Source organism: Furipterus horrens, unplaced genomic scaffold (assembly GCF_987537825.1).
Source record: "Furipterus horrens unplaced genomic scaffold, mFurHor1.1.pri manual_scaffold_3, whole genome shotgun sequence".
Lineage (NCBI taxonomy): Eukaryota > Metazoa > Chordata > Mammalia > Chiroptera > Furipteridae > Furipterus > Furipterus horrens.
Genome location: NW_028327173.1, coordinates 91,866,131 through 91,938,219, shown reverse-complemented (window position 1 = coordinate 91,938,219; position 72,089 = coordinate 91,866,131). Strand labels below are relative to the sequence as shown.

General features: G+C 36.6%; 1 non-coding gene across 1 annotated transcript; it reads right to left on the bottom strand.

Annotated features, from left to right (window-relative positions):
• Window positions 1-48,436: 48,436 nt before the first annotated feature.
• Window positions 48,437-48,599, bottom strand: LOC150015500 (U1 spliceosomal RNA). The gene has a single exon (XR_016510108.1). It is a non-coding gene; the product is annotated as a U1 spliceosomal RNA (small nuclear RNA).
• Window positions 48,600-72,089: the final 23,490 nt, after the last annotated feature.

The window sequence follows — 72,089 nt, the reverse complement described above, 5'->3', positions numbered from 1 at the left end:
AACAAACACTCTGCTAGTCTCATGTACCACATATAAACTTCCGTTTTTTTTCTTAGCAGAATCCTGATATATTTTTCTTCCTTTTTCTGACCATTAATATACTGAACTGAGTAACTAACTTCCAGCCTTTGTTGCAACAAAGAGTACATATAAAACAAATTTCTTGTTCATGAGAAGTAATCAGAACACTAATAGTAATTTCTCCAAAAAATGTTTTTGAATATAGTATTCCTTCATTTATCATGGGTATTATTTTCAAGACCCCCCCACGAAGTAAAAACCTGACCTTTACTCTACACTCTTAAACCTACCTAACTTTAACAACATACGTATATAGTACTGCAAAATCCCGCGATATAGCAAAAAATCCACGATAAATAATTAAATATAATATTTTAAAAAATCCTGCGATACAGTGAGGCCGCGATAAGTGAACCACGATATAGAGAGGGACTACTGTATATGCACTGCACTTTTATTTTTGCCATTTAATTTTTTTCTACCTGGGATAGAAATGCAATGTTTTTTTTTTCCTTTTTTTAATTATACTTTATTGGTTATGTTTATTACAGTTATTCCAATGTTTCCACTTTGCACTCATCCACCTAGACACCCACTCCCCACTCCCTGAGGCCATCCCCACATTATTGTCCATGTCCATGAGTACTGAATACATTTTCTTTGGCTATTCTATTCGGTAGGCTATAATTTACATACCCATGACTATTCTGTAACAAATAATTGGTACTTTTTAATCCCTACACCTTTTTATCCCATCCCCTTGATCCCCTCCCATCAGGCAACCATCAAAATATTCTCTGTATCTATGATTTTGTTTCTGTTCTTCTTGTTAATTTATTTTGTTTTTTAGATTAAATTATTGATAGATATGTATTTATTACCATTTTATTGTTCATATTTTTTATCTTCTTCTTCTTAAAGAGGACACTTTAACATTTAATATAATAATGGTTTGTTGGTGATGAACTCCTTTAGTTTTTTTCTTGTCTGGGGAGCTCTTTATCTGTCCTTCCATTCTAAATGATAGCTTTGCCGTATAGAGTCATCTTGGTATAGGTCCTTGCTTTTTATCACTTTGAATATTTCTTGCCGATCCCTTCTAGCCTACAAAGTTTCTTTTGAGGAATCAGCTGTTAGTCTTATGGGAATGTTACAGAAACAGGAGAGTCCAAAAATCCCCGGAGTTTGTGGCTAGGGGATGGGGAGAAGGAAGCAGCTTTCAGAATGCCTCCACATGCCTGAGGCTGATGGCCGGTGTCTTTCATTATGTAAATTGCTTTAATGCATCTAAAGCCTCATGTGGATGGGAGGAGTCTTGAGCCAGGTGATGGTATGGAAAGCACACAGAGCCTACGTGGGATTCCATGAATGGTCAGAACTATTGGCAACACCCACTGCATCAGAGGACGCAGTCAGGGATATATAGGCAGCTGTGAACACTTTGGGGGAGGGCGCGCTCTGGGGCTGTCTGCCTCGCTGGCGGGTGTTCGCAGGGGTGCTCTCTGGAGAAGGAGAGGAGATCCACGTGGTTTACAGAAAGAAGACAGTTCTCAAGGAGACTGAGAATCCAGGTGGTCCTGCATTGAGAGCTGGAGGGCACCAGAGCACAGAAAGGACCTCGCCAGTCAGATTCAATGATTGGCAGCCACTGGTAAAGCTGAACTGTGTTTGGGAAGTAGGGAAACGGTGTTTCTGACCCCCCTAAAACTGGCTAGGTTTGGTAGAGGGGAGGCAAGGATATGTGTAACTGTTAAATAAACAATTTTTCTTTTCACTCAAATATAATATTCAGAGTTGTAATTTTGGCGGCGGGCAATCGGACCCCTAATTAAAGAGCCCGTGGGTTTGTTTTCAATTGGAGTAACCCAGGGGTTCTGTAACAGGAACTCTCTCTCTTTTCTCTTGCTGCTTTTAAGATTTTCTCTTTGTCCTTAACCTTTGGCATTTTAACTATGATGTGTCTTGGTGTGGGCCTTTTTGGGTTCATCTTGTTTGGGACTTTCTGTACTTCCTGGACTTGTATGTATATTTCCTTCACCAAGTTAGGGAAGTTTTCTGTCATTATTTTTTCAAATAGGTTTCCAATTTCTGGCTCTCTCCCCCATGATGTGAATGTTGGTACACCTAAAGTTGTCCCAGAGGCTCCTTACACTATCCTCTTGTTCTGATTTGGGTGTTTTTGTTTGTTTCCTTATATTCTAAATCACTGACTTGATTGTCGGCTCCATCCCCTTTACTGTTGATCCCATGTAAATTGTTCTTCATTTTAGTTAGTGTATCCTGTATTTATGACTCATTCTTTTTCATAGTTTCCATGCTCTTTCTTAAGCTGTTGAAGGTCTCACTAAGTTTACTGAGCATCTTTATAATCAGTGTTTTGAACTCTGAATCTAGCAGACTGCTTGTATTCATTTTGTTTAGTTCTCTCTGTTGAGTTTTGCTCCATTTCTTCATTTGGGCCATGCTTCCTTGTCTACTCATTTCCGAAGCTTCTCTGTGTTTGTTTCCACGTATTAGGTAGAACTGCTACAATACCCTGGATTGCTAGAGTGGCCTAATGTAGTAATTGCATTATAGGGTCCAGTGGCACAGCCTCCCATATCACCCAAGCTGGACATTTGAGATGTGCTCACAAGGTGGGCTGTGTACACCACCCTCTTGAAGCTGAGCCCTGACTGCTGTTGGCAGATCACTGGGAGGGATTAACCAGGCCAATCAGCTGCAAGGACTATCAGTAACAAGTGACCACCTGTCTCTGACCACTGTAGAGGAACAGCTGTATAGGGTCCCACTCCACAGAGCAGGACTTATCCACGAGGGCTCTGGTGCCTACTGAGTCTACCCCTTGGGTGTGTCACTTGGGGAAGTGGTTGGGTGGGGATGCTCTGATGTGGTCTGTCGCTGTCCACTGGGTGTTCGGGCTGTGGATTCTCCCAGAAGGTTTAGGCCAAGGTCAGTCACCACTGTGTTCTGTGCAGGGCCACCTAAATAAGCTACAAAACAATCTGCAGTTGACTGCTTCTTATGCTTGGCTTGAAAGTGCCCAAGCAAGTCTAAGCCATAAACCAAGGCCAATTGCTATGCTTCTAGTGCCAGGTCTGGGGTCACTTAGCAATAGGCATGGGGCACACTGAGGCCAGATACTGTTTTTACGGGAGAATTTAGGAAAATCTGAAGTATGAGTCAAGACATGTCATTTGTATGGAAAAGCCACTGGAAACAGCCTGAGTGAGCCTGAAATTTGGGTGAGGTAGAGCCTCAGGGAATCACCAGGGTGGGGCAAACAGTGTAAGCCAGGCAGATGGAGTCTCAGATATTGCATCCACTTGCCAGTTCTGTGCCTTTATGGAGGGAAAACTCAGAAAAAGAACAATGACCTCTACTAGCACTCTTGTTTGGGAGAAATCTGCCTCCCTACCTCTTGCCCTAATGATAGACACTTCAGTTTTTCCCATTATGCCTCTGATGCCTCTCAAGCTGCTGCTCCTGTGCTGGAGCACAGAGGGAGTGAGTCCAAGTAAGTCTATCCAGGGAGTCCAGCAGTTTCTGTCTTCCACAGACTCTCTCTCCATGGAATTTTACAGCCAGAAGTTATGGTGACTACTCTTCCTGACACTGGAACCCTGGGCTGGGGTATTGGCGTGGGGCTGGGACCCTCACTTTTAAGTTATCCCTTCTGATTTGTATTCTCCACATGTTGGGGTGGGTGTGGGACTGGCTCATTTTGTATCTATACCCCTCCTACCAGTCTGAATATACTTTAATTTAATTTCCTAGTTGTAGGACTTCTATTCAGCTCAGTTTATGATGGTTCTGAATGGTGGTTGTTTTGTAATTTAGTTGTAGTTTTGATGTGGTTTTGTGAGGAGTTGAGCTGTGTTTACTTATGCTGCCATCTTGATCAAAAGTTAGTTAGGTCAGAGATGCAATGTTTGGAGGTACAAGAACCATTCTGTAACAATGAAGAGCACAATTATGTGAAAAATTGTGACAGAACAAGATCAAAGCATTTCTTTATTTATTTCTCATTGTAGGAATGTAATAATTAATCAGAATAGCAAAATTAAATGGAATTAGCACTCAAAATCTTGATTCCAAATATTAGGTAAAATCTACAGAAGTTCTTAACAGACTTCCACTGGCTCATTCATCGAAGCTGTCCACATCTTCTAATATTAATATTGGTGGATATTTTCAAAGGAGCCACTATCTAGTGTAGTTATACTCTTCTGGCCCCACAAATGTGGTTACTCACCTATTAAGTGTCAATTGTATTTCCTACTAAGCCTATTGTCAGATGTACTTGGTATTGTAATTATGTTATTTATTTACATTCTACATAAAATAATGAAGCATGAGTGTTAAGAGAAGTTTTAGGTTTTCTTCATAAAAACTAAGTCAAATGACTTTTAAAGTGCAATGATTGAAAGTTGCTAAAAATATGTCTTAATGCAATGTTAAGTAATAAAGCATAATAAAAACCAAGAAATATTTTGCACTCAAATTGCTAGACAAGGGTCTTCATATAATTACTCCATTTAAACGACAAAACTTGGAATTATGAAGGGTGATGCAACATGTGTGTTTTTTGTTTGAAAGGCCATGGGAAAATAAAATAAACTTTAATTAAGCAACTTATATTCAGAGAAATATCTTATTCAAAGATTAGCAAAAGCAAAATGTGCACTATATGCTTTAGGTTTAACTGTGAAAATAAATGTATGTATGTTTCATTTTTATTGGTTTTGTATCTTAAGTGACTTCTGTAATTAACTCACCAGATTCTAATGAAGTGATTGGGTAAAATATTGAATGAATTTATATTAGACTCATATTAATCAGCACTTACTCAATTTAAAGAATAAAAATTTTAACACATGACTGAATCTAATTCGTTTATTTGAGTCAATATGCTAGTTGTTTATGTATGAAAATATGACTTAAGGCTTAAATGTGGTTTTGGTTTCATTTTACTTTGCAATACCTGACCATCATTTTGTTTAAAAACTCTGTACATATAGCAGGTATCAATTATGAACTGTAATTGCTATGAACATTAATCCACATTAGCCTATATTCTTTCATTATGTAAGCTATCCCCTGAATAAATAAATGTAGGCCCTTCAGAAAGTGAATTAATTCTTCTGGGTCAAAATTATAGTATTTAGTATCTTAAACAAATAATTTATACAAACATGCAACACTAAATTTCTCCCGTGCACCAAATGATACCCTAAAGGCCTGAAAGAGTTAATTAGCTTCAGAATGCCAACTTGATATAAACTAGTTTTACTATTTGGTACACACTTTTTATAGGAACACGAAATGGCAACTTCCCACAAACAAGAAACAGAAAAACAAAGAAGCACCCTAAAACCTTCCTAATCATATACTTAGCTCCTTAAAATAGCTGAGTTTTGGTAATTTATTGCAAGAGCTGTTCCCTAACAGCTACAGAGCAAGGGCAATATGCATGTCTTTAACAGTAGCTGCAAAATGGCTGCCATTCACTATTCCTGTGTGAAGTTATTTATATCATAGTTTATTGTGCTAATGTTGGGTGCAGTGACCATTAGATGATTTAATTTCCTATAATTTCCCTAGAATTAAACACCACTCCAGCATGCTCTCATACAATCAGATGAGATATAGCTGCCCAAGGAGAAGCTCTGCCATGTTATGCTTGCAAAATCATGGCAGAATCTATTTATCTGATCCTGAGTAAATCTATAGAAGATATTGACAATGGTGTGGAACTATGTGTGTGTGTGTATTTTAATCCAGAAGTGACTGTGCTCTTCTAGGTAGCCTCTCTACTCAAATAATAGTAGCTAAATCTATTTAAAAAGTAAAAATATGCCATAAAGTTCTAATGAGCACTATAGATTTGAGGTCTTGCTATACATATAGTGAATGGTTGAATGAGTATGTGTATGTATACACACATGCATGTGGAGTGGGAAGAGAGTTTTGGAAATAATTTTGCATATTTTTGTCCCTTTTTCTAAGCACCTGGCCATCTTTTGTTTATTGCCATACCCATATATGAATTGATAGTGATAGAAGCCATTAAAACTGGAATTAAAAAGAAAACACATTTAAAATTAAAATTAACAGTTTCAGGTATGTAAACTCAAGCTATAATTCTAATCACAGAAGTTATATTTAACTATCACATAAAACCACATAAAATGGCTGTAGTTATTTGGATGGAAATTGTTCAGCCAGTCTTCTTCCTGAAATTCACATGCACTGAAATTTCAATTTCTCTTAACTCAAATAGAAATGCTTCTTAACTGAGCGGTCTTAAAATCTTTGAGGCTCAGAATATAAGTTAATAAGATTTGTTTCTTGCAGAAATAATTTCTAAAATGTAATTGTGAATTTATACATGTTGTGTTTATTTTGTCGTTAACATTTTAGTGACATAATCAGTACCCCTGTGAAAGTATTTTAGAGACAAGTTAAAATAGATAAATAGATATAAATAAGATACTACAATTATCTGAATAGTTCAAGTTTTTATTACATCTAAAAGAGTATAGATATTGTTAAATATTATTTGCATGGGTAGAATTTGATACAATATTTTTGTGGACAAATATGTAGCAAAACCAATATAAATGTACACGTATTTTTTTCACATAAAAGAACCACATATGAAACAAGACAACAAGAAAATGTTATGTGAAGAAAACAATACATATTTCATGAAATCAGTTTTTAAAAACTTCATGTCATAATAATGCTCTAAATAAGAAAATTGGTGAGCATATTTGTAAGTAAACATTTGTAAAGAACAATTAGTATTATCTGAATTAAATTTTGTCCCAATTTCATTTGAATAGAAAATCAGTTATAATCATGGATTTGATTTTTCTGTACCATTTTTTGTATGTAGATGATAATTAAATACATGAAAATAAGTTTAATTTTCTATAAAGAACATATAATGTGAGAACTCTAAACACCAAGAAGAGACAGAGTGTAAGGGTGTGTGGAGAGCCTGGATAATGCAGGGTCAGGGAGGTTTATGGCAGCTTATTAATAATTGCCAAAACTGGAAGCAAACATGATGTCTTTCAGTATGTAAATAGAGTTTTAAAAAAATGTGGAATAGGCAAACAATAAAATGAGTAATCAGTCATGAAAAGACATAGAGGGATTCTCCAGGTATATATCTGAGGCTGAGCTGCCTCCAATGCCCCAGCTCACTTGGAAACTTCTCTGTCCCGAAGAGGTTTCAGGACCACAGCAGAACAAATTAATCCAAGGCACTGCACTGTATTTTGTCGGGGGGTGGGAGATGGGAGGTGGCTATTCCCTCTAGTGGAAAGAGCACAAGATTCCTGTTTCCTGTGCCTTTTATTGAGGAGGAGATTCGGGAGATACAAGGTCAAGACTTATGAATCATCAATAAGCTTTCAGACACTTGGGTTACAGTTGACAGTTACCGATTACAGATATCAATATAGAGAACACAGTGACCAGTCTGTGTCAGGGTCTGCTAAACATCCTGATGCCTGCTGACATCAGGTGCAAGGCTTCATACATTTTTAGCTACATTTTGTTTATAGTTAACTATGAGATAAGAAAAGTGGAGCAAGCTCTAAAGCATAATATGCATACTTTAAACCCAATTACCATGGGACTCTCTGAATGGCCTTTGGTCCTGTCTGCCAGACAGCCTTTCAGTTTTCTGCTGAGACTTAGAGGCCTCTGGGGCCGGGTTGGGGTGGTGGTGGGGGGCACTGGCTCATGGCTTGGGCTATAGTTCCCAAAACTGCAGGGAGCAGTCCCCTACATATTCCTAGGTAGAGGAAGCCAATCTGAACAGGATAAATATTGTGATTCCAACTACTATATGACATTCTAAAAAAGCCAAAACAATGGGGACAGAAAAGACCCATGGTTGCCAGGTATTAGGGAAGAAGGAAGGATAAGGAGATGGGCACAAAGAATGTTTAGGGCAGTGAAAATACTCTGTATAATAATATAATTGTGGGTAAATATCATTGTACATTTGTTAAAACCCATAGTACAATCCCAGGAGTGAACCTTAATGTAAATTGACATTGGGTGATAATGATGTGCCAGTGACAATTCATCAGTTATAACAAATGATCACTATGGCAGTAGATGTTGATAGTGTGGGAGGCTGTGTGCATGTGTAGGGGTGAGGGGATAGGCAATGTATGAGAAATCTTTACACTTTCTACTCAATATTACTATGAATTTAACACTGCTCTAAACACAAAAAGTGAAAAACAAAAACAAAACAGAGAAAGTGATCCTCAATATGAAATACTTCTCAGTCCTCAAATAAGATCTAAAACTCAGTATTGTTCATAAGATTCAACCACAGTGATGCCTGCAGTGACCTTGGCAATCACAATCTCAGCAGAGCAGTATGAATAAAAGTCAGTTTGCAATGGAAAGACATGTAGGCTTTTTCTAATGGGAAACTTGAACATGTTTAAATATTAAAAGCCAGTAGATGAGAGCCTAACTATATTGTAATCATAATCCTATATTAATAATATATGAGAGAGAAGAGAATATCAAGAATTTAGAATACCTTAAGTTTGGTAGCCAGTCTCCAAGATGGCCTCAGATTATTTCCACCCCTAACTATTGACACCTTCATGTAATTGCCTCCATTTTACTATGGTTGGTCATGTCCCAATAGAAAGTAATAAAAGTGATGTTATATCGCTTCTGAGATATTATTTGTTTATTTTATTTTTTAATAGTTTAATTTATTTTTATTACATTTTTTCCATTACTGGTTATCCCCTTACACCCCCTCCTACCCCCACAATCACCACACTGCTGTCCATGTACATGAGTCCTTTTACCTATTTGCTCAATCCCTTCACCCCCTGACTCACCCCCCTTCAGAGCTGCAAGTCTGCTCTCTATGAGTCTGTATCTCTTTTCCTTGTTAGTTCGGCTTGTTCATTAGATTCCACATATGAGTGAAATCATATGGTGCTATTTGTCTTCCTCTGACAAACTTATTTCACTTAGCATAATGTTCCCCAGGTGTATCCATGCTGTCACAAAGGGTCAAAATGTCTTTTTTTTTTTTTTTTACAACCAAGTAAGATTCCACTGTGTAAATGTCTTATAACTGCTTTATCCACTCATCTACTGATGGACACTTGGGCTGCTTCCATATCTTGGTGATTGTAAATAACACTGCAATGAACATAAGGGTGCTTATGTTCTTTTAAATTAGTGTTTTGGGTTTTTTTTCGGAAAAATTCCTACAAGTAGGATCACTGGGTCAAAAGACAGATCCATTTTTAATTTTTTTGAGGTATCTCCATACTGCTTTCCACAGTGGCTGCACCAGTCTTCATTCCTACAAACAGCAAAAGGGTTCACCTCTTTCTATATTGTCTCCAGCACTTCTTGTTTGTTGATATATTAATGAGAGCCATTGTGAAAAATGTGAGGTGATGTCTTATTGTGGTTTTAACTTACATTTCTCTGATGATTAGTGATGTTAAGCATCTTTTCATATGTCTATTGACCATGTGTATGTCCTCTTCAGAGAAGTGTCTATTCAGGTCCTTTGCCCATTTTTTAATTGGACTGTTTGGGGATTTTTGGTGTTGAGTTTTATAAGTTCTCTATGAATTCTGGATATTATCCACTCATCAACGAATATGTTCTCCCATTCAGTGAGTTGTCTTTTTATTTTGTTGATGGTTTCCTTTGCTGTGAAATTGGCTAAAGATATTTTATTCAATAAATGCTGGTTGGAAGAATGGACAGATACATGCAGAAAAATGAAACTAGACTACCTTCTCATGCCACACACAAGAATAAATTCAAAATGGATTAAAGACTTAAATTTTATACACAAAACCTTAAAAATCATAGAAGAAAATACTGACAGTAAAGTCTCAGACATTCTGGTAGTAATATTTTATCTGATATATCTCCTCATGCAAGTGAAACAAAAGAAAAAATAAACAAATGGGGCTACATCAATCTGAGATAATACTTTAAAAAATGGTGCGCTTTCTTGCATGCTCCCTAGAGAAAGTCAGCTGCTACATAGTGAGAAAATTTAGGTGGCCTGTGGGGAGGCCCATAAGGCAAAGGACTGAGACCACTATCAAAACCTTATAAAAAAACTCAGATCTTTCCACTATGATGTGCATGAACTCAGAATTAGATCCCCCGCTAACTGAAACTCTATATAACACAGCCTCAACTATTGGCTTAACTGAAATCTCCTCTTAGAAAGGAGGAGGGAGGGGTAAGAAGACAAGGAAAGAGCTTTATGATATGAATGTATATAAGTAGATGGTGTGGGTCTTATTAACTTTTCAGCCGAAGAGTTTAACTTGCTTTTCAGTATGATTTTTTTTTCATTGTCTCCTAGCAGTCAGGTGCTTTTGAAAAGACAATAGATCTTGAAGTCAAGTCAGGCATGATGGTTGATAAGATGATGAGCAAGTTGTAAAAATATGAAATTGTGATGTCTAAGCTAAAGAGAACAAAATAGTTCTTGATATGGAATAAATTAAGAAATTAGGGCAAGAAATGAGTAAAGATTAATAAAATTATGATTTTGAAGTATAGGCAGATGTGACCAGAAAGAGGCATGTGAAAATCAGTGAAACCACTGTGGTTAACCACAAGTATGAGGTGAGCATGACCATATGTGGCTGAAGTGGGGGCAGCTGAAGTTCACTGACCATGAAGAGACCATTAGAAACATAAAGTTAGGCTGTTGATTAGATCATCTATGTGGATATAGAATAGATTCAGAAAGGCAGCAAGAATTAAGGCAGAGAAGAGGTTGACAATCCAGCATCTACTGATTATTCTAGATGGCAGCAATGGGGAGGGGTGGCACTGTAGTTCATATGACAGGATGATAAAAGGGATGCAATTTTAATAAGCAGTTCAGGAGTAAGGTAGGCAAGTTATGAAGAAATGAAAGTGTCTACAATGGAGGGCTTTGGGGACAATGGGATCCTTTGGAAAAGGTTGTTCTTCCAGTTGAGGAACTTCTCTTCTTAATATGTTTCTAGATCCCTGACCTCAATGGAGGTGGCTTCTGGTGGCCAGAAAGGTCCCACACAGGCAACCATTTGTATCAAGTGTTCTCACACACAAGTGGGGAAGCTGTGGGTTCAAACAAGAAGCCAGAGGGAGTGTTCAGTGAAGATTGTGGATGAAAATAGCTCTTCCCATGTTAATTCTGGCTTGTTTCAAGGGAAGATGGCCAACTCCATGTGTGATGACTAGAAGATGTTTGGTCTGAGAAAACAGGATTCATTACTAATGACTTGGGGTTTGTAGCAGACATATTCTTTTGCTCTAGATCATTGTTGAGATTACAGGTCAACACAGCTCCAAACCAATTATGACCTATTAGATGCTATCAGTTCTGACAATGCTTCTAAATTTATTTCAGTGCAAATGAGGAAAATTTTAGATTTGACATAGAAACTTTATCGGAATGATAGACATTTGCCTCATTGCCTGTATGTAAATAATCAGGCTGACCTAATGCTACGGACTAATAAGGCTACTCTCAGTGAAGGAAGTATCTGGAGAGAAGAATAAGTGGGCCAAAACACTTGCCAGTTTTTAAAGTGATCACCACTTCTATTACTAAGTATTAAATTATTAATGGGACGGTGACCTAAAACTTGACATAATGGTCTTTTTTCAGACAGAATTTATAAATCCCAGTTAAATCATATTCTAAATAATGCTGTGCTTACACTTTTCTTGGCCCATTTTTACAGTCATGTTTCTCTACTCAGAGCTTACCTACTGCTTTGTATCTAACAAGCATTCACTAGTGTTTGTTGAGAGAAAAAGTTTATGAATGAATGCAATAGGAATAGCTCCAGAGAGTTGCAAGAGTTTTTCATGTATCCTGTTCTTCAAAATTTCTGTAAAAATCAGCATTTACATGTCCTTTTAAAATGAATCTTTAATTATAAACCAAAATTTAGTAATAACTTTGTTCTCTAATACTTGACAACAAAATTTAATACTTTTATTTTACTTATCACATCTATCTCTTCAAAAAATTTAGTTGTTATTATATTATCAACCAACATTCTATGCCCATGATAATAATTTATTTTTTTTAATGTGAAGTCTGGTTTTATTTTACAACATAAAAGAGAGAAAGAGGGTAAATGACAGTTTCTTAAATAAAAAAATATCATTATCAAACGTTCTTTAATTTTTTGTCCCTGCTTAAAAAATGAACATGTTTATGTACAGCTTATTATTTTCATTACCATTTTTACTATAATTCTCTCTTTAAAATATTTAACCTACATAATTTAAATGAAAGATTTTTCCAGCACATTTATTCACTTAATTTATCATAAAGAGATATTCAAATATATATTTATTCATATTAAACCAAAAAATATAAAGTAAAGAATAATAGTTATATATGAATATCTTCAAATAATAATAACTGGAAAACATATATAAAGATGCAATAAGATCATTTCTTTTTTTCTCCATAAAAATTGAGACTCTTTTCCATTTCTTTAATACTAATTCCTGACAGTGCATACAGTTAGTACAGTAGCCCTCTCTATATCACGGTTCACTTATCACAGCCTCACTGTATTGTGGGATTTTCAAAAATATTATATTTAATTATCGCAGATTTTTCACTATATCGCAGGATTTTGCGGTACTGTATATTTATGTTGTGGTAATGTTGAGACATTATTGACAAACCCCTCCTTTCTGATTCTTAAATCACTGTTTACCCTTTAAGGGTATTTCCTTTAAAAACGTTGTATTTTTTTCCATTACCACTTAACCCCCTTATACTCCCTTCCCCCTGCAATCACCACACTGTTGTCCATGTCCATGAGTCCTTTTTCTTTTTTGCTCAATCCTGCCATCCCCAACCCCACTAACCTGCCCCACCCCAGAGCTGTCAGCTTGCTTCCTATCTATGAATCTGTCTCTATTTTGCTTGCCAGTTCAGCTTGTTCATTAGATTCCACATATGAGTGAAATCATATGGTATTTGTCTTCCTCTGACTGACTTATTTCACTTAGCATAATGTTCTCCAGGTGTACCTATGCTGTTGCAAAGGGTAAAACTTTGTTCTTTTTTTTTTTTTTTTACAGCGAAGTGGTATTCCATTGTGTAAATGTCCCATGGTTGTTTTATCCACTCATCTACTGATGGACACTTGAGTTGCTCCTAAATCTTGATATACATTCATGGCAAAAGTACTTTTTAAACAGAATGCTTTTCATACAGAAGCAATCCTCAAGGAGAAATACTCTGTTAGAAAGCCCTGATCTCATGATGAAGCCTTAGGATGGTTCCCCACAATGAATGGATTTGCACGTTAAAGTGATAGAGCTTCACACTGAACTTTATATTCTTTCTACCACCATACATATCATGTCTACAGTTAATTTCAGGATTCATCTAGCAAAATAAAGAACTCATACTTTTAAAATCATGTTAATATTTGCCTTCATTCATGCCTGACTATGCCTAGAAAAGCTTTTGAAACTATCATACTTTGACTACCAGATGAGGAAAGATTATTGAAGATCATGATCATTAAATATGTACTTATTAAGAATATCTGTAAAAATTAGGCTAATAACTTAAAATTAACCAGAAGTACAAATTCTCAGTGCCATGTACACCAAAGTCTCAAAGATATATCTACCCTCAAAGTTTGAGAATAATAGTTTAACAGAAAATTAAATTTCTGATTTGGTTAGTATTCACAAATACCACTGTACTCTTGTTTTTAAAAAAAGTACAAGTATTTGGGGGAAAATCATCAAAGGTCTTCCATATTACTTTGATTTATGAGCACTTTTGTGAGAAATTTTTATTATTACCAAAACTATTTTTCCTGCTTCTACTAATGATATGGTTCTCTCTGCAGATCCTGTGAAGAATGGAGTTGTTGTGTGGTCCGTTAGAGGAATGTGTTGATACATGAAAACCTTTAGAGGGCAACATTATAATTGGAAGAGTCTATGTTCCCATGGAATTTATTTTCTAAATTAAAAAATTTAAAGCCAGGAGACTGGCAATTCATAATTTATGTCTGGGTTTCTTAGAAAAGATCCTTTATTTTCAAATCCACAAGCAGAATGAAGATATTTATTGCCTAGATGGCACAATCAAAACAACAATAAACTCTTATTTTCCAATTATGAGTGAATAAACAATTGATATTGTTTAATATATTGAAATATTGAAAATAAACTTTTAAATAGAAAAATATGTGGTGTAATTGAGAAAGAACTAGTCCCTAAAATGAGATTAAATGAAATTCTGACTTTCTGAATTCTACCATGAGGTTGTACTAAATTCATAATAGACTCTTCTTTATATCTTCCAAATTCTTGTATGTCAGTGCTTTCAAGTGTGTAATGTTAAGCTATAGAAGTCATAATAATGACATTATTTTTAATAGAATTACATACAAACACATTAATCCTTTTGTTCTCAGGTGTCCTGTGATGTACACAGGGTATTCACAGAATATTAAAAGCAAGGAAACAGAGTCAGAGATGAAGAGGAATTCTCAATGAAGCATATACAAAGTGGCAGAGCTAGGACAGAACTAAGATGTCCTGGCTTCATGTTCAGTGTCCTCATTAAATCATTCTGCAGAACTGTTAAGACATAATCTTGTTTATTAAATATCATAAATTAAGCTATTATTTCTTATACTGTAAGCCTACTACAAGCTATCAGTTATCATCTGTTGTTATTATTTATTATTAGTTATCTAATTTTCCTAAGAAAAGTTATCAGTTTTCTAAGTTAATAAGAAAATATGAGAATTGAAGAAATACACAGGTAAGTGTAAAAACACTAATATTTGACATATTTTCAAAATTTTCCATCTAAATACATAAAACTTAAATTTGAAAAGTCTTTCCAAGGATATTACTAACAACAATTGGAAAATAATAGTAATGTAATAAATTTACTTATTTTCTTTATCTCATTATTCTATAGACTCAAATATAACTCAGTGATCAAAAGGTAGAAGCAGAAGCAGCATGAGCAAAACTTCAGTATTGTACATGGACTTATAATTGAACTTGAGTAATGAACATCTGAAGATGCCTAAGAATGTCTACAATTCCTAAATTGTCATTCAACTAGTCCTGTCAAATAATAATTCTCAGTGACACAATAATTTTATTTTAGACCATTGTAGTACCACTCTAAAACTGCATGCGTGAGGAAGAAGGGATGTGGATAATCAGAGTTTATTATAAAAGATGATGTTTATATAATGATGAAATCCAAATAAAATAAACAAGCTGTCAAAACAAGAATCCAGCACCTTCCACCTGATAAAACACCATTGTTTTGGATCTACCATCATGCCAAGTTCTTGTAGCATTAAATATGCTGTATCAAAACACTATATGTATTGACTGTTCTTTAAAAATATCAATGACATTGAAGAATAAGGAAACAGATCAAAGTGATGAGCATGATTATAAAACATTAGCAGTGGCCACAATAAAGTCATATCTTGGTGTCTTGCAGGTTCAAATGGAACACCCTGTAATCAAAGTGAGTTATTTGGCATTTTTAATTAATTGGTTGAGTTTTAGATATCCACAATTGACAATTTTCAGAATTCCAAAATTGATAATAAGTTTATAGTTATTTTTTCTTCTTATGAGCCCCATTTACTTAGTAGACAAAGAGCCACACCTACATGTTAGAGTCTCACCCATAGTACTACTTGGAAAAAGCTATAAGCCTTTGGGTAGGAGGCAGAAAAACTGTTCTTGCCCAGAGCTCACTGAAACAATAACACGAGGGAACTATTTTTAACATAATTCCTGTTGAGTTCAATTTTTCAGCTGCTTTAGACTTAAATAGGCATGCTGATTTTAAAACTGTAGTTAGTTTTCTCCTATCACATCAAATTTTCTCTGTAGTGCTTATCTTAATGCTACTGCTCTAGGTTTGATTGAGCCAGGATCAAGGTAAGCACTAGTGCTCTCCTATTGGCTGAGAGCAAACCTCCCTCGAGTGGGGAGGGGTAGGGGATGACCTTGTAGACCAGCGACAGGTTCATACTTGTCTAGGCTATTCAGTTAAAAATGAGACAGTGTGTGAGAGGTTGTGTGCCGCTCTATATAGTGAATTATATTTCAAAGTGTAGTCTGAGTTCTTGTCTGTATACAAGAAGTTAGCAAGTTAGCATAATTTATTTACTTAATTATTTATTTTAATGTTGTATTCATTATGCTGTTACAGTTGTCCCAATTTCTTTTCCCTCTGCTCCCCTCCACCCAGTGACCCCCCTCCCTCCAGTTGTCCCCCCACTTAGTCCATGCCCATTAGTTCTGCATATAGTTTCTCTCAGCATCTACCTGTCTACTCCACTCCCTCCTATCATACTTCTTAATTTCTGTACCATCTCCTTCCCTTGCCCCCTTCCCAATCTCCACTGACCTCCACCAGAAATGTTCTCCATATCTATAATTCTTTTCCCACTCTCATTGCCTACTTAGTTTGCCTTTGTTCCAGTGCCCTAGCTTCTGTTGTTGGTTGTTGTGATACAGTTTTCATTTTTATGTTCACAGTTTTGATCCTCTTTCTCCCAAACAAGTCTCTTCAACATTTCATATAACAGTGGTGTGGATCTGATGAACTTCAGATTTACTTTGTCCTGGAAGCACTTTCTCTGCCCTTCTATTCTGAATGACAGCTTTGCTGGATAGAGTAATCGTGGCTGTAGGTTTTTGCTTTTCATTACTTTGAATAATATTTTGCCAGTCCCTTCTTGTCTGCAGAGTTTCTTTTGAGAAATCAGCTGATAGTCTTATTTGGACCCCTCTTTGTATGTAATTCTTGTTTTCTCTCTTGCTGTTTTTAAGATTCTCTCTTTTTCTTTAATTTTTGACATTTTGATTATAATGTGTCTTGGAGTGGTTCTCCCTGGGTCCAGTTTTTATAGAACCCTCTGTGCTTCCTAGACCTATAGGTCTTTTTCCTTCCCCAAGTTAGGGAAGTTCTGCTTCATTATTTTTTCTCATACTTTTTCAATTTCTAATTCTTCTTCTTCATCTTCTGGCAACTCTATGATTCAGACATTGGCCCACTCATAGTTGTCCCAGAGGTTTCTGAGCCTCTCTTCATTTTCATCCCTTTTCGTTTCCTCTTTCGGCACTGGTTGACTGTTTGTTCCTTCCCTATGTTCCGATTTGTTGATTTGATCGCTGGTTTTCTTGTCCTCACCACTAGTTTTATATGTGTTTTCATTCATTTCAGCAGGGCTAGCCTTTATTCCTTCCCTGTCTTGTTTAAGAGCTGCTGTGAGGTCTGTAAGCATTTTTTGTAACCAAAGCTCTGAACTGTGCCTCAGAAAGATTTCCTATCTGCTGCTTCATTAGATTAGATATTTTATGTCTGGTCAGCTGCATCACTGGGATCTCTATCATGATCTGTGCCATCCTGACCATTTTGTGTTTACCTTTTCTTCCTGGGTGAGGCTGTCACACCTCCTATGTTATAGGGGGTGGGGCCCTGTGCACTCATCACAACCAAATGACCCTTCTCACCACGCTGTGGCATTTTTTGTGGGGGTGGGGGTCAAGATGGATTCCTGCTCTTCACTCTCTGCTGAGAGACCAGGAGCCTCTTCCTCAATCCCCACCCCCTCCAGACCTTAAAGTCCAAGGCAATGGGGGTCTGCCTTCCCGGCATTGGATTCGTGAGTTGACGGGTCTGGTCTACAGCTGAGGGTGCTCCCCAGACACTTCTTGCCTCCCCTTAAATATGGATGTCTGTGCTTGCCACCGCCAGCCCAGTTTGACCTCTCTGCCCTAGCTTCGCCCTTCCTACCCATCCGGATGAGCATCGGTTATTTATAACTTCATACATTGGACTTCCATTTATTTTATGGAACTTCTGGTTATTTCTGGTTTTGCGGTAGTTTTATTCCTTCTTAGTTGTGAAGGGAGATGGAGCATGTCAGTCTAGGTCTCCTTCTTGGCCAGAAGTCTTCTGTGTGTGTTTGCTTCTGTGTCTTGGGTAGAGCTGAAGCTTCTGTTATGTTGTAAGGGGCAGATCCTTAGGGAATCGTCAGTACAGGGTAACCTGTTTTACCATGTTGTGGCCCTGTATGTGGGGGAGAGGTCTGAGAAGGAACAATGCCACTTGCCCAGCACTCCCCCTTTTTTCAGGCATTTCTCCCACTCCCGTATGGGACTAGTGCCTCTATAGCTGTTGCCCTGGCTGTCATTTCCAGAGTGGATGAGAGGTCTGTGGATGTTCCAGGACCATGCGGGCACTTTAAACAAGTGGACTCTGATGAGAGACTGACATTTTCTTTCTCTGCCCCAACCCCACTGGTTTGCACAGTCAAAAGCAATGAGGTTTGATTTTTCCTGGTGCTGGGACCTTGAGCTGACTTTTACAAATGTGTAACTGTGCTTTCTACTGGCCTGCTGCTGTCGCTACTGCTCCCATCACTGCACTGTATCCTCTCTGCCCTGGATCCGCCCCCCTACCTGTTTGGATGAGCATTTCTTCTTTATATCTTTGTTTGTTGGACTTTCCTGCACTCTTATTTTCTGGAACTTCTGGTTGTTTCTAGTTTTGAGGTAGTTATATTCCTTCTTAGTTGTGGAGGGAGACACAACATGTCTGTCTATGCCTCCATCTTGTCTGGAAGTCCTGAATTTATTTATTTATTTATTTTGTAAGTATATTTTATTGATTATATTGTTACAATAGTTCCAATTTTTCACCCTTTGCTCCCCTCCGGCCAGCACCATCCTTACCCCAACAATCCCCCTCCCCAAGTCCATGCCCATGGGTCATACATAAAAGCTCTTCTGCCACACCCTTTAATACATTCTTCTTTTTTAAAAAAATAATTAATTAATTAATTATTTTAAAAATAATAAATAACAATTCCTCCCTCTCAGACTTAAGAGCCTTCATAATCTTATAAAGGACAATGGGCGAAGGTCTCGAGCTCCTCTAGCTGCTTCAAGCTGGACATGGTCGTTGTCCTACCTACACTTGGGTCCAGAAATCCCTAGTAAGAGTGGGAGTGTGGAAGCTGGGGTGGCCTTCCCACATGGGGAAGGATCGTGCAAACACCAGGTTGGTTGGCTGTCCCCGGATAATGGCATGCTTGATTTAACAGGCTGGCATCCTTGTTGTATTCTGGAGGCAACAGATTTGGCAACAGGGTTAAAGGACATCATTCAATCCATAACCACTAGATGACAAAAGACAGGTATTAATTTTTCAATGTCCCACATTAGGGAAAAGAAGGGCTTCTTTGGAAGAAGGTGTGCCAGGTACATTTCACCTGTCCAAAACACTTTTGCCCATTATACTTACTTTTGGCTGAGGGAAATAGTTTAGGTTTTTCCCCTCTCAGACCTCTGGGCTCTTTCTGTCCAAGCCATTAGGACAGAAAAGAGAAACCAGTTTTAAAGTGAAGCCCACAGACCACCCCATTCTTCACCAACTCAGCTACTTAGTTCAGCCAAACCATCGAGTCTCAGGAGGCAGTGATGAAGACAGGATTAAGTGAGGCTTATACGTACAGACAATCACTCAGGCAATGAGATTGTAGGCTTATGCCCTTTGAAAACAGAAAACACATGTTAATTTATGTAACATAACCCACATACAAGTCTCTAAATCTGTAGAAATATTTTATCGGAAAGACATCCAGTTGCAAGGCATTTGACATTCTTCTTGCCTGTAAATTGAACATCTTTGATAATACAACAGACATAGTTTAATTTTCAATTGAAAACAAACTTTAAATAAAGATAAACTTTGAAGACGGTTAGCTGCACTACTTTATAGTCTACCACTGAGAATTGTGATCTTCCTTGAATCACGATTTTTCTCCCTAAGATCACCCTCCTTGTCATTAAAGGGACTGCATTAAGTCCAGTTTTAATTTATCCTGTTCATTTGCATAAACACAACAAGAGCAGCAAATGATCACTTATGATCTTTAGTTCTGCTTTGCTGGAACTTACGCAAGGAACATGTAGGGTGACCTTCAGTCTGCCCTTCAGGGCACAGAAGCAGAACCACATACCTAACATTCAGCCTTGCCTGTAAACACCTGTCTTTTCCAAGTCCTTCCTGTTTTCCATTGTGCCTTAAGATCCCTTCTAGCCATCTTTCAGGAAAACAACCTTCATTCCTTCCCTGGAAAGATTGCCATGGACCGCACATCCAACCAAGGTACCAGACCTTTTCTCTCGTTGGCCTTTATTACCTTTGAAAGTCAATCCCAGTTCCTCAGGGCTTTTTGGTAACAACCAGAGCCCAAGTATGTCTACTTTAGGCATGACATTCCAGTCAAAGTCTTAATCAAATAAACCTCTATTAACAAGTCTTATTAGTTTTATGCAAAGAAACTTCTGTTATTACTTACTTGTTTAGAATGCCAAACTCTGGAGGGGTTACATAGGGAGAAAATATACAGTGTGAAGGAAAATCCTCATCCTTCTAATATTCACTAAACTTGCATTTCCATTCTTTATATTTTAATTTTTTCCCCCACTAAAATTTTTGTTTGTTTTCCCATTACAATTGTCCTACTTTGTTCCCCCTCTTGCTTCCCTGCAGCCTGCCCTCCCCTTCTCCCACATTCAGTCCCCACCCAGTTGCCCATGTCCGTGGGTCATTTATACATGTTCTTTGTCTAGACCCTTCCTCTTCTTACCCCCTTCTCTCCCTCCCATCTCCCCCTTTGTTACTTTTAGTTTATTCATTGTTTACATATCTCTGGTTCAATTTTGCTCATTTGTTTGTGTTGTTCATTAGTTTCCTGTAATAGGTGATAGCATAAGGTATTTTTCTTTCGTTGCCTGGCTTATTTCGCTAAGCATAATTCTTTCTAGTTTCATCCATGTTGTTGCAAATGGTAGAAGTTCCTTCTCTCTTTCAGTACTTATTCATTGTCATTTTCCCCTTTTATACTCCTGTTTCTCTCTGTCTCTCTCTGTTTCTTCATCTTCTTAAAGCAGACCCTTTAGCATCTCTTGCAATGCTGGTTTTGTGCAGATGTATTCTTTTAGCCTTCTTTTGTCTTGGAAATTCCTTATTTCACCTTCCATTTTGAATGAGAGTCTTGCTGGGTAGAGTATTCTTGGTTGTAGACCTTTGTTTTTCATTGCTTGGAATATTTTTTGCCATTCCCTTCTGGCTTGTAGTGTTTCTGCTGAGAAATCTGATGATAGCCTTATTGGAGCTCCCTTGTATGTTATTAGTTGTTTCTCTCTTGCTGCTTTCAGGATTTTCTCTTTGTCTTTGAATGTTGCCATTTTAATTATGATGTGTCTTGAAGTGGGCCTGTTGAGGTTCATCTTCATTGGGACTCTCTGTGCTTCCTGAACTTGCATGACTCTCTCCTCATGTGAGGGAAGTTTTCTGTCATTAGTTTTTCAAAGAGGTTTTTTATCCCTTGCTCTTCTTCTCCTTCTGGAATTCCTATGATATGAATATTATTACATTTCATGTTGTCCTGCAGCTGTCTTAGAGCCTCTTCAGTCTTTTTTCATTTTGTTGTACTGTCTTGGAGTTTTTGTCTACATTGTCCTCCAGCTCGCTGACCTGATCTTCTGCTTCCTCTAGCCTGCTTTTAATTCCTTCTATTGTGTTCTTCAATTCAGAGATCGTATTCTTCATTTCCTTCTGGTTCTTGTTGATAGCTTCTATGTCCTTTTTCATGCTGGTGTAATTCTCAGTAAGTTCCTTGTAGTTTTTCTGGACTTTCTTATAGTTTCCCTGGAGTTCTTCGTAGTTTCCGCTGAGCTCATTGAGCTTCTCCATAATCGATGCTTTCAATTTTATATCTGATAGTTGGCTCCCTTCTATTTCATTTAGCACTCTTTCTGGGGATTCTACCTTTTCTTTCAATGAGGAGTTGTTTCTCTGTCTCCCCATTTTTGTGACTCCTATTGTTTGTTGGTGCTCTTGGAATGATCTGCACTTCCTGGATCCGCCCCTGGTGGCGTCAGATTCTGTACCAGATTGGGCCTAGGCAGCCTGTTGGAGACTTCCAGGGACATACTGCCTTTGTCTGACTTCTTTAGTTGTTAATCTATTCAATCTGTGATTAGCTGTCAGGTTTAAGGACCATGGGTGTGGCAGCTTAATTTCTATAGGCTGGGCTTTTGCTTCCCCTCAGGCTGACGCCACTTGGAGGGGTGGGGGGGATGGTCTGCCTGCAGTACTGGGAATGAGTCAGCACTGGGATCTGGTTGGCTGCTTCCCCAGTTCTTCCCTCAAAGCCACCACACCAAACTCTCCCCAAGCGTCTCTAGTCCTCTCTGCCTTCCCTCCACTCGAGCCCAGGGTAAGTAGGGGTCAAAATATTTTCATAGGTGATCCGCTTAAGAGCTCTTTTTCTCCAGCTGTTTGTCTTCAGCTAGCAAGAAACCCTGTGGCTTTTTGCTTTTCACAGCTGGATACTATTTTATTTTCCACTCTGTTGCTATAGGCTGGGAAGCTCAGCTGGGGGTTTAGACTCTTCCCTTCTCAGGGAGAATCCCTGGCTGCTGAGCTGTTTCTCAGTCTCTTCAGCTGCCACCCATGTGAACCCAGCCAGCCCTTCCGGGTCTCCGCATTTCCTACTGGTCAGGTTGTGATGCAGTGGCCTTTTCTGTCTCTCCGTGGTTATAAGACTTCTTTCCAGCTAGTGTTTGTTTGGTTATTCCAGATGATTTCTCCAATATTAACTTGTAAATCCAGACTAGTTCTGGAAGGATGTTAGTGTAGCTTCCACTTACTCTTCTGACATCTTCCTGAATTTATTTTTTATTTACATACGCACTTATTTCTTTTCCTTCAGATCGTGTCTTCCTCTGCTATTTCTTGTCGTAAGTGCCTAAACAACCCTGATTTGTTTTGTTATATCTGTGGTAGTTTCACCATTCCCAGTTAAAGGACAAACATCAGTGCATTTGTCAGGCAAGCCTATTTTGCATATTTGAAGTAAAACTTGGTGATCAAGATAAGTCTTGGGCCCCTCACAAGGTGTTTAAGCAGTGTGTCAAGAGTTTATGGATGTGGACGAAGGGAACGTGTGATAAATTGCCATTTGGTATACCTATGGCGAGAGCCCAGAGATCATTCAAGTGACTGGTACTTTTGTATAATGAAAACATCAGGATATAACAAGAAAAATAAATGTAAAATAGAGTACCCTAGTCTACCTTCAGATATAGGCCCAGTGCCTCATTCAGCTGAAATCCTAGCCAGTTTTAATTGAACTACCCTCTTTTAAAAAACAGGAGTATGGTGAAGAACTAAGTGAAGCAATTATGAAGATTTTGAAATTGAAGATGACTCCATTCAAAAGGGATTTGATCAGCATGTGTTGCATGATTTGGCATGATATTTTGGATTATCCATAAAGGATTCAGAACTCCTAGTATCAAGACTGCAAGAGAAAAATTTGCTTGAAAAAGGGGTGTAGCTATCCTACTTTCAATTAAGAGAAAGTGCATTTCTGCAGTACTTTTGAAGTGATGGTGGCTTTGTGCATTGCCATAACATACATGGTTTAATGGAGGGATTGATAATTACAATCTAGAATGCAACTGAATGGCGACTGTTCATCGATAGCTCAAAGTGGAGCTTGAATTGTGTCCTCCTCCACAATGGCAATTTATTTGGTGCAGTCCCAATTGGCCATTCAGGTTTTTTTTTTTCATGAAGAATATGAATACATAAAGAGAGTCATTGATGTGTTGCAATAATACAAGCACAATTGGATCATCTCTGTTGACCTTAAAACGGTCTGCTTCCTTCTTTGTCAGCAACATGGATACACCAAGGATCCATGTTTTCTGTATATGTGGGACAGCAAAGCTCATGAGAAGCATAGGGTAGAGTTGAATTGGCCTCCAAGATCTGGCCTCAAGCCTGGTGACCCAAACACTTTACATGAGACACTTGTTGACAGAAAGAACATTATATTCCCACCTCTGCACATAAAACTGGGTCTCATGAAGAATTTGTTAAAGCTTAGCCAACTGAAGGAGACTCTTTCAAGTATCTCATTTTGGCATTTCCTAGTCTGTCATTTGAAAAGATAAAATACCTTAATATGTTCATTTGGTAGCAGAACTTTACTACTTGTACACAATTTGACTTACAGTAACAACATATAGCCTTTATGTGAACAAAATAACTCTAAATAGTACATTCAGGTAATTTTTTCTTCACTTTCCTTTGTATGTACATTTTGTATGGTTTTGGGGACAAAGGGAGGGTATCTTGTACCTTAAAAAGTGACATGACAGAGAAAAACTGGGGTCATTTTGCATTAAGATGCCAAAAAGTAGTCAAAACAAGTGTCAGACCTAACTTTATGAAAATTGTGTTCCCCAGTGTAATACAAAGTGGAGTAGGAGTGTTGAGAAAGCATTATTCTTGAGTCTCAGGTCTAAAAGCGTAACTATAACAATGGCTGGATTAGAAAAACTACAAACAACCCCTGACCCACTATGCAGTTTTCATCGAGTAACAATAAAGCCACTTGTTATTTGCAAAGGACCAAGAGAAACCTTCCCTGGCATAGATGTGTAGCACCTACTGAAAGCTAAATGTGGGGTGGGGATTTTGGGGAAAGCTTTTTGGCACTCCAGTCTTACAATAAGCACAAAACAATGTCAGTGCTTCATAGGAGGTTTTTGAGCCTGTGATGAACTGAAGGTAGTAAGAACAGCAGCAAAAAACAAATTCAGCCAAATTGCTGAACATATTGACTTGTTCCTATATAATAATGGTCTTATGAGGGAGAAATAATGCCTATTTTTTTCTTTATCCGAAGATATACTTATTGATTTTAGAGAGAAAGAAAGGGACAGAGAGAAACATTGATGTAAAAGAGAAACATTGATTGGTTGCCTCCTGTACATTCTCAGACTGGGGGTTGAACCCATAACTTAGGTATGTGCCCTGACCAGGGATCATACCCTCACCCTTTTGGCATATGGGATGATGCTCCAACTAACCAAGCAACCCAGCCAGAGCCATGCCTATTTTTGAGCATAAATATTCTTTACCACATTTTTTTCTCTGCTCTTCTACACAATGCCTAGCATTTAATAAAAAATTATGAGGCACTGAAAAAAAAATAATAAGAGAATTACCCTTTCACAAAAGAGTAAATAATCAACCAAACCAGATTTAGAGGTAGAAACAACCAGACATGGATTTAAAATAACTTTATTAATCTATTAAATCATTGCACAGAAAAGGTAGATAACATTGTATTAGTAAGGGTTCTCCAGGAAAATGAAATATACATACATACACACAAACCTATATTTGTGTGTATTACTATATGTATGTGTTTTCTATACACACACACACATATATATATATACATGCTAACTTAAATGTACATCACATCTACAGAATACCTACACTGAAACATCTAGACTAGTATTTGACCAAATAACTGGATATCATGTAACAATCACTACAAGCAAATTTGATAAATTGCTAGAGGACAAGTGTGGAATAACATGAGAGTAAGAAATTTCTAGGACTTTAGTCACATGGGGTCTACATACTTTCTTGGACTTCCACCCAAGGAAATCTACCAACTTCTCACTGTAATAATCTGAAAAAGATTTTATTGTCCTGGCAAGGAGAGATGAGAAGTGTCCATTGTAAAACCTCTCAGAATCTTCTTCATAATAAAAGCCTACACTCCATGGAAAAGGCTTCAGCAGAGGGCAATGATGAAACCTATCCCACCAGAGAGTAGAGAATTTGTCCCCACTTTAGCCGACACCAACTTTTCTGTCTCACCTAAAGGGGGGAATTAAAACAAACAAACAAACAAACAAATTTTACTGTGAACTCAGCTTTGAGAAAATTGATTGGGACTGTTACAGCTAATGAAGGGAGCAGGGGGGCAAAGAGAGAAAAATAAACTGTGTTCCTAGAGGACATACAGAAACACTCATGAAAATCATATCTCTGAGGCACAAGTCCAGTAGATGTCTAAAACTTAATCAGAAGATTATGAAACTTTTCTCCCTTCCCATACTCTACCACCACCCCAAGAGTCCAGTAAAATAACAATGAAATATAGCTTGGAGACCTGCAAAACTTCAACTCCCTCTGAGGAACAGAGCAATAAGAAAGCCCAAAACTAAGAAATCAGACAAAAACAAGGACACTAGAGAAATCTGAAGTCTCAGTTACCTAACAATAAAAACAATAAACCCAGCCCAATGCCCAGGAAGCGTAACACAGAAAGGCCTGCTAACATCAGAACCTATGCTCATGGAACATGTCTAGTTTTCAACATAACACCCCAAGGCAAACCAAAACAAAAGTAAAAATGCAATATGAAAACACAGAATACATCAGAACTATATTAAAAAATGACACAAATGCTGAAATTATAAGACAAGTAATTTGAAGTAACTCTGATCAAGACACTAAGGCATTTAATGGAAAAAAGTAGACAAAATGCAAGCCTAAATGGGTAATGTCAGCAGCAATATAAAACTATAAGGAAAAAAAATCCAAAGGTAATATTAGAAATAAAAAGCATAGTTATTGATATGAAGAATGTGTTGCATGGCTCATTAGATTTGACACAGCTGAAGAGAGAATTGTGACAATTGAAAATAAGTCCATGGAAATGTCCCAGACTTAAATTTAAAGAGAAAAAATATTATAATAAAAAAATAAAACAGAACATCTTATAACTGTGAGATAATATCAAAAATATGAAATACACATAATTAGAATAATAGAAGGTGAAGAGTGACTGAGATAGATGAAATATTTGAAGTATTAATGGGTGAGAATTATGAAATTTAAGCCAGACACCAAACTACAGATCCAGGAAGCTCAGACAAAATGAAGTTATACTCACTCTAAAGAAAATTATAGAAAAAAATCTTAAAGAAACTTAGAGGCAGCAAAAAACCCCACCTTTACTTATAGATAAATAAAAATAATTATACAGCTGATTTCAAATAAGAAACTATTTAAGCAAGGATGGGATAAAAATATTGAAATTGTTTAAGGAAATAAATGCCAATCTATCTTTCTACATCCAGTGAAATTAACTTTCAAAAATTAAGGAGAAATAAAAGTTTTCTCAGACAAACCAAAACATTTCCAGTGGATGTGTGCTAAAAGAAATGCTAAGGAATCTCTTTGGGCAAAAGAAAAATGTCATAGACCATAAAATGGAATCTATACAAAAAGAAGACTCTCAATAAGTACTAAATAAAGGTAAAAAGCATATTTATATTTATTATTCACAATTGATACAAAATAACTACTTAAATAAATAGAGTAAATATGTATTGGATAATTATATCACATGTATAAGTGAAATAAATAGCAGCAGCATCACAAGGGATGAAAAAGAGCATTTGGAAATACTGTTTGTTATAAGGTGTCTGTACTACACTTAGAAAAACATAGTGGTATTTGAAGGCAGACCAAAATTATTTAAAGTGCATATTATAAACCTAAGGGCAACAAGTAAAAATATATATACGTATATATTTTTAAAGATTTTATTTGTTTATTTTTTAAAGAGAGGGAAAAGAAAGGAGAAAGAGAGGGAGAGAAATATCAATGTGTGGTGGCCTCTCATGCACCCCGACTAAAGACCTGGCCTGTAAACCAGGCATGGACAACTGGGCAGGAATTGACTGTGGGAGGGGCAGGGGGATGATGCGCACAGCAGTGGAGAGCAAGGGGGAAAATTGGGACAGATGTAATAGAACAACAATAAAAAAGGAAATTAAAAAAAAATATATATATATATATATTTGCCAAATGTATTGAAAAAGAATGCATCACAAAACCAAGTAACTTAGGGAAACACAGGCAAGATGAATACAAAAAAACAAAAAGCAAAAAAACAAACAAACAAAAAACCGAAGAGAAAAAAAAAAAAAAAAAAACATAAGCAGGTACACCTAGTAGGCAAACTGCTGGTAACACAAGAAAAAATCTTGAAGTCAACCAGAGAGATAGGTACATTATGTGCAGAGAAAAAAAGGTAAAAACAAGAGGAAACATCTTGACAAAAACTGTACCAGCCACCAGACCATGGAAAGATATCTTTTTAAAAAAATATATGTTTTATTGATTATGTTGTTACAGTTGTCCCAATTTCTTTTCCCTCTGCTCCCCTCCACCCGATGACCACCTCTCCCTCCATTTGTCCACCCACCCCTTAGTCCATGCCCATTGGTTGTGCATATAGTTCTTCTCAACATCTTTCTGTCTACTCCATTCCCTCCTACTATGCTTTTTAATTCCTGCATCATCTCCCTCTCTTTTCCCCCTTCTCCCTCCCAGCTGACCTCCCCGCAATATGTTCTCCATGCCTATAATTCTTTTTCCACTCTCATTGCCTACTTAGTCTGCCTTTGTTTCAGTTCCCTAGCTTCTGTTGTTGGTTGTTATGATACAGTTTTCATTTTAATGTTCATAGTTTTGATCCTCTTTCTCCTAAATAAGTCCCTTTAACATTCATATAACAGTGGTGTGGATCTGATGAACTCCTTCAGATTTACTTTGTCCTGGAAGCACTTTCTCTGCCCTTCTATTCTGAATGACAGCTTTGCTGGATAGAGTAATCGTGGCTGTAGGTTTTTGCTTTTCATTACTTTGAATATATCTTGCCAGTCCCTTCTTGCCTGCAGAGTCTCCTTTGAGAAATCAGCTGATAATCTAATTGGGACCACTTTGTACATAACTCTTTTCTTCTCTCTTGCTGCTTTTAAGATTCTCTCTTTATCCTTAATTTTTGACATTTTGATTACCATGTGTTTTGGTGTGGTTCTCCCTGGAGCACCACAGGAACTCTGTGCTTCCTGGACCTGTAAGTCTATTTCCTTTCCAATTTAGGGAAGTTCTGCTTCATTATTTTTTCTTATACTTTTTCAATTTCTAGTTCTTCTTCTTCACCTTCTGGAAACCCTATAAATTGAATGTTCATTTGTTTATAGCTGTCCAAGAGGTTTCTGAGCCTCTCTTCATATTCCTCATTTTTTTGTTTCCTCTTTCTGCACTGGTTGACTGTTCCTTCTCTATGTTCCAATTTGGTGATTTGATCCCTGGTTTTCCTTTCCTCACCACTTGTCTCATATGTGTTTTTGTTCATTTCAGCAGGACTAGCCTTCATTCCTTCACCATCTTGTTCAAGATTTTTTGTTAGTTCTTTAAACTGCCTTATGACTATAGCTCTGAACTGAGCCTCAGAAAGATTATCTATTTGTTCGTCAGTTAATTCAAGTATTTGCTTTCAGGTCAGTTGCATGATTGGGATATCAATCATTGTCCCTGCCATCCTTACATGTTTGTTTACCTTTCCTTCTTGAGTGGGGCTGTCACACCTCCTATGCTATAGGGGGCAGAGCACCATGCACTTGTCACTATGGGGCAACCCTTCTCACCACACTGTGGTGCTTTGTGTGGGGGCGGGGGTCCAAGATGAATTCCTGCCATTCACTTACCGCTGAGAGACTGGGAGCCTCCTCCCCCATTCCCACGCCCCCTGGGCCTCACAGTCTGAGGCAATGGGGGTTTGCCTTCCCCAGCGTTGGAATCACGAGCTGCTGGGTTTAATCTGCAGCCAGGTGTGGTTCCAGGCGCTTCTTGCCTCCCCTTAAATACGGGCATCTGTGCTTACTGCTGTCCTGCTGCCTGTCACTGCAAGCTGCCAGCACAGCTTGATCTCTCCACCCTGGCTTCGCCCCTCCTACCCATCTGTATGAGCACCACTTGTTTATAAGTTCATACGTTGGACTTCCATGTAGCTTTATTTTCTGGAACTTCTGGTTATTTCTAGTTTTGCAGTAGTTGAAGTCCTTCTTAGTTGTGGAGGGAGACAGAACGTGTCAGTCTAGGCCTCCATCTTGGCCAGAAGTCTCAGAAAAACATTTTTAAAGTACTCAAAGAAAATTATAACCCAGAATTTTATACTCTTTGAAAATACCTTGCAGGAAATGAAAATAAAGTGACAAATTAAAGTTCAAACAATGTATTATCAACAGACCTGTAAAAAAGGAAATTTAAAAGTTATTTGGGTAAAAAGAAAATATCAAATAAAAGTTGGATCTGCAAAATGAATAAAGATCTCCAGAAAGTATAAAATTGTAGGTAAATACAAAGCCCTTTATTTAGTTATTATTAGTTTTTTGCAAATATTGTCTAAAGCAAAAAAAAAAAGTAGCAATGTACTGCGAGGTTTAAAATACATGCAAAAGTAAAGCATGTAATGATAGCAGCATGATAGTAGAGGAATGGAAGTCCACTGTTGTAAGTTACACTATATCAGGATTTACTTTTTGGATGATAGTCACAGATGAGTTGAAATGTATACTATAAACTTTAGAGAAATGTTGAAAAAATAAAACAAAGTACTATAACAAATAAACCACAGTAGAGATAAAAATAAAACCATAATAATATTCTAATATTTAAAAAAATAAATAGTACCAAAACAGATCAAACAAAAAGAAAATAAGTAACAAGATGGTAAAATGAAATCAACCAGATTAATAATTATGAAATATGTGTGCGATATAGGTATTCAAAAATTATCAGATTATATAAAAAATGAAAGCCATTCAAGAACTGTTACTTTAAATACATATTTTAAATTCATAGTTGTGAAAAAATATAGATGGTAAAATAACCTTTACTAAGATTTATGATAGATCCTCTCATCTAACAATAATTGAGTGGCAAAATTAAAGTAAATTGGTTCTATTATTCAAGTTTTTCAATCAATGTCTTGAAATGATTAAATAAATGAATGAGATTTAACATTTAATGACAGTTTAAAAAATCAAGTAAGATTTGTCAAGCATAATTTACTTACATCAATTAAAAAATTATCTCCTTCAGACTTTTAAGTAAGAGAATTCAAAAAGCTTTTAGTTCACACCTAGTTTCTTAAATTAAAAATAAATTCTCAAAATTCCAAAGACTGAGATGTAGAATAAAACTGCAGTTTAAGATAGGATGCACATGAGCACAAAAGTTTTTGTGCTATAAGAAGGTACCATTGTTTTCCTCATGTAGAGAAAAATAATAATAGCCATTAAAGCACCTTATCTTTAGCTGTATCTGTTGATATCCTATTGTTTAGTTTTTCTTTAAGGCTATTGATTTGTGGTTAATTAAGCTATGCATTTAAACCTAATGTGGGGGTTCCCTGGGTGTATTCTTGACAAGAATTTCTGGGATGTGTGCCTGGCCACTACTGGGTTGCTAAGTGTCACAGAATTGTGAAACTACTCAGAAAAGTGGTATACAAACACCAGTCATTTTGGGCTCAGATATCTCAAAGGACCATCAAACTATATGTGAGAAAAACTTAACTCATTTTTTTCAGGACTCCTTTTTTTTTCTACTAACTTAGACTATACTCTTCATCCTGTTACCCATATCAGCAAGCTTAATTTCTTTTCTTTCAGATTTCTCATGCAATCAAACCTCAAATTCTGTAGACTTGACTTTGTATGTATATCATTGGTATCATCCTATCCATTGTAATTACTATTTATCCCACTACCTGTCATCAAAGTTATTGCAAACTTTTTCTAACTGGTTATTTTTGTTGCTGCTGTTAACTCTGTCCTCTCCACAGCTGCCTGAATAAATGTGATGCTATCACTCTTTGCTTAAAATTCTTCAACAGTTCCCCATGATCTACAGAATAAACTCTATGGAGTTACCTGGCTCACAGGCCCTGAATGGTCTAGCCCTTGGCTTTCTCTATAGCTTCATCCCCTGCTACTCCCTGATTCAAATATATGTTCCAGAATCACATGCTTGTGGCTACATACACATGCACACACATGTGTACTTTGCTGTTTCTTGTCTTTGTGTCTGTGCCTTTGTCCTGGCTCTGCTCCCTGGAATCAATAACAATCATCACTCATTTGGAATTCCATTCAAAGTTACTGCACAAGCACTCTTCTCTCATTGTAACCTTCCATGTCATCACAATGTACATTCCTGTCACACATTATAAATACCAGTTTATGCCTTTCTCCCTTATTAGGAGGCAAGCACTTCAGGGCTGAAACTATGTATTCTTTTTTTTTTTTTTAACCAACAGCACTTATAACACTCAATAACTGTTAAATATTTGGATTTATAGGAGATAGGATTTTCATTCTTTAGACAAGCATGGGTAGTAACAGTTATATTGTTTCCATTATGTCAATTAAAAAAAAAAACTTCATCTATGTTCCTTTTCTTGAAACTGGACAGAATTTTGTCACTGTTTCAACCAATGAAGCCCAGCAGAAGTGATGCATGCTCTCTGCATTATAATGCCAAGGAACCAGACAACTACCTTGCTTACTGGCGTACTTGCCTTTAAAATCTTTGTTGGCCAAGCAAGCAGTTTGACTGCCCTGAGCCTACCATGCTATTTGGAAGCCAAGTCTAACCATGTGGTGATGCTCTGGAAGGGTTCTGAAATACATGAAGAGATAGAAAGAGCTGCTCAGACCATCCTCAGTCTCCCTAACCTTACATCCCACTACCTCTATTACAGCTATAGCTGCTCTGTCTCCGACTGAGTTAGAGCCCTGAGCCACAACAGAACAGCCTGCCTGATTCCATCTAAAATTTCTGAGCTGTAGACATAATGAGAGTAAAAATGATTGTTGCTCTTTTAGGGCACTACATTTTGAGATAGATGATTTGTTATACAGCCATAGAAAACTAGAACATTAATTTTAACAAATAATTAAATGTAATGGATTGTAGCATTTTGAATTAATTAAATACTTTTTTAAGTTAAGTAATATTCAGTAATTAAACTAAAAGTTTTTCATTTTTAAGTACTGTCCCGCCAAATACATACACAAAATACTATTTTAGGAGAAACTAAAACACTATATAGTAATGATACAATATTCTAAAATTCTAAAAACAAAATGTTTTTGGAAAAGAAAAATATATTGCAATTCATTTTTATACTTTTTTATTTCCAAGAAAGGATACAGTATGTTAACCTTTGAATAATTTGGGTTTCTTTTGTTACTATTAGTCTGGCAATCAGAAATAAAGAAAAAGGCTGAAGTCATATTTTCCTAAACTATAGTTTCTGGACTATGACCAATAGTATTACAAATTTTACAAATATTACAAATTTGTTATAAAGCACAAAGATCTGAGGAGAAATATTATTGATATCAAGTAGAACTTTAGGTAAATAGAGAAAAGCAGAGTGAGAAGGCCATAAACCAAAAAAAAATTTTGTGACCCATAATTGATAGGATACATCAAGAAGGTGATCACCAAGTTCAGTAATAAATGTCACATTTCTCAGAATCCTGGAAGCAAAGAACTAGGAGAGAAGACAGAGGTGGTGTAAGAGTAATCTAATAATCACCAGAACTTAAAAAAATGCATATGAAATTTATTCATGTATCACCAAGTTCTGAGAGACTGTATGTAGTCTCTTGCTATATTGTGTTAATATAATTCTACAAAGCCAGTTATAGAACTTTATTTATTCTCCTTAATGTAATTATTCTTCAGAATCTGAAGGCCAGAATTCCAGAATTTTCTACCTCTCTGTATGCAATGTCAGTTCACACGTATTCATCTAAAAAGTTGAAATTTGTTACTATCTTAATAGTTATAATTTTTGAGATCCAAATTTACCAAAATTGTCACAAGTAGGGGAGAATAAAACATAGAATCCTAGAGAAAAATGAGCTGAAAATAGAAGATATAAAAGAGACAAACTGAAATAAAAATTGCAAGAAAAGAAATAAAAATAGTAAAATTAGACACTGAAATTTGAAAATATAGTAGACACAGACTTGAATGTTTCTATTCATATATGTCTCTTTCCATAAACTATCCTGGGAACAGGAGAAAAACTGAATTTGAAGGAGAAAGCAAATGGAAAGGTGGGGCTGGGAAGCTCAGGACTAGAGCTGAATGTGTCCCCAGCATGAGAGATGAGGACAGCAATCCACTTTAGCTGAGTTCAAGAAAGCAAAGTTAGTCTCAAGTTCCTTTGTTTTTTTCTCCTAGGAAAGAATCCACTTAAAAAAATTATTTTTCTCATTGTTATCCAGCTCAGGCAGATGATGCACCTGCAGCATAGGACAATGGCAGACAGTGGAAATTAGAGTTGGGAAAGTGTTGGCAGAAAACACGTGAGTGTGGGAAGATCCATCCCACAGTCTGGGCTTTGGGTTGGGCATTCCCAGAGACTCAGAGTGGGGGATTAAAAGAGGAATAGCTGGTTCCAAATGACTTGAGCCTCTGCATAGGTGTTCTGCAACAATTTGGTTTAGTGTCCCTACCTTTAATATAAGATATAAAGAAGGAAAGTCTATTTCTAAACTCCTTGGCTTAGTAAAGCAAGGGTTATTCACATTTTGCCAGGCTTTAACTTCTTGTAGAGCATGTAAGGCAAGTTTGTGATGCTGTATTGTCCATCATGCTTTCTTAAACTCTATCTCCTTGATCCTTTCAGAAAATATGCTCCAAGTTCACATGATTGTGTTTCTGGTGGAGCTGCTCAAATTCATTTTTACATTCCTGACATACACAGGATAGGCCCTGCTGCAATGATTGCTTCATGGATAGGGAAGCAATCCATTCAGGGACAGTCTCTGGGATTGATTTATACATACAGAGAGCCAGACTTCCATTTTCTGCTGGAGTTGCTAACCTAGTGTAGAAGGTGAGTTTTGGTCTGTTGGTCTGACATGAAGAGAGTGGCTGCATGGGGAATGAAACAACATAAGTCCAAATGGAGTTTGGAGTTAGTAAGTGGCCTGATAGTTTTGCTTGAGCCCCTGGATATATTCATCCTGTAAAATCCATTTTTTCCTTTTATTTGGAATAATTTAAACTTCTATAACATGCAATTGAAAAATATCCTACTACTTCAAATGCTTATTGCAGAAAGCCCGAGAATGGATTCTCACTAGTGAGAAACCTGACAGCTGGATAATTTAGGGCCTAGAAAAGACCCAATATTTCTCAAAAATAATGCTCACTATTTATTGAGACTTTTAATGTTGCTGCTTAGTTCAACTGATGTTCTAAATAATGGACTGGAGCCTCAGAATCATCAAAAAATACCTCTAAGATATAAAAAAATCACACATGTGTTCCTGGAAGTCAGATTGCCATTCTAGTCATCATTGTATCACACAACCCAGACTAGAGTATGTCCCATAAGAAAGCCTCATGTTTGAACTTAAATGTATGTGTGATTTATTTTATAAATATTTTGAAAAAAGGTAGTAAAAAAAATGTTGATGTTTAATGGGTAACATTTCAGTTATACAATTTACTCCAGTTTCTAAGGAGATTTGTAAATAGTTCTTAAATTGCTAGATGATCAATTCCAATTCTTTGAAATATTTAATCCAGCCCAACTTCCTGAAAGAATATGATTAATAAAATAAAAAATAGGTATTGTCATCCAGTGGTAGTACCTCTGTCTTCATCCAACTTATTTAATGTAAAATACCTTTTTTATTTTTATAAGATAACTATATAACCTTCTTTCAAACATAAGGGTAGTGTAATCAAAAGGACCCAAGTAACAAAACATTTGCCTAGATGTGTGTATTTATGTGTGTGCAATATAACATGATAATTTTTTAAAAATATTATAATATTTTTGATAAATAATTTTCTACATTTTTAATTCATAATGTTTGAAGAGGTAGTGACAACTCAGAAGTTCTAGATTAGTCTCTTTATATTGTGCTAATATAAGTCTACAAACTTTAGAAAGAAACGTGGAAGAACTAGACAGAAAGGACATTGAGCTTGACTAAGATTAGACATTGATTCATTTGCCCAACTTGTGTTTAACTGGATAAATTATATATAGTAGCATTTAAAACCATCTGGGGAAGGCTGGCATTTAATTAAAAAAAATTATTAACCAAGCCAAAGCAGTTATCAACATTTGTCTTAAAGAAATAAAGTATATTTTTTGTGTTTTTCTAATTATAAATCATTGAAACATTCTATTTATTAAATAATTGACCACACAATCTTCTGACTCAGTTTATTATTCTGTCAAGGAAAGTTCTGTGATTCTTAAAAAAATATTGTGGAAGTCATTCAAGATTTAAAAATACATACAAAATAAATGCACTAGGAACTAAGGATGAATTTAATTTCTTTTTGTACTTCATTCTCCAATAATAATACTAAAAAAGCTATAGGATTAAATAATTATTTGCATCTGTAGTCCTCTGTATTTCACAAAATTCTTTCACATATATTTTCTTGTATTTCTAATATAGACTCGAATAAGTGGGGGTTGTATTTCAGATGTTAAGTACAGCTAAATGAACAATTACATCTTGCCTCTTCCTCTAACTTCACAGGGAAAGTTAGTGTTTTTAAATCATCAAATATTATTTTTTACTAATATAAGTCAGTGAATTTAGTACTGCAGTGTATGTAAAGATAAACAAAACTCATTTGCTGGTTTCATGGAGTTTGCACTATAAAAGAAGAAATGTAAAATAAATTAACAAAAAAACTATATTAAAAACTCAAACCCTTAGGTTTTGGAAGTTGAGCAATATCTCAGGTTTGAAAGGCTCATAAAAAGATATATTAAAATTTGGCCTTTAAAATAGGCTGTATTGTTTTCAATAATAATAATAATAATAATTACATAGGACAATGTCCTTTTGTCCAATAAAATGTTGTTTCATGAGGAGACTCAGGTAAGTGAATGAGTGTACAGTATTCCCTCACTTATCATGGGTATTACATTCCAGACCCCCCCCATGAAGTAGGAACCTTACATTTATTCTACACTCTTAAACCCATGTGACTTTAACAACATATATATACAGCACCACAAAATCCCTTGATATAGTGAAAACTCCATGATAAATAATTAAGTATAATATTTTTAAAAATCCCATGATACAGCGAGGCCATGATAAGTGAACCATGATATAGCAAGGGACTATTGTATTCGTAAGTTGTAGAAATCCTTGAGTCTGATTCTTGGTTTGTACTCCAAGGGGAACAAGTCGGGCATGTGGAGAACTGGGAGTGTCAAATTGAAGCCCAGAATCCTCCTACCATCCAGTCTGTCTTCTGTTCATTAGTTCTCTCAATTCACTCATTTTTACATATGTCTTGAGAATGAATGTAAATGTTCTAGGTACAGGTCCTTGTATTCCAAATCAGCTTAGCAACAAATTGAGCAACCTCTGGTAACATCACAAATACTTGGTCTTTAACCAGCCCAGGATCAGTTTTCTTTGGCATGAGAAATTTCCCTAAAGAAATTGTATCACACACACACACACACACACACACACACACACACACACACAAAACAAAACAAAAAAAACAAAAAAAAACCAGAAAATACTAAGGTTCATATAACCTTTCTTGTTATTGGAGTTGATATAAATTACTTTAGTCTTCTTTAAAAGAAGACTAAGAAATTCTAGGGACTGGCCTGTTTGCTGTGTCTTTATTTCTTAAAAATTGATTAAAATACAGAATCTAGGTCAACTTATTTCTTTGAACGTATCACACTTTTTCCCATGTATTACAGCAACTATTAGTGGTCTTCAAATTCAGCTGGGCAGAATAGGGGTTTTTGAAGCCAAAGTCATAGATTCATTTTCATCAAGCGACAGTTAGCTCCACCCTGCTTCATTAGTGAAGTCTGAACCCACAATTCGGCTCGTCATTTCACAGACTTGGAGGGGAACTCAATATCACAAATATGAATGTGCACATTTATTGCATCTATAGACAGATGACATGAATTTAGAAGTCGAATGCATGTGATTTGGTAATAATGTGTCAATAACATATTTAGGGAAAAGTAGAACAAGTTGTGAGTTCCATAATTAGCTAATTATGTAACCATAGATGAACTGGCTAAACTCTCTGAATCTTAAAAAATAATCCCAGCCATTTTATGGTCTCTGCATAGATACTTGTAACTCAAATTTGCAAAACCACAATTATTTTCTTCCCAGGAGCACAAGTCTAATCCCACTCTTACATTTCCTAAATTGGTGGCCAGGACCATTCATAATCCTGTTACCCAAATCAGGAATCTAAGAGTTTTCTCATTTGTCCTGTATCTTTTTGTTTAATGAATAATAATACTTTAAAATTTTTACTTCCTAAAAATATTTCTTACATACCCCATTCTCATCCCAACTACCTCTTCCTTAAATTTATCATTTCTATTTCTGACTTGAATTGTTGGAACAAACACCTCATCATGCCCCTATCTGTAATCTCATCCCCACTCTTTGTAATACTAGCCACAATCTTTCTTCCATATGACAAGCAGAGTACTGTCTCTAAGATGCATATCTAATCTTGTAACCTTCAAGCTCAATATTTTACAATACTTTGCTAGACTTATGGGATAAAATGCAACCTTTCCCTCCTCTGTCTTCTAGCAGCCTCATAACCCACATCAAACTGCCTACCTCCAGTTTGTGTGCATTCTTTGCCACGGTCTCTACTCTTTGCTCTATATGGAAAGTCTCCCTCCCTCTGGGCCAACCTGGGAAACTGCTATTTACGCCAAGACTCAATTTAGATGTCTCCTCACTTGTGAAACCTATAACTCACTGAATGAACTAAAGGAGTTTTCCTTAAGATCTCTCCACACACTGTAAAAATTATCTCGTCGGCAGCCGTCCGTCTCGAGAGACGATGGTGTAGCTTCTTAAGTGTCTATCTGCACCGCCGAGAATGGCTGTGCAGTCCGACTCGGGAGTGACACGGCATCTGTCTCCTCCCGTGTTGAATTGACATCTTGCGATGACGCTGGAGTGTCCTCTCCAGTGGAGCTGAAGCTACAGAGCCTGGGCAGGGTGATATGGAGGGTCTGCTGTTGCCCATGCAGCAGACCCCCCCTCTCTTCGCAGCTGAAGGGTCCAAGGGAAAGACGGAGTCGATACAGCTTGGCTTCAGGTGCGCCGCAGGAGTTGCCGGTGTTGACTACAACGTCAAACCGCCTTAGGGACTCCGGCTCCGGATTTTCTGTCGGGGTTTACTCCCTTAGCCTTTCCCCTGAAGAGGTATGCCGCAAGGCAGTGGAGGTTTTTTGGAGTCAGAGTTTTCCTTCTCTGATGTACCCTGACTGGAAGATCGAACCAGCGACACTTAGCTCGCAGGCCGACGCTCAATCCACTGAGCTAAACCAGCCAGGGCAAAAAATTATCTATTGTGTTGTAATTATTTCTTCCCAACACATTTTAAGGTCTTTACAAAGGGGATAACCTCTTGATCATTATATTTCCTCAAGATTTTTTAAAGTATATTTTATTGATTATATTGTTACAATAGTTCCAATTTTTTCCCCTTTACTCCCCTCCACCCAGCTCCCTCCCTCCCCTAGCAATCCCCCCCGCCCAAGTCCATGCCCATGGGTCATACATACAAGCTCTCCCGCTTCACCCTTTCATATATTCTTCTTCTTTTTAAATAAATAAATGATTAATTAATTATTTTAACAATAAAAAATAACAATCCCTTCCTCTCAGACTTAAGATCCTTTATAATCTTATAAAGGACAATGGGCGAAGCTCTCGAGCTCCTCTAGCTGCTTCAAGCTGGACATGGTCGTCGTCCTACCAACCCTTGGGTCCAGAAAACCCTAATAAGAGTGAGGGTGTGGAGGGGAGGGTTGCCTTCCCACATGGGGAAGGATCGTGCAGACTCCAGGTCAGTTGGCTGTCTCATAACAACGGCGTGCTTGGTTTAACAGGCTGGCATCCTTGTTGTGCTCTGGGGGCAACAGATTTGGCAACAGGATTAAAAGACATCATTCAATCCATAACCACTAGATAATAGAAGGCAGGTATTAATTTTTCAATGTCCCACATGAGGGAAAAAAAAGGGCTTCTTTGGAGGAAGTTGTGCCAGGCATATCTCACCTGTCCAAAACCCTTTTGCCCATTATACTTAGTTTGGGCTGAGGGAAATAGTTTAGGTTTCCTCCCTCTCAGACATCTGGGCCCTTTCTGCCCAAGCCATTAGGATAAGAAAGAGAAACTGGTTTTGTAAAGTGAAGCCCACAGACCACCCCATTCTTCACCAACCCAGCCATTTAGTTCAGCCAAACCATTGAGTCTCAGGAGGCAGCGCTGCAGACAGGATTAAGTGAGGCCTATATGTACAGACAATCACTCAGGTAATAAGATCATAGGCTTATGCCCCTTGAAAACAGAAAACACATGTTAATTTATATAACATAACCCACATACAAGTCTCTAAATCTGTAGGACTGTCTTATCGGAAATATAGCCAGTTGCAAGACATTTGACATTCTTCTTGCCTGTAAATTGAACATCTTTGATAATACCACAGACATAGTTTAACTTTCAAATGAAAACATATTTTAAATGAAAAGAAACTTTAAATACAGTTAGCTGCACTACTTTATAGTCTACCACTGATCATTGTGATTTTTCTTGAATAACATTGTTTCTCCCTAAGATCACCCTCCTTGTCATTAAAGGGACTGCATTAAGTCCAGTTTTAATTTATCCTGTTCATTTGCATAAACACAACAAGAGCAGAAAATGATCACTTATGATCTTTAGTTCTGCTTTGCTGGAACTTACGCAAGGAACATGTAGGGTGACCTTCAGTCTGCCCTTCGGGGCACAGAAGCTGAGCCACATACCTGGCATTCAGCCTTGTCTGTACACACCTGTCTTTTCCAAGTCTTTCTGGTTTTCCATTGTGCCTTAAGGTCCCTTCTAGCCATCTTTCAGGAAAACAACCTTCGTTCCTTCCCTGGAAAGATTGCTGTGGACCGCACAACCAACCACGGTACCAGGCTTTTTATCTCGTTGGCTTTTATTACCTTCTAGAGTCATTCCCAGTTCCTCAGGGCTTTTTGGTAACAACCAGAGCCCAAGCATGCGTACTTTAGGCATGACATTCCAGTCAACGTCTTGGTTAAAAAAAAACAAAAAAAAAAACTCTATTAAGAACTGGTCTTATTAGTTTTATGCAAATAAACTTATGTCATTACTTACTTGTTTAGAATGCCAAACTCTGGAGGGATCAGATAGGGAGAAAAATATACAGTGTGAAGGAAAATCCTTGTTCTTTTAATATTCACTGAACTGACATTTCCATTCTTCATATTTTCATTTTTCCCCCACTAAAATTTTTTTTGTTTTTTCATTACAATTGTCCCACTTTTTTCCCACTCTTGCTGACCTGCGCTCTGTCTCTCCCTTCCTCCACAGTCAGTCCCCACTCAGTTGTTCATGTCCATGGGTCATTTATACATGTTCTTTGACTAGACCCTTCCCCTCCTTACCCCCTTCTCTCCCTCCCGCCTCCCCCCCCTTGTTACTGTTAGTCTACTCCTTGCTTACATACCTCTGGTTCAATTTTGCTCATTTATTTGTGTTGTTCATTAGTTTCCCGTAATAGGTGATAGCATAAGGTATTTTTCTTTCATTGCCTGGCTTATTTCGCTAAGCATAATTCTCTCTAGTTCCATCCATGTTGTTGCAAATGGTAGAAGTTTCTTCTTTCATTTCCTCAGGATTTTTAAAAGTACCTGGAACATAGTGACTGCTAGGTAGATATAAATATATATAACAAGGTAAAGTATAAATCCTAAATGGAAAGACTTTTAATTTAATGAATACCTAATGATTTATCTATATGTTTGGTTTATAAGAGCTACAGAAAATCAATTCAGCAAGGACAGTTCAGAGAAATGAAGGGTAAGGATAAGCTACAAAGTTATGAAAGACTGGATACTGAGTGGAGAAGGGCCAAAATAGAAATCCTCAGAATCAAGATGAGGGTCATGGCTCAGAAGACTAATGCACCCCAGCTCTTCGGTCATGATTACTATAAATCAAAAGTTTGAGGGGCTGGGGTATAAAAGGTAAAGGGATTAAGAAAAAGAAAAACAGATACAGACAACAGTATGGTTATTACTAGAGGGAAAGAGGGGGTGGGGTAAGTGGAAGAGGGGAAAGCGGGGGTATAAATGGTGGTGGAAAGACACTTGACTTTAGGTGGTGAATGGAGATACAGTATGCAAATAATGTGTTATAGAACTGTACACTTGAAACCTTTATGGTTTTATTAACCATTGTCACCCCAATAAATTGAAAATAAGATTTGTGTGTGTGTGAGACAGAGATTGCATGTATAAGAGAATAGAGGGGAGGGGAGAGAGGATATATATATACTCAGATTTCTAAGCAGCAGAGGAAAACACATGAATTCCTTGAGAAACCTTGGCCATAAGCTTAGGAACTGAGGACTGGAATCAGTCTTACTTCAGCATTAGAGTAATAAAGCTTATTTAGTCTGTGAATGACAGTGGGAATAAAAGCCTCACACTGAATTTTAGTGATTGTGTTGTAATATATACAACTTAATACCTTGCTCTAACTTTTAATTTCCAAAGTTTGAACCACTCCCTAGTTACTAATTAGGGAGGTTCATCCACCTGCTCAGTTTCTGGTGGATTGAGCACAATTCTGCAGAACTGAATATTTAAGTATTTCTACCTAAAACAACAACAACAACAAAATTCCACATATTTCTTAATGTATTAATTCAATTTCTGGTACATTCAGATAACATAAATAATTCAGTAGTCTTGTCTCTCATGGAAAGTTTGTCCTGTGTCCTTACATCCTTGAGAACTGCTGCTTTGTAGAATATACAGCACAGTGCATGACTCCCCATTTCCTTAGAGATGGGTTTTTGAAGATTTTTTTCATGAAGCTTTCCAGGTTTCTATTACCTCATATTACTTCTTGCACTGTACTTGTATCAAGATTATGGGGAATTTTATTATCCATTATATTAATTCACTGCATGAACCAAGTGCCTCCATCATTAAGCTGAAAGAAATAATAAGCATTGCACTCCTGGGTACAGCATGACATTGTCATCATATCAGAAGACCCTGGTCAGCTTAGACATGATATTTAATGGTCTACGAAGTGCAGTGGCTTCAACAACGTTAACTGGCTCATAGCTCTCCTTCTCTTTGGTGTGTAAGAGAAGAATAAAGTATGAACCTATATCATTTATGTATTCATTTTAGATAAGTTTACTGTAATTATCTATTCCCAGACATCTGTGCTTATACTTCATCTTCTAGGAAAGAACATGGTGTTTTAGGTGTTTTAATTAATTAATTTTTTTTTAGTTATAAGAATTACTGAAAAACCATTTTGTATTTTTCTCATTTACCTTTTTAAAAATTCACAAACTCTATTTACTATTTTCTACTGACATTACATCTTTGCAATACCTGCTTTCCTCTCTTTCTTCAGAAACAAAAACAAGACCACCAAATATAATAAGCAGTTAGTTCATATTTATAAATAGTGTTTTCTTTCACCAGTGCACCAATTGAAAAGAGCTACACTCCATTTAATCTATCATCTGGAAACTAAAAATGAGTCAATTTCTTGCAATTACTTCAAATCTTATACACTTAAGTATTTACAAACATTGATGTGAGAAGCCCTTCAACCATTATTTTCCCTTGTCCCAATATTTCCACCTGGATTACATGTATTGTATGTGGGCATGTCTAAATGTTTACTTATTTATTTTGATAAATTTTATAATGTTGCTGAGAAATGCTCCTAACATCAGTGATGACAAGTCTCTAGAGAATGAGGCATTTCCTAATGCTATTCAATGTTTTAACATTTTAAAATTTAATTTATTTGGGGTAACATTGGTTAAGAAAATTATACAGGGTTCAAGTATACAATTCTGTAATACATCATCTGTATATTGCATTGTGTGTTTATGGCTCAAAGTCAAATCGTTTTCATCAACCACATATTTGACCCCCCTTACTCTTTACTATTTCCACCCCCCCTTCCTTCTGGTAACAGCAATACAATTGTCTGTTTCTATAAGTTTTTGTTCATTTGTATTTCTTACTTGTTCATTTGATACTTTAGTTTCATATCTCACATATGAGTGAAATCATATGGTTCTTGACATTTTCTGTCTGACTTATTTTGCTTAGCATGATATCCTCAAGATCAATTCATGTTGTTGCATTGGAATTATTTTATCTTTTTTTTTATGGCTGAGTAGTATTCTTTGTATATAGGTATACCACATCTTCTTTATTCAATAAGCTATCAAAGGGCACTTTGGTTGTTTCCATGTCTTGACCACTGTGAATAATGCTTCAATGACCATAGGATATATATTTTTGCAAACAAAAGTTTTCAAATTTCTGAGTAGCTACCCAGAAGGTAGGTTGCTGAGTCATGTGGTAACTGTAGTCACAATTTTTTGAGGAACCTCAATACTGTTTTCTATAGTGGCTGTACCAGTTTTATTTTCACCAGCAGCAAATGAGGGTTCCCTTTTCTCCATAACCTCTCCAGCACTTCTTTTTTGTCTTGTTGATAATTGCCATTCTAATAGGCAAGAAATGGTCTCTAATTGTAGTTTTGATTTATATTTTTCAAATAGTACAGTTGAGCATTATTCCTATATATATTGGCCATCTGTATGTCTTCTTGGGAGAATTGTCTGTTCATATCTTTTGCCCATTTTTTAACTGAATTTTTTGTTTGTTTGGTTGGTTGGTTTCTTTGCTGTTGAGTTGTATGAGTTCCTCATATAAAACAAAGGTCTGTCCAAAAAGTACCCAGCCATATAATATGAAGAATAGAGGCATTTATTAAAAAACAAAACAAAACAAAAAAAAAAACCAAGATACAAGAAACATTGTTCATAGGACAATAATGCCTCCAGTCCCTTTCAAAGAAGGCATCTTGGGACTTCACACAGTTATCCCAATCACCATCAGCTATACCATCATTTTTTCCTGAATCTCATCCATGGTCTGATATCTCTTCCTTTTCTAACATGATTTTAGTGTTGGGAAAACCCAGAAGTCACAATGTGTAAAACATGGGATGTAGGGGACCTGAATCACCTGGGTGATTTAATGAGTTGCCAAAAAACTCTGCACAAAACATGATGCTTGAGCAGGCATGTTGTCATGATGAAGCTGCCAATCACCAGTTGTCCATAGCTGTGGCCTTCTGAATCATTTAATAGTTTCTGCATAGGAATGTTCAGACTTTACACAAAATTCGATGAAGATTCATTGCTCTGATCACTCAATTATTTTAAATGTGACAACCACACAGTACACATACTCACTCAACAGACTCTACTGCCCCCACTGACAGGTACAGTGAAGTCATCATTGTTAATGCATGGTCATTCCAATCCACTCTCTTTGTCTGCCAGTTTACATTGATGTTGCACAAACCATTCTTGTTATATTAATAATAGCTAGGGATTTTCCAGACAGACCTCATATTTTGGATATTAACCCCTTGATGAAGTTGTTGTTTACAAATATCTTCTCCCATTTGGTTGGCTGCCTTTTTGTTTTGTTAGTAGTAAGTATCTTTTGCTGTGCAGAAGCTTTTCAGTTTGATGTGGGCCCCCCCAACTTCATGAATAAAATAAACACAATTCAATATTGATGACTGATCAACACTGTACTATTTCTTACTTAAGGATTTTTATCTTCCCTCATTTTTTTTCCTCATCTCACTGAACTTTTTTTATACATCCAAATCTGAAAATTTCAAAACTGCTTATTTTTTTATTGTCTTTATTTTTTGGCTTTCCATGGACCTAGTGCAATATCCACATTATTTTTTACAATGCAAAAAAGGAGATTTAAGTCTACTGAGAGACAAACCATATTTCTGGATGAGAAGCCTAAAATACTGTCAAGATGTCAATTTTTCACAAATGTATTCATGTTTAATGTCATTCTAAGTAAAACTTTTAAAAGTGATTTTTTTGTTGTTGTTGAGGACTTGAGTATCTAAGTTAATTTTGAGATATCAAATTGGGCACAGATAATATGATTAAAGACCATGGAAAAAAGAAGAGCATTTAGGGGAAGCTCTTTATTGTACATATTAATATAATTCAAAAAGTTAAAAACTCAAAACAGTACTGAAGCAAGAAGAACAAAGTAATAGAATAAAATAGTTAATCAAACCCTTACATACATAAAATAGTTTATGAAAAAAGTATTGACCCAAGTAAATAAGATTTAAAAAAATAAGATTAAGTGGTGCTGGTATATTTGGCAATAATTTTGGAAAAATAAAATCAGATACTCAACTCAAGATTTTATTTTACACTAACTTAAAGTATATAAAATAAAAATGGTGTAAAACATAAAAGCTTTGAAAGAGAATATTAACAATCGATATAGAGATTCTTACTAAGCAAAATAAAAAGAGAACAAATACATAGTAATGGAAGGATATTAGACTTCTGGTAGTGAACCTACAATAGAATATAGAGATATCAAATTATAATGTGAGACACATGAAATTTATATAATAGTATAAATTCAATATAACTAAAAAATTGAGAAATATAATTAAATTATTGCAAATGGGGGGATTAGTTGAGATAAGCTGGATAAAATATTAATGGTTTCAATATACCACAAGTTAGAGTATACAGAGCACTAATAGAGTAACATTTGCAAAATAACAAGAACACTTGCAATCTAGCAATCAAATAAATGCAAAATAATTAAGATATGTTTGCCTTCAACTTGTGAAAATATTTACCTTGCATAGATTGGTTACTAGTAAGAGCTCTGTGTTAGCTTCCCATTGCATTTCTAATAAATTACTACAAACTCAATATCTTAAAACAACTGACATTTTTCTATTAAAATTCTGAAAGACAGAAGTACAAATCAATCTCACTAGGCTGAAATCAAGCTTTCAGCAGGGCCACAGTCTGAAGAGGTTCTAGGTGAGAATTCTTTCTTGAATCTTCGAGCTTCTACTGGCTGCTGTCATTTCTTGGGTTGTGGTTTCCTCACTCCAGTCTCTGCCTCTTTAGTCACAGAGACTTATCCCCTTCTGTCTGAAGTCAAATCTCCCTTCTTCTCTCTTTCAAAATAATACTTGTGGTTACTCTTAGGGCTCCAGGGGTAATACAGGTTAGTCTTCCTCTCTCAAGGTCATTAACTTAATCACATCTGTAAAGATTGTTATTTCATATGAGGTAATATTGAGAGTTTATAAGATTTAGAATGTGGAAATATTTGGGGCAGAACAGTATATACACTACCACAGTCTCATTCACATTCTACCAGTAAAAACAGATGGAAACAAACTCAAGAACACAAACTAATAATATGCATCATAAATCTAAAATGAAGCACACTACAGTTCCACTCTTTTTTTAAAGTATATTTTATTGATTATGCTAATACAGTTGTCCTATTTTTCCCCTTTGCCCCCATGGGACTTCTACCCCCCTTCCTCCAGCAATTGCCCCTTCCTTAGTTCATATCCATGGGTCATGAATATAAGTTCTTGGTGTCTCCCTTTCCTATACTATTCTTAACATTTCCCCGTCTATTTTGTACATACCAATTATGCTTCTTAATCCGTGTACCTTCTCCTCCATTCTTCCCCTTTCTCCTCCCCACTGATAACCTTCCATATGATATCCATATCTATGGTTCTGTTCCTCCTCTAGTTCTTTGCTTTGTTTGTTTTTCTTTTTGTTTTTTAGATTCAGTTGTTGATAGTTGTGAGTTTGTGGTAATTTTACTGCTCATAGTTTTGACATTCTTCTTCTTCTTAAATGAGTCCCTTTAATATTTCATATAAAAACAGCTTGGTGATGATGAACTCTTTCAGCTTTAATTTGTCTGGGAAGCACTTTATCTGCCCTTCCATTCTAAATGATAGCTTTGCTGGATAGAATAATCTTGGTTGTAGGCCCTTGATTTTCTTTTTTCCTCTTTTCAGAGGAGAGTCGTCGTCGGCAGCCGTCCGTCTCGAGAGACGATGGTGTAGCTTCTTAAGACTCTATCTGCACCGCCGAGAATGGCTGTGCAGTCCAACTCGGGAGTGACACGGTATCTGTCTCCTCCCGTGTTGAATTGACATCTTGTGATGACGCTGGAGTGTCCTCTCCAGTGAAGCTGAAGCTACAGAGCCTGGGCAGGGTGATATGGAGGGTCTGCTGTTGCCCATGCAGCAGACCCCCCCTCTCTTCGCAGCTGAAGGGTCCAAGGGAAAGACGGAGTCAATACAGCTTGGCTTCAGGTGCGCCGCAGGAGTTGCCGGTGTTGACTACAACGTCAAACTGCCTTAGGGACTCCGGCTCCGGATTTTCTGTCAGGGTTTACTCCCTTAGCCTTTCCCCTGAAGAGGTATGCCGCAAGGCAGCGGAGGTTTTTTGGAATCAGAGTTTTCCTTCTCTGATGTGCCCTGACTGGAAGATCGAACCAGCGACACTTAGCTCGCAGGCCGACGCTCAATCCACTGAGCCAAACCAGCCAGGGAAAGAGGAGAGTACAAACAAATTTTTCACTACCAAAATTATACTGTCAAGTTTCTCATATTTGGGGAAATCGCAGGGGTCAGCACACACAAAGTGCAATAGGGGAGTCTCACCCTGGGAAAAACACCTTCATGATTATGGTATCTCCCTGCCAGGGAAGTACGGGTCCTTACTTTTCATCAGTTAAAATACTTCTTGCCAGAGCCTTCTTGCCTTCAAAGTTTCTTTTGAGAAATCAGCTGATAGTCTTATGGGAACTCCTTTGTAGGTAACTCTTTCCTTGCTGTTTTTAAGGTTCTCTCTTTATCTTTAGTCTTTTGTATTTTAATTATGATACGTCTTGATGTGGTGTTCTTTGGTTCCAACTCGTTTGGGAGTCTCTGTGCTTCCTGGGCTTGTATATCTATTTTCTTCTCTAAATTAGGGAAGTTTCATTATTTTTTCAAATAAGTTTTCAACTTCTTGCTTTTAAGGTAATAAAATGTCATTAATGGGCAATTATAATTATTATAAATTTATTAAAATTATTTTTAAATGGACAACATAACTACTGAAAAATTGATGGTATTGTTTATTTATAGGATAAATTATTAAGTCAATGTTTAAGATTATAATGTAAAAAAAGTGATAATGTAGTATTCATGAGAAAATACTAAGGAAATAACAGTATAACAGTTATATAGCTATTTTCACCCCTTGAGTATATTTACTATACTTATTATGGCTATATTTATTTTTATATTAATAATATCTTTACATACACATACAGATTGCCCCAATAACCTTAATGTACCTTGAAGCTTAAACAACTTCAGAAGTATAAGTGCTGCCAATTTAAAAATTTTTTTAAATTGATTATTTCATTTTCTGTACACTTTTTATTTTGTAATTTTTGAGCAACATATTTGTTGTTTATATCAGCAATCTTTTTATTTATATTACCTAGAAATCTATTTTATCCAAATCATAAATTTAAATTTTTTAAATTTAATTTTTACATATTATTTGTCAATTACAGTAACATTTAATATTATTTTCATCAATTCCGGGTGCACAGCATTGTGGTTAGACAATTATATACTTTACAAAATAGTTCCCCAGATATTTCAAGTACTAACCTGGCATTATACATAGTAATTATAATATTATAGACTTTATTTCCTCTATTGTACTTTACATCCCTGTGACTATTTTGTAATACAAATTTTTAGTTCTTAATCCTTTTACCTTTTTTACTCGGCCTGCTAACTCACTGCCCTTCTGGCAACCATGAGTATGTTCCTTGTATCTATGAGTTTTTTTTCCTATTTTGTCTATTTTGTTCTTTCCAGCAGACCCTCCATATCACCCTGCCCAGGCTCTGTAGCTTCAGCTTCACTGGAGAGGACACTCCAGTGTCATCACAAGATGTCGATTCAACACGGGAGGAGACAGATACCGTGTCACTCCCGAGTTGGACTGCACAGCCATTCTTGGCGGTGCAGATAGACTCTTAAGAAGCTACACCATCGTCTCTCGAGACGGACGGCTGCCGACGACGACGACGACGACCGACGACAAGTGAAATAATATGGCATTTGTATACTATGTCTGACTTATTTTACTTAGCATAATACATTTTGGGTCCATCCATGCTGTTACAAATGGTAAGATTCATTCTTTTTTATAGCCTAGAAATACAGATGGCCAAAAGACATATAAAAAGATGTACAACATCATTAGTCATCAGAGAAATGCAAATTAAAACAGTAACAAGATTTCATTCACACCTGTCAAAATGGCCATCATGAATATATCAAAAAATAACAAATGCTGACAAATATGTGGAGGAAAGTGAACCCTCATACACTGTTGATAGGATTGCAGATTGGTGCAGCCACTGTGAAAAACAGTTTGGAGCTTCCTCAGAAAAGTAAAACTGGAACTGCCTTATGACCTAGTGCTATCCTATTATTTTTTTAACAAATATTTAATTTTAGAATAGCACAGTGTTCCCATGTATTCTTCACTCACATGTAATGAAAGTACATAGTTCATTCTGAGGGGAGTGGTTACAACAGAACTGAAGTATGAAGATAATGACTTTTGACTTCTAAGTTCTAAAGATATATCCAGGTGTGAGAAAATCTTTTAAAGAGAAATTGAAGAGGTTGAACCAATATTTCTTCTTATCCCCTTCAGATAAAAAAAATAAAAAGGCCCTCCAGGAGGGGAATAGCATGGATGGACCTTCTTAAAAGAAAAATTGACATGGGGTCTTAATACACTGTTTCTACCTTGCAAACCAAGTTCTAGAAAATACCCTATTGTTAGTGAACAGTTATTTACTGAACCTCTACTGTGTATTGGCTCTGGAGATAGCAAGAGGGCAAAAGTAAACCAATACTTTATACATAGTAAGAATGTTTCCTTTAGAAAGGAAAGGACTGGGGTTATATCCAAAATAGTGGAAGAAATAACTTCCAAAAGATGAGAACCAATAGCAAGATCAGTAGTCCACAGAAACCCTTCTTCAAAGACAGAAAGGGATTATTGAGGAAGAGTGCATTACCAGTTTCTGTCTTGTGGCTTTTATCTTCTCATTGAAGTAGGAGACAATGGTGTCAGGAAAAAAAATAAAGTGAGTGTTTTAGTGAAGCAAAATATGTTTTAAAGAGTTCCAGTAGGAAATATTCAACAAAAATGAATAAATGTGAATAACGGGCTAGAAAAAAAAAAAATTCCTGCTAGTATATCTAAATTTAGGAAGCTTGGAATAGTGAGGAAATCAATGAATGAGTAATGTACTTTCTTCTACATAGTCACTGGATGTCCAATTGAGCCTAATACATTTAACCCCTCAGTTCCCACCACTCCAATGACAGGCAACCAAAGGAGTAAGTTTCTGACCTTTTCTGTCTGCTTCCTTGTCTGCAGTTTGAACTCATTCATCTGGTTCCTCCTCACACCATTATCAGGATTTAAAACCCCTTCCAAAACTTCCAGATTCTGACCAATAACTTGCACCTTTCTTCTCTATACAAACTTAAAGGAAGTAAGATGATAGAACACTGAGATAATTGATAGGAAATATCAATTATCTAGATTAAGTATGGGAAAATAAGTTATTTTGAAAGGGGACCTATAAAGAAGGGTCATGGAGTATGTGGGAGAGTTGAAAGGAGTGACATAGAAAGCTTCAGTGAATGTGATAATGTGGAAACATTAGAGAGATAACAGTTTATGGTCAGAGATGAGAATTTCAGAATTAGCCATAATAGAGTAGAAATACCTTCATAAAATGACAAAAATTTAAGGTATGGGTATTAGTGTAGGGTTTTGTTTTTTTTTTTCTTTTATAGTGAATTTATTGGGGTGTCTGGTTAATAGAATGATATAGGTTGCAGATGTACAATTCTATAATATATCATGATTATATTATATTTACTAATGTTAGTAAGGTTCCAAAGCCTTGGTATTTCTAATAAATCACAATAACTATTTCACAAATAGCACCATTTTTATACTGCCTATGATGTCAAATCAAGTTTTCTGGAACATTTATTAATTTTAAGTTATATATATAGGTACTTTGTACCCTGGCTGGTTTGGCTCAGTGGATTGAGCGTCGGCCTGCGAGCTAAGTGTCGCTGGTTCGATCTTCCAGTTAGGGCACATCAGAGAAGGAAAACTCTGACTCCAAAAAACTTCCGCTGCCTTGCGGCATACCTCTTCAGGGGAAAGGCTAAGGGAGTAAACCCCGACAGAAAATCCGGAGCCGGAGTCCCTAAGGCAGTTCGACGTTGTAGTCAACACCGGCAACTCCTGCAGCACACCTGAAGCCAAGCTGTATTGACTCCGTCTTTCCCTTGGACCCTTCAGCTGCGAAGAGAGAGGGGGGGTCTGCTGCATGGGCAACAGCAGACCCTCCATATCACCCTGCCCAGGCTCTGTAGCTTCAGCTTCACTGGAGAGGACACTCCAGCGTCATCGCAAGATGTCGATTCAACATGGGAGGAGACACTGTCAGTCCCGAGTTGGACTGCACAGCCATTCTCGGCGGTGCAGATAGACTCTTAAGAAGCTACACCATCGTCTCTCGAGACGGATGGCTGCCGACGACGACGACGACGACGACGACGACGACGATATAGGTACTTTAAAATACAAGATTTGAGATCATGTTTTCAAATGAAATCATTTTTGCAGGTTTCATATACTGCTTTCTAAATTAATAGAAGTAAATCCAAGTTTTTGATCATCATATATAAAAGTTAGACACTCATTAAAGCAAAAGTTATAAAATAAGGAACTTGAAACTATACATAATTAGATGACAGGATAGCTCATAAGAGGGTCTGATATTAGAAAACAAAGATGGCATCTCAAAATAAAAGGGGAATTAAAACTAATATAATAAATATTGATTAATAGATGCTTTATTATTAGTTTTTGTGTTTTTGTCTATGTACATATATACATGTGAAGATAAATATATATACATATATATATATGGTATAAATTCACAACACTTACATTTAAGATGTACCATAGTTAAATGCAAAAATAAATAAATCATGAACAAAATATAATTTTTAACTTTAGGATTATGGGAAACTTTTTTAGTCATAAAAATCTATGGGTCACAGAAATCATAGATAATTTTGACCATCTAAATGAGTTTGAACCACATCAAATACAAACTTATTTCCTGTAAATTGTAAAATACAGGATTTTATAAACTTATATTAAGAATTATATGTAAATACATAATCAATATATAACCTGCTATCGATAGGTGCTTTGAAAATTAATATCCTGGGATGTCAGTTCTGGCAAAAATGATCAAACTTAAAATTTCAGAACTCTGAATGTTAATCAAAGGCTTACCATAAATAGTTTCCTGGCTGGTTTGGCTCAGTGGATTGAGCGTCGGCCTGCGAGCTAAGTGTCGCTGGTTCGATCTTCCAGTCAGGGCACATCAGAGAAGGAAAACTCTGACTCCAAAAAACCTCCGCTGCCTTGCGGCATACCTCTTCAGGGGAAAGGCTAAGGGAGTAAACCCCGACAGAAAATCCGGAGCCGGAGTCCCTAAGGCAGTTCGACGTTGTAGTCAACACCGGCAACTCCTGCGGCGCACCTGAAGCCAAGCTGTATTGACTCCGTCTTTCCCTTGGGCCCTTCAGCTGCGAAGAGAGGGGGGGTCTGCTGCATGGGCAACAGCAGACCCTCCATATCATCCTGCCCAGGCTCTGTAGCTTCAGCTTCACTGGAGAGGACACTCCAGCGTCATCGCAAGATGTCGATTCAACACGGGAGGAGACAGATACCGTGTCAGTCCCGAGTCGGACTGCACAGCCATTCTCGACGGTGCTGATAGACTCTTAAGAAGCTACACCATCGTCTCTCGAGACGGACGGCTGCCGACGACGATATTATATTGTGTGTTCACCACTCAAGTCGAGTCTCCTTCCATCACTGTTTCTGCCCCCCATACCCTCTTCTTCCTCCCCCCACCCCCTTTCACTCTGGTAATCACCATACTGTTGTCTGTGTCTAGGATTTTTTTTCTTTTTGCTTCATCTCTTCACTTTTTTCACTAAGTGCCCCCTACATCCTCCCCTTGCCTGTTTCTATTTTGTTTGTAAGTTAATTTTGTTCATTAGATTCCACACATGAGTAAAATTATATGGTACTTATCTTTCTCTGACTGCTTCATTTCACTTAGCATAATGATATTAAGTAAAGGTTAAGGCTGTTAAAATTATATTTTTAAAGAACTCTAAAACTAGAGTATTAGATAATCAACAATGATTCAGATAATTTTATGAGTCCCACGCCTATTGAAGAACATTTATGGAAACTTTGTAGTAATCCTTTAAAAATGAATCTGCATATATACAATAGACAGAGGACAGGTAGAGTGGAGAGAAGGGAGGGAAAGTGCAAGGAGCGATCAGTATTAGAGTTTTTGTAAATTTAATAACCTCTTTCTTTTCTTCCTTTTGTTGTGGTATTTTTCATATGTTGGACTCCATGTGCAATTTTCCAGTCATCTTTGGAAGGCTGATAGCTTTTGTGATTCCTTGAGTGCACCATTCATATTGATGTAAATAACTATAAAATGAAAAAAACTGGCAAGCCTAAGATTTACTTGTTTCTGTTTTTTGTTTTTCAAAACAGGTACAATTATCATAAATTTAATAGGTTTTTAGAGGCAGTCCTGAACAGTTTACATATGGCAAGTATTTTGACTTTTATTCTCATATAAAAAATGGCACAGAAAACCAAATGGTTTTTCCCAAGTGAGAATGCAAACCCAGAAATCTCTGTTTACTCATTTTTAACAAGGAAAATAAAAATTCATTGTTTGAACCCCATCACTCTCTCATCCATTCATCATTGAGTGCTGTGATTACCAAGCCTGGAGCCAAATGCCAGAGAAGAATCAATTGTTGTAGGAGGGTAGAAATAAAGGAGATGGTGATGGTAGTTGTGTTTCTTTTTACTTGGTTTCTTCCTTGTTTTTCTTTTAAATTAATTTCTCTGGAGTTACATGATGGCAGCAGTGTAGACGGATGCTCAGCTCATACCTTCCCATGAGCACACTAAATATAGAACCATATAGAAAATAATTATTTGTGAGAGTCAACCGAGGGCTGATTGACCAGCTTCTGAACAACAAATGAGAAGTCCATTGTTTATGTTCTATTTTGACAAGGTGGGAGGGAGCTGGGTTTGGGTGCTTTGGATTACCTGTATCACAGCAGGGCATTTCCAGTCACCCTACCCAGAACTCATTTTGGCTCTGAACAAAGGGTTTAAGCAGTTTCAACAGGGCATAAACTCATGATCCAGCCCCCACGCCCAGAGCTGCTGCAAGCCAGTGGGCCAGGGCCCCAGGTGTTGTAAGCACTTGCCTGATAAAACTACTTGGCGTACACAGCCTCCACAGAATATGCTTATACACAAGACTTTCTGTAAAACAAACAAGAGAGACACCACATAGAGAAGGCTAAAAAGTCATGGTAACAATCTAGGAACTGCAGGAATTCTCCAGTATCAGAGGAGCTAGTGAGTACCAGTGTTTATGTCCCCATCCACCTCAGTAGGATGAGCAGAAGTCCTATCCAGCTGCTCGGGCCTATCTGCAAGGTCACTGCAGCCCATACCCAGACACATTGCCTGAATCCACTTAATCTCCAAAGAGAAGAAGCAGGATCAATGGGGCATTACTGAACTCACCTGGTCTTCCTGTCTGGAGTTGTTCCAGCTCAGCAGACCACCATGAAAGGATACTGTAGGCACTCACTTAGCTGGACCATCCTGACAAACCTATGCAGCACACACATCCACACAGAAGTTGTTCCATTATGAAGTTACTTTTTCAAGACTGGAAGAGATAGCTATTTTGTATAATTTAAATAAACAAGCTTAGAAAATCAAACAAAATAAAAAGACAAAGCCCTGGCTGCTAGCTCAGTGGATTGAGCATTGGCCTGCGAGCCAAGTGTCACTGGTTCGATTCTCAGTCAGGGCACATTACTAGGTTGCACGTCAGGTCCCCAGTTGGGGGCGCAAGTGAGAGGCAACCACACAGTGAAAAAAAAAAAAAGACAGAAGAATATATCTGAAATAAAGGCATAAGAAAAAGCCCCAGAGGAAAAATCCCTAAGGAAATGGAGATAAGAAATTTGCATAATAAAGAATTTAAAGAAACAGTCATAAGGATGCTCACCAAACTTGAGATTAAAATAGAGAAATTTAGAAAGGACTTCAACTAAGAAAAAGAATAATAAAGAGCCAAGCAGAGCTAAAGAATATAACATAACTTAAATAAATAAAAAAATACAGCCAAGATGGAGGTGTAGACAGGCACCCTACATCTCCCTCCACAACTAAGAATAAATACAACTACCTCGAAACCAGAAACAACCAGAAGTTCCAGAAAATCAAACTGCATGGAAGTCCAGCAAACAAAGATATAAAGAAGAAATACTCATCCAGACAGGTAGGAGGGGCAGAGCCGAGGCAGAGAGGATGCGGTGTGGTGGCAGTATCAGAGGCAGCAGTGGCAGGCTGAATCGCACATTTTAAAAAGTCAAGAGGGACACTTGGGGAGCATTTCCTGATCCTCACCAGACCACGCAGCTCATGGTCCCAGCACTGGGGAAAATCAAGCCTCATTGTTTCTGACTGTGCAGACCAGTGGGGGTTGGGGTGGAGGCTAAAACTGCCAGTCTTTCATCAGAGTCTGTTTGTTTAAAGAGCCCCCACAGTCCCAGAATGTCCGCAGACCCAACCACTCTGGGAGCAACAACCAAGGCAGCAGCTAGAGAGGCACCAGTCCCATAGAGAAGTGGGAGAAGTGCCTGGAAAAGGGACGAGTGCTGGAAAGACGGCATTGTTCCCTCTCAGACCCCTTCCCCACATACAGTGCCATAACATGGTGAAACAAGTCGCCCTGTACTGATGATTCCCTAAGGCTCCGCCCCTTACAACGTAACAGGAGTGACAAGGTCTACCTGGGATGCAGAGGCAAACAAACACAGGAGCCTGTCAGAATGAGGAGACAGAGAAGTATGGCCCCAAAAATGGAACAAATCAAGGTTCCAGTGGTAGAATTAAGCAACAAGGAGATAGCCAACCTAACAGATGAAGAATTCAAAACACTGGTGATAAAGATGCTCACAGGCTTGATAGATATGCTTGAGTATGGCAGATGCATAAGAGAAGAAGTGAAGGCTATGCTAAGTGAAACAAAGGAAAATCCACACAAAACCAATGGTGAAGGGAAGAAAACTGGGGTTCAAATCAATGATTTGGAATATAAGGAAGAAAAAAACAGTCAACCAGTGCAGAATGAGGAAGCAAGAATTGAAAAAAATGAGGAAAACTTCCCAAATTTTGCGAAAAAGATGGACATACAGGTCCGGGAAGCACAGAGGGTCCTGGGCGAGCTAGAGCCAGAGGGGACCACACCAGGAAGCATCATGATTGAGATGCGAAAGATGAAAGATAAAGATAAAGTCCTGGGGGCAGCAAGAGAGGGGCAAAGAGTTGGTACAGAGGGGTGCCTAAAGGACTATCAGCTTATTTCTCAGAGGACACTTTGCAAGCAAGAAGGGACTGGCGAGCAGTATTCAATATGATGAAAGGCAACTTGCAACCAGGATTACTCTATCCAGTAAGGCTATCATTTTGAATCGAAGGGCAGATGAAGTGCTTCCCAGACAAGGTAAAGCTAAAGGAGCTCATCATCACCAAGCCATTATTATATGAAATGTCAAAGGGACTTACTTAAGAAAAAAAGATCAAAACTATGAACACTAAAATGACAACAAACTCACAACTATCAAAAACTGAATCTAAAAAATAAAAACAAAATCCAATGAAGCAAACCAGAATAGGAACAGAATCAGAGGTATGGGGATCATTTGGAGGGTTATCAGCTGGGGGGGGAGGTGGGGGAGAAATGGGGATATGGTGCTGGGATTAAGAAGCGTAATCGGTTAGTACAAAATAGACAGGGGGATGTTAAGAATGATATAGGAAAGGGTGAAACCAAAGAACTTATATGCATGACTCATGAACATGAACTAAGGCGGGTGGGATTGTTGGAGGGAAGGAGGATACTGGGTGGAGGAGAGCAAAGGGAAAAAAAATTGAAACTACTGTAACAACATAATCAATAAAATATACTTAAAAAGAACACTAGAAAGAATGAACATCTTATTAGCTAATACAAAAGAATGGCACAGTGACATGAAAGAGAGAGAGAGTAGTTGGTGCAAATCAACCAATTAGAACATCAAAAAGAAGAAAATAAAAGTTTAAGAAGGTCTGAGACAACATCAATTGTGCAAACATTCATATTATAGGGATGCCAGAAAAAGAAGAAAGAGAAAGGAACAGAACTTTTAAAAGAAATAATGGCTGAAAACTCCTAATCTGGAAAAGAAATCATACATCCAGGTCCAGGAAGCACAGAGAGTAAAAAAAAGATGAACCCAAAGAGACCTACATCTAGACATATTGTAGTTAAAATGATAAAAATTAAAGATAAAAACACAATTTTGAAGGCAGCAAGAGGAAAACAACTAGTTATATTCAAAGGGAACACCATATATCTATTTGTTGATTTCTTGACAGGAGCTCTGTAGGCCAGAAGGGAGTGACAGGACATCTTTAAAGTGTTTCTGGAAAGAAAACTACAACCTAGGATAATTTACCTAGCAAGGGTATTACTCAGAATTGAAATAAAGACAACGAGTTTCCTGGACAAACAAAAACTAAAGAAGTTCATCATCATTAATCCAACTTTACAAGAAATGTTAAAGGGTCTTCTTTGTGCTAAAAGAACAAGCCATAATCTGCAGAATGGAGGCAAGGATATACAGTAGGGTAAAGACAGCCTCTTCAATATGTGGTGTTGGGAAAACTAAACCAATCGAGGCAAAAAAATGAAGTTGAATGACTTTCTTACACCATATACAAAAATAAGTTCAAAATATAAAGACTTAAATGTAAGAACCTAAAACCATAAAACTTTTGGAAAAAATAGAGGCAGATATATCTTTTAATTTATATACATTTATTCATTTTAGAAAGAGAGAAGAAGGGAGAGAGAGAGAATAAATCAATTTTTAATGTATTTTATTGATTATATTGTTACAATAGTTCCAATTTTCTCCCCTTTACTCCTCTCCACCCAGCATCTCCCTCCCCCAGCAATCCCCCCCCCAAGTCCATACCCATGGTTTGTACATACAAGCTTTCCCACTTCACCCTTTCATATATTCTTCTTCTTCTTCTTCTCTCTCTCTCTCTTTTTTTGTAAATAGGTGATTAATTAATTATTTTAACAATAAAAATAACTATCCCTCCCTCTCAGATATTAAGACCCTTTGTAATCTTATAAAGGACAATGGGCAAAGGTCTCAAGCTCCTCTAGCTGCTTCAAGCTGGACATGGTCGTCGTCATACCTACACTTGGGTCCAGAAATCCCTATTAATAGTGGGGGTGTGGAGGGGAGGGTGGCCTTCCCACATGGGGAAGGATCGTGCAGACTCCTGGTCAGTTGCCTGTCTCCGGACAACGGCATGCTTGGTTTAACAGGCTGGCAACCTTGTTGTGTTCTGGGGGCAACAGATTTGGCAAAAAGGGTTAAAAGACATCATTCAATCCATAACTACTAGATGACAAAAGGCAGGGGTTAATTTTTCAATGTTTCACATTAGGGGAAAAAAAAAGAAAAAAAGGGCTTCTTTGGAGGAAGGTGTGCCAGACACATCTCACCTGTCCAAAACCCTTTTGCCCATTATACTTAGTTTGTGTTGAGGGAAATAGTTTAGGTTTCCCACCTCTCAGACCTCTGGGTCTTTTCTGTCCAAGCCATTAAGATAGAAAAGAGAAACCAGTTTTAAAGTGAAGCCCACAGACCACCCCATTCTTCACCAACCCAGCCATTTAGTTCAGCCAAACCGTTGAGTCTCAGGAGGCAGTGCAGCAGAGAGGATTAAGTAAGGCTTATACGTACAGACAATCACTCAGGTAATGTGGTCATAGGCTTATGTCCTTTGAAAACAGAAAACACATGTTAATTTATGTAACATAACCCACAAACAAGTCTCTAAATCTGTAAGACTGTCTTATTGGGAAGACATCCAGTTGCAAGGCATTTGACATTCTACTTGCCTGCAACTTAAATATCTTTGATGATATCACAGACATGGTTTAATTTTCAAGTGAAACCATATTTTAAATGAGAAGAAACTTTTAAGACAGTTAGCTGCACTACTTTATAGTCTACTACTGATCATTGTGATTTTTCTTGAATAATGATTTTTCGCCCTAATATTAGCCTCCTTTTCATTAAAGGGACTGCATTAAGTCCATTTTTAATTTATCCTGTTCATTTGCATAAACACAACAAGAACAGCAAAAGATCACTTATGATCTTTAGTTCTGCTTTGCTGGAACTTACCCAAGGAACATTTAGAGTGACCCTCAGTCTGCTCTTCAGGGCACAGAAGCAGAGCCACATACCTAGCATTCAGCCTTGCCTGTACGCACCTGTCCTTTCCAAGTCTTTCTGGTTTTTCATTGTGCCTTAAGGTCCCTTCTAGCCATCTTTCAGGAAAACAACTTTCATTCCTTCCCTGGAAAGATTGCTGTGGACCGCACAACCAACCATGGTACCAGGTCTTTTATCTTGCGGGGTTTCATTACCTTTGAAAGTCATTCCCAGTTCCTCAGGGCTTTTTGGTAACAACCTGAGCCCAAGTATGTCTCCTTTAGCTTGACATTCCAGTCAAGGACTTAGTCAAAAGAAAAGAGAAAAAAAGGAACCTGTATTAACAACTGGTCTTATTAGTTTTATGCAAAGAAACTTATGTCATTACTTACTTGTTTAGAATGCCAAACTCTGGAGGGATCAGATAGGGAGAAAAATATACAACGTGAAGGAAAATCTTTCTCCTAATATTCACTGAACTGGCATTTCCATTCTTCATATTTTCATTTTCCCCCACTAAAAAAAATTTTTGTTTGTTTTTCCATTACAGTTGTCTCACTTTTTCCCCCCTCTTGCTTCCCTGCACCCTGCCCCTCCCTTCCCCCACATTCAGTCCCCACTCAGTTGTCCATGTCCATGGGTCATTTATACATGTTCTTTGACTAGACCCTTCCCCTTCTTACCCCCTTCTCTCCCTCCCACCTCCTCCCTTGTTACTGTTAGTCTACTCCTTGCTTACATACCTCTGGTTTAATTTTGCTCATTTATTTGTGTTGTTCATTAGTTTCCTGTAATAGGTGACAGCATAAGGTATTTTTCTTTCATTGCCTGGTTTATTTCACTAAGTATAATTCTCTCTAGTTCCATCCATGTTGTTGCAAATGGTAGAAATTCCTTCTTTCTTTCTGCTACATAGTACTCCATTGTGTAAATGTACCAGAGTTTTTTGATCCACTCATCTACAAATGGGCACTTAGGTTGTTTCCAGCACTTGGCTATTATAAATAGTGCTGCTATGAACATTGGAGTGCATAGGTTCTTTTGAATTGTTTTTTCAGGATTTTTCAGATATAATCCTAGCAGTGGAATTGCTGGTTCAAAAGGCAGTTCCATTTTTAGTTTTTTGAGGAAATTCCAAACTCTTTTCCATAGTGGCTGCACCAGTCTGCATTCCCACCAGCAATGCACCAGGGTTCCCATTTCTCCGCATCCTCTCCAGCACAAATTGTTTGTTAATTTTTTGATGATGGCCATTCTGACTGGTGTGAGGTGGTATCTCATTGTGGTTTTTATTTGCATCTCTCTGATGGCTAGTGATGTTGAGTATTCTTTCATATGTCTATGGACCCTCTGTATGTCCTCTTTGGAGAAGTGTTTGTTCAGGTCCTTTGCCCATTTTTTAATTGGGTTGTCTGTCTTCTTGGTGTTGAGTCGTATGAGTTCTTTATATATTTTGGAAATCAATCCCTTGTCTGAGATGCCATTGGTGAATATATTTTCCCATATGGTTGGTTTCCTTTTCATCTTGCTGATGTTTTCTTTAGCTGAGCAGAATCTTTTTAGTTTGATGATGTCCCATTTGTTTATTCTTTCCTTTATTTCCCTTGCCTTAGGAGGAATATCAGTTAAAATGTTACGTAGGATATCTGAAATTTTCCTGCCTATTTTTTCCTCTAGGACTTTTATGGTATCACGGCTTACATTTAAGTCTTTGATCCATTTTGAGTTTATTCTGTTGTATGGTGTAAATTGATGGTCTAGTTTCATTTTTTTGCATGTCCCTGTCCAGTTCTCCCAACACCATTTGTTGAAGAGGCTCTTTTCACTCTATTTGATGTTCTTTCCCCCTTTGTCAAATATTAGCTGACCATATGAACCTGGGTTTATTTCTGGGCTCTCAATTCTGTTCCATTGATCTATATGTCTGTTTTTATGCCAGTACCAGACTGTTTTGATTACCGCGGCCTTGTAGTATAGTTTGATATCAGGTATTGTGATTCCTCCTACTGTGTTCTTCTTCCTCAAAATTGCTGTGGCTATTCAGGCTCTTTTTTTGGTTCCATATACATTTTTGAAGTATTTGTTCTAGGTCTGTGAAATACGTTGCTGGTGTTTTAATAGGGATTGCATTAAATCTGTAAATTGCTTTGGGTTGTATGGACATTTTAATGATGTTGATTCTTCCCACCCATGAGCATGGTATATGCTTCCATTTATTTGTATCTTCTTTAATTTCTTTCTTCAGTGTTATGTAGTTTTCTGAGTACAGGTCTTTTACCTCCTTGGTTAAGTTTATTCCTAGGTATTTTATTTTTCTTGTTGCTATGGTAAATGGGATTTTTCTTTCAGTTTCTATCTCTGAGTTTTTATTGTTGGTGTATAAAAATGCCTTCGATTTCTTAATATTGACTTTGTATCCTGCTATTTTGCTGAATTCACTTATTAGGTCGAGTAGTTTTTTTGTGGAGTCTATAGGGTTTTCTATGTACACTATCATGTCATCTGCAAATAATGACAGTTTTACTTCCTCTTTTCCAATTTGGATGCCTTTTATTTCTTTTTCTTGTCTGATTGCTGTGGCTAGAGCTTCCAACACTATGTTGAATAGGAGTGGAGAGAGTGGACATCCTTGTCTTGTTCCTGATCTCAGGGGGAATGCTCTCAGTTTTTGCCCATTGAGTATGATGTTGGCTTCAGGTTTCTCATATATGACCTTTATTATGTTGAGGTATGCTCCCTCTATTCCCATTTTGCTGAGAGTTTTTATCATAAATGGGTGTTGTACTTTATCAAATGCTTTTTCTGCATCTATTGATATGATCATGAAATCAATTTGTTGTTGTGTTTATTTATGCATTCATTGGTTGATGTGCCTTCACCAAGGATTAAACTAACAACTTTGGCTTATTAAAACAACCTTCTAACCAACTGAACTAGGCAACAGCATAATTTTTGACATTAGTCTTAGCAATATCTGTTTGTATATATTTCCTCAGGAAAGGTCAATAAAATAAAAAAAATGAAAATTAAAAATTGACACTATATCATATTGAAAGATTTTGCACAGTGAAGAAAACCAGCAAATAAAAAATACAGCATACTGAATGGAAGAAGATTTTGCAAATAATAAATTCAATAAAGAGTTAATATCTAAAACATGTAAGGAACCCACAAAAAGACCACCAAACACAGAGAAAGCCAAATACCATGTAATTTCACTTATATGTGGAATCTAAAACAAAACAAAACAGAACAGAAACAGACCTATAGATTAAAAATATATTTTTTAAAGTTTGCCAAAGGAAAAGGGTACAGTTGAAATTTAAAACAATATATAAAGGTGTTATGACTTCTTGTTTTATGCAGAATAACTAGAAAGAGAAAAAGAGGGAAGGAGGAAGGAAGGAAGAGAGGAAAAAAGAAAGAAAGAAAGATTACAGATTTTTCCTTTGTGTTTAGTATCCCTAAATTTATTGAACATGAAAATTGGATTACGGTTTCTGTGAAGAAGGACTATGACTATTTTTAAAGGAGGGCCGTTTGGCTGCCTTTTTTTTTTTTTTTTTTTTTTTTTTTGCCAGCTGTTTAAAAAGAGGAAGGACTCCACAAACCTTATGGGTGTACACAAAAACTCCGTCGTTCTTTTATGCATGCCTGAAACATGCCCAAACAAGCTAAGGTGTAGAACTCGAACCTGTAGAGATCTTCTACATTTATTGTCATAGCAATAAATCACAATGATTTCTGAATTGTATATCATGTAAGTGACAATATTGTGACACTTTTTCATATGTAGATGGTTGATGAGGTCAATTCCAGCTACTCTGACCAATATATTATTATAGAATCTCATATCTGCACTGCTGTCATTTTCAAATTCCATGCTTTAATGACTCCATTGTGTTAAATATGCAATTTCTTTTATAGTTACTATTTGCAGTGGTCAGAAACATGTGAGTTAAGTGAGTCTGAAATTATAAATAAACCTACTTTGACATACTAAGCCTCTGTTACAATACCTTTTTCTTGCTGGAATCCTTTGTTAATATAGCATTAGTTATTAATAACTGATTATTAAAGCAGTAAATATGTATGTAGAGAAATAGAAAAAATATAAAATAGCAAAGAGGAAATTAAAAATTACCCTTGATCATACCATAAAAATATAGTGAGAGAATATAACCAATTTTAAATAAGTTATAAAATAGATTTTTTTTAGTTCTTTCTCTCTCTTCTTTATTCTAGATCACTCCATGCCCCCCCACTGAGAGCTGTCAGCCTGCTCTCTATATATGAATCAATCTTTATTTTGCCTGTTACTTCAGTTAGTTTATTAGATTCCACAAATGAATGAAAGCAAATAGTATTTGTTTTTCTCTGACTGGCTTATTTCACTTAGCATAATGTTCTCCAGGTCCAGCCATGCTGTTGCAAAGGGTAAAATTTTCTTCCTTCTTATGTTCAAGAAGTGTTCCATTGTGAAAATGTATAATTTTTTAAAATTTAACATTTTATCAAGTGAATTTTCCTACTATCTTATTTAATAAATAATATTTTATTTAATCATGTTTTACTGTTGGGCATTTAAGCTGCATCAGTATATTATAAATAAGGTTATACTGAAATATTTGTCTATGTTTTCACATATATTTGACATGTACTCTAGAATTGAAACTACTGAACGAAATGATGTACACTCTTTTAAACTTTCAGTAAAAACTCCTTCCAGAAAGGAAAGTATAAAAGAATTTGCATTTTTTAAACTCTCATAGCACTGGGTGCTACCATATCTCATAGGATGCAGCAGTGTCAGTAAAGAATACATCAATTTACAAACATTTTACTAGTATTAATTTTTTTACTTTTATCAACTTATTTTATTTTGTAAATATGTGTGTTCTTTACCTACTGTGATAAAATTTAGTCTATTTCTCACTATTTTGCACACATGATTTGCTTTTTATGACTTAAAAATATTTTCTCCACTTTTTAGCTTTCTTCATAATTTTATTTATGTATTTATTTATTTTTCTTTTTTAAAAGATATTTTATTTATTTATTTTTAGAGGGAGGTGAAGGAAGAAAAAAATAGAGATGGAGAGAACCATTGATGTGTGAAATAAACATGGATTGATGTTTATTCTACATGTCCTGACCAGGGACTGAAGCCACATCCCAGGCATGTACACTGACTGATCATCAAACTGGTGACCTTTTGCTTTCTGAAACAACATGCAACCATCTGACCTACACTGCTCAGGGCTTATTTTTATATTTATTGCATTTGGAAGTCTTACATATAACCAAAAACACTGAAAATTTTATTTGGACTTCTCCACTTACATTTATAATCTCTAGGCAGGATTAGATAAATATTTAAAAATTTTTCTTCCAGATGTTTTACTATTTAATTTTTTCATTTAGTTTTACTATCTGGGAAGTACACTAATGCTTTCTATTATTATATACTACTCACCTGGCTTCAACTGAAATGGATCGGTACTTTGTACAATAAAAGTTGTAATTCAGTTTTCTTAATAACAAAAATTTAATTTTTTTAAGATTGTGACTCTAATATTGACAAATGAAGTGATTTAAAAGTCTTAAAAACATACTTGAAAAATGTAACTTATTGATTAAAAGTGGGTGCAAAGGGAGTAAGAGATCATGTAGTTAACTGAAAATACTTATATTAGAGAAATATCTACATCTTCCTTTAATAAAAATAATGATATTTAGGCATTGTCAGTCTTACCTTCTCAGTCTCTCACTTGTATAAATTTTTATTGCTACTTCAAGGTACAAGTCCATTCACATTAAGGATATGTGCTGACCACATAAGGAAAAAAAAGGAGCAACCTGCTCTTCATCTGTTTACCAGTGTCTTGTGCAGAACCATTTTCCAGGCCTATTGCCTTTAAAGCCCCAGGACTGGAGCTTCCTTCTACACCCTTACTTAATGTCTTGTGTCAACAGAGCTGAAAGCAATTACAAAATATCACTCATGCCTAGGAGAAAAGAGTAGGACTTAGTCTTATTTGGATATAATTTACAATGAACAAATCACTGAACAAACATATAACTTAAAATCTATCCTTGTATCAAACTTAGCAATGAATGTTGCATACTCAGTGAGTATGGCCATTTCTGGTCCATAGCAGGGAGCACTATTATTAAATACACCTAGTACAACTTCTTTAAAATACATGCAATACCATTGCAAAAACAAGAACACGAGAAAAACAAATAGAGAATAATTCACTTTTATTGTGTTTTACAAGTAGAAATTTTCTATATAATTTTGGTACAATAAATATATGATCACTGAACTGTGACTATATTACTGTGTTGCATTATGAAACTATAATGAACCAATTTTAAACAGTTGGTTTTAGCTATATAAGACGTTTTGAATATCATTTTCTTACTCATTTTATTATGAGCATTTTTCTACTATCCCATTTAACATAAAATATTCTTTTTTTTTTTTTTAACTCCTCACCCAGGATTATGTTTATTGATTTTAGGGAAGGGGGAAGTGAGAGAGAGAAACATTAATGTGAGAGAAACATCCATTGATTGCCTTCTATAGGTGCCCCAACCTGGGATCAAACCTGCAACTTAGGTATGGGCCCTGACTGGGAACTGAACTCATAACTTTCTGGTTTACAAAGGGCTCCAACCAGTTGAGCCTTCTGGCCAAGGCTGTGATATTCTTTTAATTATATTCTGTTATTAAGCATTAATTGTTACTAAATTTTGCATATTATAAATAAGTTTATACTAAATTTTTCCTCATCTAAAATGAATTATAAAGTGTTGAGAATAATCTAGAATAATCTTAATTGTTTGCCATTTTGAGATATCTCTTAAATAGAATATACAATCATTTAAACTCCCTGTGAGGGACACAGAATTTTTTTTTCTTTAAAAAATGGGAATTCCTACATTACCTTGATTTGTTCATATATTCACATATTCAATTTGTACTCATAACGTTGTTTGATAAATTACATCACAAATTGACATACTATTTTCAAATCAGTTTTGAAGACTGTGTCTTTTACAATAATGTTCTCTATTATTCCATTTTGTCCAACATTAGTTTTATAAATTTCAATTGCTTCCAAGCCTACTTACTCATATCAGTATTTTGACTTTGTCTCAGTTGAATTTTTCAAATGGATTTTATCCAAGGTCAACTCTCATCTAGACATAGAAATAAAAGAGAAAAAGCAACCAGTACAAAAATTTTCTAGCACCACAATTGACTAGTTTTTGTTGTGAAATGGGTTCAGTTGTTATCAAACTAAGTGCTTCAGCTTGAGTTATATTAATTATTTCTTCAAAAGAAGATAGAAATCAATCTTAGAATTTTCAGAAGCTTTAACACATTTCAATCAAAAATTGCTGGGCATATGTAGACATGGTATCAAAAACCAGCTGAGAAATGTATCATCTGTTTGAAAAGTTGGAAAATGCCCTTTCAGAACCCCCTATATTATGTCACTTTGCAGATTAAAAAAGAAGAGTGCTGAGATGTCACTTGTTAAAACATTTCTATTAGAAAAGAAATGAATTACCAACTTTGAAAAATAATCTAAAAATATCTTAACTTCTGTTTCACATTTCTATCTTCTCTTAATTCATTTTGCATATAAGCACCAAATGTCTCTGGAACTCCCCAAAAAGTAAGAAGGGGGCTGAGGGTTGAGAAGGAGAGAGCTCAAGGGAACCTGGACTAGATGTTTCTCCTGTGGGATCTTTCTTTTACTCATCATATTCTTCTCATTATTCCACAGCTTGTTTACTTGACTGGATCCTTCATTTGGTGTTGTGTTTAACATGTTCCTGTTTCTATTCAGTTTGCCTTGTACAGTGTTTGGTCACAGTAAGTACTCCACAGTAGGTGTTCCCTGTGTGTCATGGAATAAATAAAAGGAAGAAAGGACGGGCAGTAGGAAAGAAGGATAGATGGACAGAAGAAAGGGGGAAAAAAATGAAGGAGCTGTCTGGCAGAAGTCTTAATTTCTTGCATCTACCTCAATTAGAGCAAATTTCATTTCCATCACACAAAAAGCAAAAAACAAAATGAAGAAACTAGCATATTCACCAGCTCTAAAATTCAGTCTTCAAACTATAGATTTATCTTTTGTTTTAGAATTTGGAAATTCATGGGCATCAGACATAATGGTATTCAAACAAAAGATTTAAAACTGCCTTCTAGAGCTTTTCTATCAATACTGTAAAAGCAGCGAATAATACGTTACACAATAGCTGATACCAGACTATTGATTATATAGATTCTGTGTTAGTTATTAATACACACTGCCAAGAAATGTAATAGGTATTGAAATTGAAACTTTGAAATAAGACGTTGTAAAGTGACAAGAAAATGATCTAGCACCAGCAAAGCATTTGATATCTATTAGTGAAGTCATCTGCAAACTGAGAAGTGTTTGCTTTTTCCCCTTTATTGATACATATGAGAAAACTCACCTCGAAGAACCTGAGCCATCCAATGTCTCAGACAGAAATTGGCTGGAAACACACTTCAGAAAGCGTAGCCAGTACACATGCAGCAACAGAGATCCACATTTTGAAGAAAATACTCCAAGTTTTCTCATTTTCCCCTCCTTGTCCTCCCAACAACAGTTTAAAAAAAATTCTCTATGAGCATATCCAATTAGATCAGAATTTTTTTAAGTGAAATCCTGGTGTGTTCCACAACACCATTTGAAAGCATATATCCAAAGAGATTAAGACAAATTTACACATAAAATTAATACATTCATTTAAACATAAGAACTTTTAAATTCTTGTTTCAATGTTACAGTTTGAATATACAGTGGAATTTTTTAATTGTGTATATTAATAAGTAATTTGACCCCACTCTAAAACCGATGAGCTAGTATACCTATGTTGTAAAATAACTATTTTTCATACAAGATTAGGAAAAAGGAAAATGGAAAAAGTAGCTATTTTTCTAGTGCAAATGGTGCTCTTTCTGTAACTTGCCATTTGTACATAGATTATTCCTGAGGAAAAAGCATATGTCCTCCAGCATGACCTTTCATTCCATTGTCTTGCACCATTTAACTACCATCAAATAATCTTTTAAGAAATTATTTAGCAATGAAAAAGATAGCTTTAAAGCAATAATCAAACTAAAACATGTCATTTATATTATTTCTCCTTGTTGTAATACCTCTTGAACCTATTGCATTATGGTAATGTTATGTTTTTATATTGTTCAGTTTTTCCTTTTGTAAATCTCTTTTTCTGAGCTACAATAGTATGAATTATCAACTCTTAGTTGCCAGTACTTTTTTTTCTTGTGAATTTAATAAAAACATTTGGCCTGGTTGGTGGGGTGGATTTGAGAGTAATGCTAAATAAAAAGAAGTTTAGGTTTTATTTTATGTCAACAAAATATACTGTTTAGAGGTAGTACTTGTATTATACATAGCCATCATGTATTCTCAGTATTAAAAATATTCACAGAACAGGTAAACTAGAATGATTAATTCTACTGCTATAAAAAGACAGTAGAGATTTTTTTTTTTTCACTTCACAAAATAGTTAACTATACAGTTCTTTCCTATATCCATTTCCCCTAAGGTAGTCAACATGTGACTTGTTCTGTAAAACCCCCATGTATCATACTGGCCCACAGATTTCCTGTTAAGGCATGGAACACCTGAGCCTGGTTTATTTAGCTGATGGCCTGGGCATACTCCTTAAGTCAACTTTAAAAATATAGCTTTATAGTGTATATTTTATAATGTTTTAATAAACAGTAACCAAATCATTTTCATAATACCTTTTCACTGATCAGGAATTTCAGCCTCCAATCTACACTACCTCATTTGTACAACAACCCTCTTTGGGACTTTTATTCTCCCCATTTTTTAATAAGGATCTTCGGGACTTTCTACTCTAAAGTGATGATCTAGAAAGGTAGAGACATGGACCTGATCATTAGACCTTTTTTCCTGTGCACTTACCATTTTACCACAGATGCCTCATGTCATTAACACTTGGAACTTTAAAAAACATCCCAAGAATTGTACTAAAGGTAGGTCAAAATATGACTATAACCCTCTCTTTAGAATTCTTAAATTTGGTTATCTATCATTATATACTTCTGGAACAAGTGTACTCAAAGCAATAAATGTTGGCACTTATAAAGAGAGTTTTCCCTCAACACACAGTATGTTTTAAACTGCACTATGAGTCCTCTTCTATGAGCTACTTACTGATGACCTAGCCTGATTAGGGAAAGCATAGCTTCCAAATATTTTAATCCAAATGCCACTTACAAGGCACTAAACATATAAATAAATAAATAGGTAGGTAGGTAAACAGAAAGACAGACAAATAGAAAGAAACACAATTTGACTTCCAGGAGAAGATGAAAGCATCCATCAAAGCACTGGGATGAAGAAATTACAGATTTTGAAATGTGATACCTAGTGCCAATTCAGAACAATTAACTAATGATTAAAAAATAAACAGAGCAGGTATTTTTCACCCATAACCACTTGCAAAATATTTCTAGGGGAGCTCGTTTATTTTTGGTACAAACTTTTTCAGGCTACATAAGTACAAACTAGACCAGTGCCTCCCACCCCACATACACACAACTCAGGGCAATTTTGACCCACAGGGAACATTTAACATTGTCTGGAGACATTTTTTATTGTCACTTCTGTGTGAGGGAGTGCTACTGGCTTCTAGTGGGTAGAGGCCAGGGATGCTGCTAAACATCTGACAATTCACAGAAAAGTCTCCCACAATGAAGAATTTTCTGGCCCAAAATGTCAATGGGGATTAGGTTGGAATATTCTGCACTAAATAAAGCATTTGAAATGCCAGAAGCACATAATGTAAAGGGCAGTCAGCAACTGTGAGACAGCGAAGACTGTAAGGACATGTGAGAATGCAAGTTGTTGGTGGCAAGCATGGAAAGGTTAAAGATACAATTAAACCTTTGTGTCATCACAAACATGCCAGTTTCTCAGGTAGCTCATGTCATGAAATACTGCATTTGCTCATCATAGTCACCAAATCCCCTTCCTCAGCTCCCACTCTTTCTCTGAAATGAGTATCGTCCACTTTTTCTTGCTTTACTCTTCCTACTCTTGACTGTCACAAGATAACAGAGAAAATGTACCAGCCCAAAAGGTTCTCTTTCCCTGAAGCCCTCATCTTTGGAATGTTCTTCCACACTCAGATGTTTGAAGAAGTAGGGATCTTCAGCCTTTGTCTTCTTGCTCCTTCACGCTCTCTTCCTGATAGTGTATTCCTGGTTCTGCCCCGACCCTCATTCTCCACTGCGAGCATTACCTTCATTTTTCTCTGAACGCACTTTAGCACATGTGTTTAAGAGAAAGCAAGACAGTTATTACAATGTCCCCATTCTATTTCTAAGACACTAGCTCTTCTGCCCTAAAGCAATCATCATCTATATTCTGTTACTTACACATCTTTCCCCTAACACATTTTCCCTTCTGAGTGACCTGGCTTAGTGTGAGTTAGTAATTTCACACCATTATACAAGCAAGCCAGATGGTTCTGTTTTCTTTGAACTGTACATCCTGACCCAATAAACACTTGCCAACCTGTTTTAACAGCCTTCAAAGCCATAAAATGGG